This window comes from Triticum urartu, chromosome 2, assembly GCF_003073215.2.
Source record: "Triticum urartu cultivar G1812 chromosome 2, Tu2.1, whole genome shotgun sequence".
NCBI lineage: Eukaryota > Viridiplantae > Streptophyta > Magnoliopsida > Poales > Poaceae > Triticum > Triticum urartu.
The window spans coordinates 13504705-13576793 of record NC_053023.1 but is presented as its reverse complement, the minus strand read 5'-3'; the positions used below and the strand labels follow the sequence as shown (position 1 = coordinate 13576793).

The 72089-nt window shown below is 45.9% G+C and overlaps 1 protein-coding gene and 1 long non-coding RNA gene across 5 annotated transcripts; one reads left to right on the top strand and one right to left on the bottom strand.

Moving 5' to 3' along the window:
* Positions 1-33347: 33347 nt before the first annotated feature.
* On the bottom strand, positions 33348-40130 carry LOC125535139. 2 transcript variants are annotated; one of them, XM_048698189.1, is made up of 3 exons: positions 39924-40130; positions 39058-39734; positions 33348-34741 (listed from the first exon to the last, which is right to left on the bottom strand). In XM_048698189.1, the coding sequence occupies exons 2-3, from the start codon at positions 39456-39458 to the stop codon at positions 33634-33636; spliced, it is 1509 nt and encodes a 502-aa protein (XP_048554146.1). In that variant the 5' UTR covers positions 39459-39734; positions 39924-40130; the 3' UTR covers positions 33348-33633. The 2 variants fall into 2 exon arrangements, with proteins under 2 accessions (XP_048554146.1, XP_048554147.1); XM_048698190.1 differs by having other exon boundaries at positions 39058-39729.
* A 197-nt stretch (positions 40131-40327) lies between these two features.
* On the top strand, positions 40328-53155 carry LOC125535138. 3 transcript variants are annotated; one of them, XR_007294585.1, is made up of 4 exons: positions 40333-41174; positions 41642-41737; positions 51089-52736; positions 53066-53155. It is a non-coding gene; the product is annotated as an uncharacterized LOC125535138 (long non-coding RNA). The 3 variants fall into 3 exon arrangements; XR_007294584.1 differs by lacking the exon at positions 53066-53155 and having other exon boundaries at positions 40328-41495; positions 51089-53037; XR_007294583.1 differs by lacking the exon at positions 53066-53155 and having other exon boundaries at positions 40331-41174; positions 51089-53037.
* The last annotated feature ends 18934 nt before the right edge of the window (positions 53156-72089 follow it).

Below are 72089 nucleotides of genomic sequence, written 5' to 3'. Positions count from 1 at the left end.
ATGTACAGATTGTTCTTCGGATCACGAATAAAGTGTTTGGACACCACCGAGGATGCAGGTCTAAACTGCAATCGTCCAGACACCCAAGTAAGTAGTTCTTCGGCCGAACATGTTGTCTCTTTATTTATCACAACATCATTCTGAAAAGTCGCTCTTTGACCAGGACTGGGTAAAAAAGGCGAAGATGATCAGGTGTTCGGGCCCCCTCCTCGAAGGCTCAACAGATCCAGTACTGGCCAGAATGCTTGAGCTCGCGCCTTATCAAGCGCCATTAGGGGAAGATAAAGGGAGGAACAAAGAAGCCGAAAGCGGGCCTCACTCATTATTCATCCAGACCGGGGGAATTAGTGCCTCCGCGAAGGAAGATAATCGGGAAGAAGAATCTAAAATCCCCTCTCCCCAAGGAAGGAAGAGGACTGCCTCTGAAGACTTGGAAACAATGGTTTCCAAACGAGGGAAGAAATCTTCGTCAGGGGTCCTACCCCGGAGGGTATCCTTACCGTACAGTACCCACAAGGGGATCAGCCCTCCACCGAGCTGTAAGTAAACAAAAGTACTCTATAGTAAATATATCCTGCTTTATTTCCAAGGACAAAAACCGAGATGTATGTCTTGTAATTTGGATCGTAGCCCTTCTCAACAGAGTTCATCTTCGGGGGATCTTCTTCCGGAGATGATGGAGAGCGAAACACCTCCCCATGCCTCCCCGCCTCATGAGGCGGACGACCCTGAGGTGTCGTCACGAAGGATTTCTCCTGATCCGCCAAGGCCGGAAGGCAACCTGCTACCTCTTGAGCACTGCATTGGATTTCCCCGAAGAGGAGAGGATGATGCAGCAAAGTAGCGTAAGTATTTCCCTCAGTTTTTGAGAACCATGGTATCAATCCAGTAGGAGGCTACACGCAAGTCCCTCATACCTACACAAAAACAATAGCTCCTCGCAACCAACGCGATTAGGGGTTTTCAATCCCTTCATGGTCACTTACGAGAGTGAGATCTGATAGAGATGATAGATAATATTTTTGGTATTTTTGGTATAGAGATGCAAAGCAAAAATTAAAAGGCAAAGTAAAAAAGCAAAGCAATAATAAAGTGATGGAGATTGATATGATGAGAATAGACCCGGGGGCCATAGGTTTCACTAGTGGCTTCTCTCAAGAGCATAAGTATTCTACGGTGGGTGAACAAATTACTGTTGAGCAATTGACAGGATTGAGCATAGTTATGAGAATATCTAGGTATGATCATGTATATAGGCATCACGTCCGAGACAAGTAAACCGACTCCCGCCTGCATCTACTACTATTACTCCACTCATCGACCGCTATCCAGCATGCATCTAGAGTATTAAGTTAAAAACAGAGTAATGCCTTAAGCAAGATGACATGATGTAGAGGGATAGTTTCATGCAATATGATAAAAAACATCTTGTTATCCTCGATGGCAACAATACAATACGTGCCTTGCTGCCCCTTCTGTCACTGGGAAAGGACACCGCAAGATTGAACCAAAAGCTAAACACTTCTCCCATGGCAAGAAAAACCAATCTAGTAGGCCAAACCAAACTGATAATTCGAAGAGACTTGCAAAGATAACCAATCATACATAAAAGAATTCATAGAAGATTCAAATATTATTCATAAATAGACTTGATCATAAACCCACAATTCATCGGTCTCAATAAACACACCGCAAAAAGAAGATTACATCGAATAGATCTCCACGAGAGAGGGGGAGAACATTGTATTGAGAACCAAAAAGGGAGAAGAAGCCATCTAGCTAATAACTATGGACCCGAAGGTCTGAGGTAAACTACTCACACATCATCGGAGAGGCTATGATGATGTAGAAGCCTTCCGTGATGACGGCCCTCTTCGACGGAGCTCCGAAACAGGCCCCAAGATGGGATCTTGTGGATACAGAAAGTTGCGGCGGTGGAATTAGGTTTTTGGCTCCGTATCTGATCGTTTGGGGGTACGTAGGTATATATAGGAGGAAGGAGTACATCGGTGGAGCAACAGGGGGACCCACGAGGCAGGGGGCGCGCCCTAGGGGGGCGCCCCCACCCTCGTGACCGCCTCTTTTGTTCCTTGGAGTAGGGTCCAAGTCTCTTGGATCACGTTCGGTGAGAAAATCATGTTCCCAAAGGTTTCATTCCGTTTGGACTCCGTTTGATATTCTGTTTCTCTGAAATACTGAAATAGGCAAAAAACAGCAATTCTGGGCTGGGCCTCCGGTTAATAGGTTAGTCCCAAAAATAATATAAAAGTGGAAAATAAAGCCCAATATAGTCGAAAACAGTAGATAATATAGCATGGAGCAATAAAAAATTATAGATATGTTGGAGACGTATCACAACCCTTCGGCCACCCAGAGTCTGGAGTATTTGGCTCCTAAGGGGAGCAACAGAAAGAGTCCGGAACTGTCCGGTGCGCGACCAGACTCACTGAGGAATCTTCTCGATCAAGCGACTATCTCAGAAGCACATCGTACGTTAATGGGTACGGTAGTTGAGAAGATTTCATCCGCCGGAAGTGGGTTGCATGAAGCTTTTATGAGCCTGCTGGGAGGCTTTGAGGTACGCAAAGTAATATGTATATTTTTGACGGTACCGCACACGCCAGGTGTGCCCTATGCAGATAGTAGCCCGTGAGACTCTGGTTGCTGTCGAAAAAGGCGGCAAACAGAGGATCATAGTCCCAGGTAATAATCATGCCGCCTTCATGTGCAAGTGGCTGAGGGTCTGGTGGCTAGCCGGATTGGTGAGTTTGCCGAACTGAAGCGGCAACTTGATGCGGCAGATGCCGACATCATGCTTGTAAACAAGCGGCTTGATGAGGCACAGGGTACGTATTCTCCGATGGTAAACATATAGTAAGAGGGGCATGAAGCTAGTATCTATAATATGTTGTGACTGCAGATGGAACTGCCACCGTGGAGACCCTTCGGGCGGAACTTGCCCTAGCCAAGGAACAAGCCAGGAGGAGTGATGCGGCCGCCCTAAAGGCGGTCGAAGAATTAAGGCCGAACAGGCTACGCATTGCCAGAGCAAAGAGAAAATAGCCAAGATGGCTGTTGAGTTAAAGGGTGCCGCCGACCGTTATGAGCTTCTTGAAAGGGAAAATCAAACGAAGATGGCGGACCTGGAGAAAGCCATGGTAGCAGTCAAGGACACCCGCTCTAAAATCAGAGCGGCGAAGGAGGAGCTACGTCAAGCCGGAGATATCACGGCTGCGAAGCCCTTTTTGTTGCGGATGAAATTCGGAGATCCTAAGTATGCCCTTCTGGATCAATTATGGAGTTCTGCAGACGCGTACTTGGATCTGGCAGCGAGTGCCGCTGATGCGACCAAGTTCTTCGAAGATCAAAAAGATCACGAAGTGGAGAAGTTGTTTTGGTCGCAATTCCATGCTCCAACGCGTCCGTTGCTATTAAATGAGCAAATGGCCGAGTGGTCCGAGCTCCATAGGTTGTCCGGAATTGCCATGAGGACTGTCGTGGATCATCTCTGGCCGGAAGGACCAAGGCCGAATAGTTTTTTTGGTCTTGTGCAACGATTCCTTAGTGTTGTGCCGCATATCGACGTTGTAAAGAGGTCGGCGTGCATAGAGGGTGCGCGGATGGCTCTTGCCCGTGTCAAGACATGCTGGGCAGAGATGGAGGCCACCGCTATTGCAACCCATAATCCGGTCGTAGGCCAGGTTTCATCCGAGCACTATTTTGAAGAAGTCCTGGAAGGTGCTCGTTTAATAGAGACTCAGTGCTCGAAGAGTGTCATGTTCGAGTGACATGTATCCCGATTGTAAAAAATGTTATTTAAATTATAAAGGTTGTATTTATACTTTTGCCTGAAAGTATTGTGATGCCTCTTGTGCGGCCGTTTATGTATATATCTATATAACCTGAAAGTTTGCAATCGTCGGCTTCAGCCCCCACGCATATAATGCGGGGGTGTTCACAAAAGCGCGTGTTCACACTTGATCCAACGTCTTGGTCCATTAAGGAGGTGGTAGCTCGACGAACGAGGCAATCGAACTATATTGCTTTAACACTTTCACTTAACCATAGGAGTTTGACAGTGGGGCTACTATATAGCCCCTGGTACTTCCGCGGTCATCCGAGTCCGGGGCGCGTACGCACATGACCGGGAAGACCGGCCCATCGTTATTGCGGAGGAATCCCGAAGATTCCGCTAAGTCATCGAGTGGTTGACCAATCTCGCGCTTTATCATGACAGTCAGTTTTCGGCTTTCTCTACTGAGGTGCTCATCCGGATGAGCCAGGGCACAATCGCAGTAGTTCTCCCGGTTCCACCTTAGCCAATAGAGTGGAACGTAAGGTAGCAAAACGCGGGAGCCGGGCAAACCGAACATTTGACCAAAGACATTATTCAGAGCTGATGCATATAAGGCCAAACTCGCGACGCCGAAAACTCCCTAAGGTATTCGGTCTTTACAACATATACCGGGCTGAGTAACGCCCTTGATAATAAACCCTGAGTGTCCAGGTAGGTGCATCATTCTGATGTGGTGAAATGCCAATAACGTCAGCATCCCTCTCGGTTATGCTGAGTATCCGGAGGATGTGAAGCAACAAGAGACAGTAAAAAAGGTTTACACAGGGACTTAATCTAAAAAGAAACCTTTGAGCGGGGCCCTGCTGCACGTATATGCCTGTGTCTCTGTTGTGCCATATCCTAGAAGAGAGGAACTTAGGTGAAAGTTGTCGTGCGAAGAATTGGTTATTCTCAATAAACCATTAAAATTCAAGATAAGTGAGGTCGAGCCGAACAGTAGTCCTTTTTACATGCGGGAAGCCCCTGGTACCGCCTATGGGGGTATATCCATCAAACCAATCTCAGGTTTATCTAAGCTGTTACAGCTAGTGGTGCGCCGGACTCGTCTAGCCGTGTCCGCGGTCTTGATGACCGATCATTTATTCTGGTTGGAGAGGCCGTTTAGTGTTCGGCTGCTAAAGCCGCCACACATTCTTCCGCGCGTAAGGAACGCTCAGTATTTCCGCTAACTGTGATGATGCCACGTGGACCGGGCATCTTAAGTTTAAGAGAAGTGTAATGCGGTACTGCATTAAAACGAGCGAAGGATGTTCTTCCGAGTAGTGCTTGATAGCCGCTTCGGAATGGAGCGATGTCGAAGGTTAACTTTTCACTTCGGAAGTTGTCGGGAGAACCGAATACAACCTCTACTACTAGAGAGCCCGTACAGCGGGCCTCTGGGCCTGGTATTATCCCTTTAAAGGTAGTATTGCTTTGGCTGATTCTTGTTGGGTCTATCCCCATTCTGTGGACTGTGTCATGATATATCAGATTAAGACTACTGCCGCTGTCCATAAGGACTTGGGTAAGATGGTATCCGTCGATTATTGGGTCTAGAACCAAGGCAGCCAATCCTCCATGCCGGATACTAGTCGGGTAATCCCTGCGATCAAAAGTGATCGGGCAGTCCGACCAAGGGTTGAACTTAGGGGTGACGGGCTCTACGGCGCATATGTCCCGAAGTGTATGTTTGCTCCTCCTTTTTGTTACGTGAATCATGTTCACTGTTTTGAACTCTGGTGGGAATTTTTTCTGTCCCCCAGTGTTTTGCTGGCGAGGCTCATCCTCGTCTTCATTTGGTGTCTCCCTCCCCTTCTGTTCGGCGTTTAGCTTGCCGGCCTGCTTGAAGACCCAGCATTCTCTGTGGGTGTGATTTGCAGGTTTATCGGAGGTGCCGTGAATCTGACATAATTTGTCTAGAATCTTGTTTAGGCTGGACGGTCCATCTCTGTTGCTTTTGAAAGGCTTTTTCCGCTGACCGGGTCAAGAGCCCCTAAATCCGGCGTTTACCGCCGTGTTGTCTGGGCTGTCTTCGTTACTTCGACGCTTGCTTTTACTGTGTCGTGGCTTTCCATTGCCATCCCTGGCTTCAGATGTGCCTGGGTCGCTGGTGCTACTACGGGCTAGCCAGCTATCTTCGCCTGCGCAAAAGCGGGTCATGAGGCTTGTTAGGGCTACCATTGTCCTAGGTTTTTCTTGGCTGAGGTGTCTGGCGAGCCATTCGTCTCGGACGCTGTGTTTGAAAGCTGCTAAGGCTTCAGCGTCCGGGCAGTCGACGATTTGATTCTTCTTAGTAAGAAATCTGCTCCAAAGCTTTCTGGCTGACTCTCCGGGCTGTTGAATTATATGACTTAAATCGTCTGCGTCCGGAGGTCGGACATAGGTCCCTTGAAAGTTAGCCCTAAAAGCATCCTCGAGCTCCTCCCAACTTCCAATTGAATTTTTGGGGAGGCTCTTCAGCCAGTGCCGAGCTGATCCTTTCAACTTGAGGGGCAGGTATTTGATGGCGTGGGAATCGTCTCCGCGAGCCATATGGATATGGAGGATGAAGTCCTATATCTAGACCCCAGGGTCTGTCGTTCCGTCGTACGCCTCTATGTTCACGGGTTTGAATCCCTCTGGAAATTCATGATCCAGTACCTCATCGGTGAAGCATAGGGGGTGTGCGGCACCCCTATATTTGGATGTATCGTGGCGTTCTGACAGTTGTAGTGTTTGGTTTGATTCTGTGCCAGGGCACGCTTCCTAGATCCATAGATGGACCTGGTTATACCTGCTTTTTCGAGCAAGTCTTCACGTGAGTCGTGTGCTGGCTTATATCCGACATCGTTAGCCGCCCTATCGCGGCCACGGGATGGTCGATCCGGCTGATTCGCTGTTTTATTTTTCGGCTGCATAGGCTCTAAAGCCTCGTCATCGAATTTAGGCAGCAGCTTGCGCTTTGGGTAACTCTTTGTGTGGCGACTTCCACCGTACTTTTCAGCAGTGTCCAGCACTTTGTTCCATCTACTGATGAGTGTATTTTGCGCGGCCTTAAGCCTTTGTTTCTGCTTCTTAAGACTCCTCACGGTGGCAATAAGCCTTCTGTGGAGGTTCTCTTGTTCCAAGTTCCTTTCCGGGATGATGTGTACATCGTCATCCGGACTATTTTCCTCTCCGGAGACATGCTGATGATTTCTACCCTCGGCGTCGCCGTGATCGGACAGTGGCTCCGTACTATGTTCGTCGTCCGCTGGCTCGTCCTGCTCTATTTCTTTGGAGTCGACCAGGGTCTCATTCTTTCTTGCACTGTTATCGTTGTTTTAGCTGAGGCAGGATTTGGAGCAGCGTCTGCATCGTCGCTTTGGTTGCTTCTCGAGGAGGTTATCCTTTGCTGCATCCTCCCGTTCCTCATCATTGTCTTCTTTGGGTGTATCCACCATGTATATATCATGTGATGAAGTGGCTGTCCAGCGCCCTGTGGGCGATGGCTCCTGTTCGTCTCCTGCATCGCCGTCTATACTGTCGATTTATTCGGAGCCGGAATCGAGCATGTCGGTTAAATTGTCGACAGTGGCTACTAAGTGGGTGGTGGGTGGGGAGCGAATTTCTTCGTCGTCCGCATCCCATTCTAGCCGGACATAGTTAGGCCAAGGGTCTCCTGACAGGGAGAGAGTCCTCAACGAGTTTAGCACGTCGCCAAAGGGCGAGTGTTGAAAGATATCCGCAGAGGTAAACTCAATGATCGGTGCCCAATCGAATTCGATAGGCACGGACGCAGGCGGCTCGGAGTCCGTGGACGGGGACGAATCCAAGTGTCCGTCAACACGGGTCTCATAGGAAGTGATGTCAGCATTCGGCTCTATCGGTGCTGAGTGTGCGGCCTCCGAGGCGGGGTCCATCCACCCGTCCTCGGATGACGCAATCTGCTTCGGTTTGAGGGCCGGAGTAGTCACAGGTGTGATCTCCCGAGCACTATCCGACGGCAGGGTTAAATCATGCTCGTCGTTACTGTGCGGCGCACCTGACATGGGCTCGAATCCGTCGAAGATCAAGTTTCCGCGGATGTCGGCAGTATAGTTCAAGTTTCCAAACCTGATCTAATGGCCAGGGGCGTAGCTCTCGATCTGCTCTAGATGGCCAAGCGAGTTGGCCCGCAGTACGAAGCCGCCGAATACGAAGATCTGTCCGGGGAGGAAAACCTCACCCTGGATCGCATCGTTACCGATGATCGAAGGAGCCATCAAGACTTATGGTGACGGCACAGTGGAACTCTCAATGAAAGCACCAATGTCGGTGTCAAAACCGGCGGATCTCGGGTAGGGGGTCCCGAACTGTGCGTCTAAGGCGGATGGTAACAAGAGGCGGGGGACACGATGTTTACCCAGGTTCGGGCCCTCAGTAGTACCGTGCGCTCCACACGCGGTAGTACCGTGGCAGGCCGCGGTAGTACCGTGAGCTCAAGAAGATGCACGTTTCAAACACAAGAGAAAAAGAAAGGTCTTCGCACAGAATTGTCAAGCAAACGAGACACCACAAGAACACACTCAACACGAAGAGGGAAAGGCAAAAGACACCAAGAATCAACCTCGAGACATAACCTCTCCAAAGAGAGGGCGGTGGCCGGAGCCACCTATGTTTGAGTCAATTGGTATGGCACCGCGAAGAATTATCCTTGGGCCCATGACCAAAATTCGTCTTTGAAGCACAAGTACCATAAAAATGGCTAATGTGAAAGAGTTGATCAATTTATGCATAATGGGGGAGCGAGAATTCATTGAGAGAACAACACTCCCCCTATGTCCATGCCTACATCTAAACAAGACAACAAGTTGAGTATGGTGGGGTGTGCAAGGGTTCAAGAGTGTTGAAGTGATACCTTAACTCGCGAAATCTTGCTTCATCCAATGGCTTCGTGAAAATATCCGCAAGATTATCAAGAGTGTTGACATAGTTGAGCTCGATCTCTCCTCGCCTAATGTGATCCCGGATGAAGTGATACCGAATCTCAATATGCTTCGTCTTGAAGTGTTGCACCGGGTTGAGAGAAATCTTGATGGCACTTTCATTGTCACACCAAAGAGGCACTTTGTCACAAATGACACCATAATCCTTTAAAGTTTGCCTCATCCATAGGAGTTGTGCAGAACAACTACCGTCCGCTACATACTCCGCTTCGGTGGACGAGAGAGACATACAACTTTGCTTCTTGGAAGACCAACTCACCAAAGAGCAACCAAGGAATTGTCACACTCTGGAAGTGTACTTCCTATCCACTTTGTCTCCCGCCCAATCGGAGTCTGAATACCCTACAAGCTTGAAGTTTGCTCCTCTTGGGTACCATAAGCCAAAGTTTGGGGTATGGGCCAAATATCGAAAGATTCGCTTGACCGCCACAAAGTGGCTTTCCTTATGTGCGGCTTGAAACCGTGCACAAATTCCCACACTCAACATGATATCCGGTCTAGATGCACGAAGGTAAAGCAAGGATCCAATCATGGAGCGATATACCTTTTGATCCACCGCTTTACCATTAGGATCGATGTCAAATTGGCACTTGGTGAGCATTGGAGTGGAAGCCGGCTTGACATCACTTAGCATGAATCTCTTGAGCATGTCTTGAGTGTATTTGGCTTGGTTGATGAAGGTTCCTTCTCTTCTTTGCTTCACTTTGAACCCGAGAAAGAACTTCAACTCTCCCATGGAAGACATCTTGAACTTTGAGGTCATGAGAGCGGAAAATTCCTCATTGAAAGCTTTGTTAGGGGAACCAAAGATAATATCATCAACATATAGTTGGCACACAAACAACTCCCCTTTGACCTTCTTAGTAAAAAGAGTGGGGTCAACTAGCCCAACTTCAAATCCACGGCCTTGTAACAACTCGGTAAGGTGGTCATACCATGCACGTGGGGCTTGTTTAAGGCCATAGAGTGCCTTATCGAGTTGATACACATGATCGGGAAAGTAGGGATCCTCGAACCCGGGGGGTTGCTTGACATATACCAACTCATTAATAGGACCATTAAGAAAAGCACTCTTCACATCCATTTGTTGCAACTTAAAGTTGTGATGAGAAGCATAAGCAATCAACAAACGAATGGAATCAAGGCGAGCAACGGGAGCAAAGGTTTCACCGTAGTCGATACCCTCGACTTGGGAGTAGCCTTGTGCCACCAATCTTGCCTTGTTGCGAATGATGGTCCCATGAGCATATTGCTTGTTCTTGAATATCCACTTGGTTCCAATGACATTGTGGTTCCCCGTTGGCCTTGGCACCAATCTCCACACCTTGTTGTACTCGAAGTTGTTGAGTTCTTCGTGCATGGCATTAAGCCAATCCTGATCTTCGAGTGCTTCATATACCTTTTGGGGTTCAACACAAGAGACAAACGCGTGATGTTCACAATAGTTTGCCAATTGTCTATGAGTGCTTACCCTCTTTTGAATGCTTCCAAGCACATTTTTCATGAGATGACCCTTGGTGGAGAGCTTGGATGCAATCTTGGCGGCCCGACGCTCCAATTCCTCCTCGGTGGTGAGTTGAGGAGCGGTCACTTGATCATCTTGAGCACCGTCTTGAGATTGTTCTTGATCTTGAACTTGCTCGGAGGAGAGAACTTGACCTTGGGCATCACTTGGTGTGTCAACACCGTCTTGAGTATGATCTTGCCCTTGGTCTTGTTCATGAGGTTGAGGGCCTTCACTTTGTTCTTCAGAAGCGTGTGGGCCTTGGGTTGGTGATGGCTCCACCTGAGTAGAGCATTGTCCTTATCCTTCGGCCACAAGGAGTTCCTCAATGGGTAGGATAAAACCAACACCCATTCTTCTTATGGCTTGAGGAGGAATTTCATCACCTACATCACAAGTGCCACTTTGCTCCACTTGGGAGCCGTTATTCTCATCAAACTCCACGTTACACGTCTCCTCAATAAGTCCAGTGGATTTATTGAGGACACGGTAAGCATGAGAGTTTGTAGCATAACCAACAAATATGCCCTCATAAGCTCTAGCCTCAAATTTAGACAAACAAACACCTTTCTTGAGAATGAAACACTTACACCCGAACACCCGAAAGTACTTGAGGTTGGGCTTGTTACCGATGAGTATCTCATATGGAGTCTTGTTCAAGCCCTTGCAGAGGTAGAGCCGATTGGATGCATGACACGCGCTGTTGATGGCTTCGGCCCAAAAGTTGTATGGAGACTTGAACTCCGCCATCATGGTCCTTGCCGCATCCATCAACGTCCGGTTCTTCCTCTCCGCTACACCATTTTGTTGAGGGGTGTATGGTGCGGAATATTGATGCTTGATCCCCTCATCACTAAGGAACTCATCCAAGGTGTAGTTCTTGAACTCGGTGCCGTTGTCGCTTCTTATAGTCAAGATCTTTGCATTGTGTTGACGTTGGGCTTCATTTGCAAAGTCAATGACGGTTTGTTGGGTCTCGCTCTTCCTCTTGAAGAAATATACCCATGTGTATCTTGAGTAGTCATACATAATCACCAAGAAATACTTTCTACCCCCAAGACTATCAAAGGATGGAGGCCCAAAGAGATCCAAATGAAGGAGCTCCAAAGGCCTCTTCGAGTAAATGATAGTCGTGGGAGGGTGAGCCTTCTCATGTAGCTTTCCTTCAATACAAGCACTGCAAGCACGATCTTTGGCAAAACTAACATTTGTTAGTCCACGAACATGGTCCCCCTTGAGAAGACTTTGCAAAGATCTCATATTGACATGGGCTAAACGGCGATGCCAAAGCCATCCCACGTCAACTTTAGCCATTAGGCACGTCGCGGTCTTAGTGGGTCACTCCGAAAAGTTAATCACATATAGACCGTTCTCGACATGCCCAACAAAGGATACTTTAAGAGTCTTGATCCACAAGAGGGCCACGGTACCAATATCAAAGAAAGTGGCAAAGCCCATGATTGCAAGTTGACGAACAGAAAGTAAATTGTATGCAAGGGACTCAACAAGCATGACCTTCTCGATCGTGAGATCATGAGAAATGACGACCTTGCCAAGTCCCAATACCTTAGAAGATGAGGCATCACCCCACTCGACATTGGTGGGCATAGATGGAATCTTGTGCACGTCCACCACCAAGTCCTTGCTTCCGGTCATATGATTTGTAGCTCCACTGTCGAGCAACCATGATCCCCCACCGGAAGCAAACACCTACAAGAGATCAATGCTTGGTTTTAGGTACCCATTTTGTAATGGGTCCTTTGATGTTAGTGACAAGGGTCTTAGGGACCCAAATAGACCATTCAATATACTCATAAGGAGAACCAACAAATTTGGCATAAACATGTCCATCACTAGCACGGCACAACACATAAGAAGGGTTAAAGTCGCCGGCTTTGTTGAGAAGGGATGTGTTGCCCATCTTGGCATCACCACCCTTCACGGTGTTCTTCTTCTTCTCCTTGGTAGCACCTTGTCCCTCCTTCACGAAGGTTTGCTTGAGAGGGGGAGGTCGTTTGGTCTTGTCATTTTTCTTCTTAATCTTTGACTTGGGTGCGTACCCAATCCCTTCCTTGACCACAACTTCCTTTTGATTGCTCAATAGGTCGTTGAGGTTCTTCGCGCCTTGTATGCAAGACACAAGACCCTTCTCAAGTTGCTCCTTTAACTTAGCATTCTCCTCAACAAGATGCACATGCTCACAACATGGGTTAGTAGCATTTGCATTATCAATTAACACCATATGAGAAAATGTGGCTTTCTCCTTGGTTAGCTTTACTTGAAGTTGATCATGAGACTCCTTGAGGCTAGCATGAGCACCCTTCAAGACTTTGTGAGCCTTGTCGAGAATGTCAAACTCCTCTTTGAGTCTAGCAAGATCAACCCCAAGCTTGGCCTTCTCGGAGTTTAGCACACGAGAAACAACAAGAGCATGATCAAGATCTTTCTTTAACTTAGCATGATCATTGTTGTGTGACTCCTCAAGAGCCAAACGAAGACCACGCTCTTCCTCAAGAGCATTGGAAATATCCGAAATCTCATCGGCATAGTCACGACTATGCCCCTCCATCTTAGAGATGGTATCTTCGTGAGCCTCAATCATGTCATTGGCTTCACCAAGTTGCTCCAAGAGAGCAACGAAGTGCTTCTTGGATTTACCCTTGAGTTTACCCATAAAGGTCTCAAACTCATTTCCCTCAACATTTGTTCCCTCATGTTCATCAATGCCATCCGTCAAAGAAGGATGATTAATGATGGTAGTTTTGATGTTGGGGGTTACCTTGTTGGTGGCTTTAGACATGAGGCACTTGGCGGTGATGCTTTCATTGGGTGAATCGAAGAGAGACACCCGTGGAGTCGTTGCAATGGCAACGGAGGCCATGGCAACCGACTCACCATCTTCATCATCGTCGTCATCCTCATTGTACTCTTCTTGTACCACCAATGCCTTGGGAGGAGTCTTCTTGGTGAAGTTGCTCTTGTTGGGGAACGACTTGGCCTTGTCTTTTCGGATGAGCTTGCCACCATTGTCTTCCCTCTTCTCATAAGGGCACTCCGCAACAAAGTGGCTCACATTGCCACAACTAAAGCAAGTCCTCACTCGTTGTTTGCCCTTTGTGCCACTTGAATTGTTCTTGTTGAAGTTGAGCCTTGAGTTCTTCTTTCTCCAAAATTGCCTTGAAGCAAGAGCCATGTGTTCATGATAGGCGTACTTCGTATCTTCGAGGTTGCTCTCCTCTTATTCCTCTTCATCCTCTTCCTCCATACTAACCTTGGCCTTTAGAGCAAGGTTGGGCTTCTTTACTCTTTGAGAGCGTAGTACCGCATTGTCGGCGGTCTTGTCCAATATGCTCATAGCAACGAACTCATCCAACACTTCACTTGAGGACAAGGTGTGGAAGTCCGGCCTTTGACGAATGACAGAGGACATGGCTTTGTGGTAGGGCATCATTGCCTTGAGTACTTTGCGCTTGATCCAATTGGCATCCATGTCCTTACTTCCATGATCTCGGAGAGAGACCGCGAGTTTGGTTACCCTCCGATAAAGCTCACGAGGTTCTTCATCTTCTTTCATTGCAAACTCATCAGCTTCATCTTGCACCACTTCATAGTTGGAGCATTGAATGCTTGCGCTTCCCCGATAGAGGGAAACCACTTGGTGCCAAGCATCTTTGGCCATGGAGTAAGGCCGAAGATGAGGAAGATCTTAGGGTGGTGTTCTGGATATTACTACTGGGCGTAAACCGGCCAGGACAGGCCGGGTTAACTTCATCAGTAGTTGAGCATGTTGAAGCCCATGAAGGAAGAACAGGGCTTAAGGCCCACAGTCGGTTTAAAGCCTGTAGCCGTAAACCGGCGTTGGTATATAAACTTGTATTGTAAGTTAGGAGTTAGGAATAAGTAGAGACCAAACCGGATACGTCCATGAGCCGGTTCTGGGACTCTGTAAACCGACGGGCGTCACCCATGTATATAAGGGGGCGACCCGGCGGCGGTTCAAGGACAACAGACAACAACTCGAGACTTAGGCGAAGCTTGTTCGCTCCCTAGTCATCGAAACCTCATCAATTCCATCACAACTAGACGTAGGCTTTTACCTTCATTGAAGGGGCCGAGCTAGTATAAACTCTCTTGCGTCCCTGTGTCCGCTTTAACCCCTTCAAGCTAACCCGTCGCGATGGCTCCACGACTAAGTCCTTTCATGAGGACATCTTCCATGACAAAGCCACGACAGTTGGCGCCCACCGTGGGGCTATCGCACGATGGTTTCAAGTTCTTGGAGGGACGCTTTGAAGGGCTCAAGGGCTACGCTGTGGGCCGGATGACTAAAAGTCGTCGCGGCAAGCTCTACATCGACGATGCAGGCTGGGGCCCCGACGCCGGCTCGATTGAGTACGGGTACCAGGTCCCCTTTGGTGGCATACACGTCTTCATTGGCAAGATCGGTGAACCGGGCCCTGAGCCGGACATCTGCACCGACCTCGTCGAAACGGCTCAGCGTGCGCAATCTGCCCAGGTTAAACCGGCCATGAAGCGTGCCTTCGTGGGAGTCATCCATGGAGGAAGATATGAGGATGGATCGGAATCTAGTGGCGAGACCGTCGTTTACTCCGGTGACGAGTCATCAATCGGAGAAACCGAATCTTTGTATCAGCTACAAGATGGCCGGATTGGGGGCTGTTCCGATGGCAACAGTATTCCGGACCCCTCCGATCTACCCAATCGGGTTGGAATATTCATGGCCGGTACACAAGCGGTGCTTCATTCTTCGACCGCAGCAGAAATGGTCTTCGGATCAGTAGTGGCGACGGCTGCCGGGGCAGGAGGCTCTGTGCACCCGCCGGCTCAGGTTTTGTCAGATCTGTTTGACGCGTTGGCTACACTTATGGCGGAGGCTAACCCGGCGGATCAGGATGCCCACAATGCGGAAATTGCAAAGGTGAGGGGGAACAGATCACTCAGGCCAAGGGTGATCTGGCAGCTGAAGATGCCAGGATGACCGCAGAGCGGGCCGCTTTGGATGCGCAAGCCTATAGGCTTATGTTGGATCAGAACGCGTCGCATGAAGTCATGAAGAGGAAGTACCAATCTCGTTTACCTCCGGTCTTCGAGGCCAGGGACCTCTTTAATACCCCAGGAGCGGGAACTAGTAATCCGCCGGTGGTAAACCGGGCGGAAGCACCTGGGACGGGTGCACCGGTTCAGCCTCGCTTGACGGCTCTGCCTCGTCAGAATATTATTGTACCTCAGGCTGTCCCGACACCTCCGGGTCACTACTCCAACCCGATGGACAACCTTGTCGCAGCGTCTGCACAGTTGGAGGCCATCCCAATTGAAGGTGACTCACCGCAGGCGGTGGAAACGCGTCGGGTTAAGGAGCTTCTTCGAACAGCATTGATCCAACAGGAAGCATACTCGTACAGCCGTGATCGAATTCACTCCACCCCTCGTCCAAGCCGGAGCTATAGCAGGCGCATGGATGAACCGGCTGTATCAAGTAATGCACAGAACCGAGCGGCACCTCGTGGTAACAACCAGGCGGGTGGTGTTGATGACGCCCAGGAAGTGGTGGACCGGGCCCGAGCGCGCAGGGAAGCAGAGTTAGCAGCACAGTATCAGGCTCGTCAGCTTACGCCGGTTCGTCCAACGACCTCGGTCGAGCCTGGCGTTTCTTCTAGCTCTTTGGGGGTGCCTTGTCCTGTCCCCGCTTTACGCAATGTGCGCCTGCCCAAAGATTTCAAGGGCCCGCGCAAGGTACCAAACTACACTGCTGATCAACCTCCAGAGACATGGGTGGAGAGCTACGAGATGGCCATGGAGATGCTTGATGTAGATGATGCGGCGTGTGCGAAGTACTTCACCATGATGCTTGAAGGGACAGCCCCTACTTGGCTAAAAAGCCTACCAGCCAACTCTATCAGTTCATGGGCCCAATTGCGAGCCCGGTTTATCAGTAATTTCAAAGACACATGCAAGCAGCCTATGTCGATAGTGGATTTAGCAGCCTGCGTCCAGGAGGAAGGAGAATCGACTACCCGTTGGGTGCACCGGGTCTCGCAGATTCTGCATTCATCAGACTGCATCAACGCTGACACCGCAGTTATAACCCTGGAAGGCAACTGCCGGTTTGGGCCCCTGAAATTGAAATTAGGATGGATGAAGCGCCATTGCACTGATATGGGGACCCTCATGGCTGCATTAGTGAAGTATGCTGATTCTGATAGTACCAAGGATCCCGAGTCTGATGATGACAAGACAGGGAAGGGAAAGAAGAGCAACAACTCCAAGGGACAGCAGCATAACCCGGCAGGTAATGGTAGCGGAGGCAAGCGTAAAGCGGATGGCAATATGGACTTCGTGGCTAATACCAACGCGCAGGACAAGGACCAGCGACGCAAGGGTAAACCGCCGAATCGCGGTGGAGCGCCTAACCCTAACCTGGACCGCCTAAATTATCTATTGAACCAGCCCTGTCCAAAGCATGGGACGAAGGAGGTGCCAGCCAACCACCTTTGGAAGGATTGCTACATTATGCAGGAGTTCAAGAATTCTAATGCTTTCCGGTATGATCACGGCTTCGGTGGTGGCTCAGGATCCGGGCCGGGTTACGGTGGAGGAAATTCCGGTTCAGGATTTAATGGTAATCCGGGCGGACATAACAGTCAAAATAATAACCAGGGTGGTTACAACCAGCAGCAGCAGCAGTCGGGCTACCAGAGCAACCCAAAGCAGTTGAATAGTGGGAAGTACCATGTCTTCACCACTAGCTTGGACAAGCGAGATCGGAAGGTTCATAAACGGGCAGTCAACTCTGTTGAACCGGCCATGCCCCGTTATCTGCGCTGGTCTGAACAGCCAATCGTATGGAGCAGAGAGGATCACCCTCCCCGGGTTGATAACCCGGGTCAGCTAGCGTTGGTGGTGGCACCTCAGGTGGGGGTTATAAGTTCACCAAAGTGCTCATGGATGGAGGGAGCAGCATTAATATCTTATACTATCAGACCTTCTGTCGTATGGGGCTAACAGATAAAAATCTCAAACCGTCCAATATAGTGTTCCATGGTGTGGTACCTGGTAAGTCAGCATATCCTGTTGGCAAGATCGCTCTGGAAGTAGCCTTTGGAGATGATCATGATTCCAGGTCGGAGACATTGACTTTTGAGGTGGTAAAAATCCAGAGTCCATATCACGCCTTGTTTGGGCGGCCGGCTTACGCCAAGTTTATGGTCTGGCCCTGTTATGTGTATCTACAGCTCAAGATGCCGGGTCACAAGGGGACAATAACGGTTCACGGAAGCTGTAAGGTCGCTTTGGAGTGCGAGGAAGGAGATGCGGCCTACGCAGAGTCGGTTTGTGCCACAGAGGAGCTGGAATATTATAAGGACAATGTTGATCCGGCGGACATGACTCCATTGAATAAGCTAACTACGGAGCATGATCCGGCCCTGAAGTTCAAATCGGCAGCTGAGACTAAGCTTGTTGACTTCGTGCCTGGCGATTTGTCCAAGCAGTTCAGCATCAGTGCCAATTTAGATCTGAAATAGGAAAGCACGCTCATCGAGTTCATCCGTGAGAATCGGGACATTTTTGCATGGAAGCCTTCCGACATGCCAGGTGTACCGAGGCAACTCGCTGAGCACACTCTTAATGTGGATCCTAAGTACAAACCGGTGAAATAGTTCCTCCGCCGGTTTAACGAAGAAAGACGCAAAGCTATTGGAGAAGAGGTAGCCACGCTCTTGGCAGCCGGCTTTATTGTTGAAGTTTTCCACCCTGAGTGGTTGGCTAATCCGGTGCTGGTCCTTAAGAAAAATGGCATCTGGCGCATGTGTGTGGATTACACAGATCTTAATAAAGCCTGTCCAGCAGATCCTTTTGCCCTCCCCCATATTGATCAAATTATTGATGCTACGACGGGTTGTGAGCGTTTGAGTTTTTTGGATGCATATTCTGGTTATCATCAGATCAAAATGGCAGTTAAGGACCAGGAGAAGACAGCGTTCATAACTCCTTTTGGAGCCTTCTGCTATGTATCTATGCCCTTTGGGCTCAAGAGTACCCAGGCAACTTATCAACGGTGTGTACAGAATTGCCTTCATAAACAGATTGGCCGTAATGTACATGCTTATGTGGATGATATCATGGTTAAGTCAAGAGAGAAGGAGACTCTGGTTGACGATTTGAAGGAAACCTTTGATAACCTGAGAACGTACAAGATGATGCTCAATCCGGCCAAGTGTGTCTGGTGTACCGGCGGGCAAGTTATTGCGTTTTCTGGTGTCCAATAGGGGAATTGAGGCTAATCCGGAGAAGATCACAGCAATCACCTCCCTGGCTAAACCGAAGTGTATCAATGATGTTCAACGCTTGGCAGGCTGGATTGCCGCTTGAGCCGGTTTATCAGTCGCCTTGGTGAGAAGGCAATCCCTTTATATCAGATGTTGAAGAAGACAGATCAATTCGTCTGGAGTTCTGCGGTTGATAAAGCGTTTGAGGACTTAAAGCAGCAGTTGGCCAATCCGCCTGTGCTTGCCGCTCCAATTGATAAGGAGCCATTGCTGTTATATGTTGCTGCTAATGCTCGTGCAGTCAGTGTGGCTATTGTAGTGGAGCGCAAGGAGGCAGGCAAGGAGCTTCCAGTTCAGCGTCCGGTTTACTATATCAGCGAGGTACTTATTGAGTCCAAGCAAAGGTATCCGCATTGGCAGAAGCTGGTATATGGAGTTTTCATGGCGAGCCGGAAGCTTAAGCAGTACTTCCAAGGGCACCCCATCACAGTGGTCAGTTCTGCTCCCTTGGGAGATATCATCCAGAACCGGGAAGCGACTGGCCGAATTGCCAAGTGGGCTATAGAGCTTGGGCCGCACAGATTGAAATACGTGCCGCGGACGGCGGTCAAGTCTCAAGCACTTGTCGATTTCGTCAATGATTGGACAGAACTGCAAGCTCCTGAAGAGAAGCCGGATCACACATATTGGACTATCCATTTTGACGGGTCCAGACAATTGGAGGGCTCGGGGGCTGGAGTCGTATTAACTTCCCCACGAGGTGATAAGTTTTGTTACGTTCTCCGCTTAATGTTCCCTTGTACTAACAATGCAGCTGAGTATGAAGCCTTACTCCATGGTCTCCGGATGGCTAAGGAAATGAATCTAAGCCGAGTTAAGTGCTTCGGTGACTCGGACCTGGTGGCTCAACAGGTGTCTGGCACTTGGGATTCCAAGGACCCACTCATGGCTGCATATCATCGTGAGGTGGATATTGTTGCAGGTCACTTCAAGGGCTATTAGGTGGACCACGTGGACCGCCGAAAGAATGAAGCGGCGGACGCTTTAAGCCGGCTGGGGTCTCAACGTAAACCGGTCCCGCCCAATGTTTTTGTTGATGTGCTGCACAACCCGTCGTTCAAGCTCCCTGGTGAAGAGGATTTGGCTATTCCTGATCCGGAGGCTCAATTGGTGGCAGCTCTTCATGTCATTCCGGATTGGACGCTTCCTTACCTTGCATACATGAACCGGGGCGAGTTACCAGAGGATGAGACTCTGGCCCGGCAGATAATCCGGCGATCCAAGTCCATGACTATTGTCAATGGCGAGTTGCATCATTGCAGTGTGTCAGGGGCGTTTCAATGTTGTGTGTCTCCTGAGGAAGGCTATGAAATTTTGCGTGAGATCCATGAAGGAGACTGTGGTCATCATGCCGGTTCAAAATCTTTGGTAGCTAAAGCGTTCCGCCATGGCTTTTATTGGTTGACTGCTCATGTTGATGCGGAAGATCTGGTCAGACGATGTGACGGTTGCTAGAAGTTCTCAAGACGTGCTCATGTGCCGGCTCATGAGTTGAGAATGATTCCAATTACTTGGCCGTTTGCGACTTGGGGGCTGGATATGGTTGGGCCTTTCAAGAGGTCCAAGGATAAGAAGACCAACCTTTTGGTGGCGGTTGACAAATTTACAAAGTGGGTGGAAGCAGAACCCGTTAGCAAGTGTGATGCGGCCACGGCGGTTCAGTTCATTAAAAAAGTGATTTTCCGGTTTGGCTTTCCACACAGCATCATCACAAATAATGGTACCAATTTGTCCAAGGGTGCCATGAAGGAGTTCTGCGAACATGAGCACATCCGGCTTGACGTTTCATCAGTAGCCCACCCACAGTCCAATGGTCAGGCAGAGAGGGCTAATCAAGAGATCTTGAGAGGCATCAAACCCCGGCTTATGGTTCCTTTGCAGAGAACACCGGGTTGTTGGGTAGAAGAGTTACCATCTGTATTATGGAGCATCAATACTACACCCAACAAATCAACAGGATACACACCGTTCTTCATGGTCTACGGAGCGGAGGCGGTTCTCCCCAGTGATATCCGTCATGATTCACCTCGTGTGGCGGCTTATGTTGAAGCGGACAACGAGGCAGCACGGCAAGATGCTTTGGACCTGTTGGATGAAGAGCGTGACATAGCAGCTGCCCTCGGCGATTTACCAACAGGATCTTCGTCGTTATCACAGTCGCCGAGTCAGAACCAGAACCTTTCAAGAAGGCGATTTGGTGCTTCGGCTCATCCAAGACCAGACTGATATGCATAAGTTGTCCCCACCTTGGGAGGGACCTTTCGTGGTCAGCAAGAATCTGCACAACGGGTCATACTATCTGATCGATATTCGAGAGCATAAAGACTCACGCACATCAGAGGAGGAGACCAAGAGGCCGTGGAACATAGCTCATCTTCGGCCTTATTATACCTGAGCCATCGGCTCTACTTATGTACATATTATGACACTGTATATATTATGATTAATACAATAAACCGGATCCTCAGCTAAAGTGGGGTCTCTATTCTTTTTACATCATGTGTGGTTACACGGAGTTGTTCTGTCTTAAAGCGGCCTCCGGTTTACCCCTTGAATTTGCTTTTCAAAAGCTTTATTACATCACTTGGGGGCTTGGTCGTATCCGAACCAATGCAACACCTTTTGATAGGCGAAAGCCACCAGATCACTTGGGGACATGGTCAAGTCTGAACCAGTCACGCCTCTTTATCGGCCTAAGGCCACAGAATCACTTGGGGGCTTGGTCGAACCCGAACCATTGCCACGCCTCTTGATCGGCATAATGCCACTGTTTCATTTGGGGACCTGGCTGACTTGAACCATAGCTACGCCTATCGGGGGCTTGGTCGTGTCTGACCATGGTAACGCCATCTGATCGGCTCAATAAGCCTCTTTTTGCAAACGGTTTTATCATTACTTTTGCTTGAAAATTTTCTTTGATAGATATTTCTGTTGCGTTTTTAAACGACAAAATTTTAAACCGGTTCAAACTGTCAATTGACGGAACACGGTCCATTTTTAATCCGGAGACTATTTGCCCGGTTTGATTTTTTCTTAACATCCAATTATGGAGTAACAAGGTATTTATCCTAACCCGACACGGTTTATATGATAAACTGACATTATATGTACATGAGCTATTTGCTCCTTTGACGGTATGAGTTTATAAACCTCCGTTTCAAGATTGGCCACAGCCAACTTCACGCCCAACGATGGCAGGTATTTTGTATCACAAAGTTTGATCATATACTTACAATCTTTTCATACAGTGATCATAATCCGCCTGGCGGTACAACCGCGGTGGCGCTTTAAGATTTTTTGATTGCAGAATAAATAGCTTGGACATTTAAATCATCCAGAGGAAGCACAGGTTGCAGTACTTATGCACGAAGGCATATCAAAATCAAGAGTATTGGCTAGCCTATTACAAGGCAACATGGGGCCCAAATAAATTCATTGTTTTTCTGTCAAACATAAGAGAGCAGCAATTTAAACCGGCCTCCGGTTCAAGATTGGTCACCAGCCTAGCCTGATGGTTGCGGGTCGTATTGTGCCGCTTCAGCTTCTGCTTCCCTACCCAGTGGCTGGAAATCAACAGTTGTCCAGTCGATTCCCATTAATGCTTGAAAGACAGCTTCATCATTGATTAGCAACGACGGTTCAATATCAGGAGCGTAAGTATGCTTACGGATTGGAGGGATAAGATTCTCCACTTCAGGAATTGGTGCGGCCACTCGTTTGTTTTGATTATCATACTGAGCTTGATAGTGAGACAAATCTGCCTCTTCAACCAGTTGACAGGCCAGAGGGCGCACCTCCCGGTTTATCGCCCTCAGATCCTCCTCACTGAACTCTGAGCCATCTTCTTTTAAGTGGGGATAACCTTGAGCCGCTTCAACAGGATCAAAATCTGGCACCCACGCTTTTGCCCGGATTAAAGCATTGATGGCGCCGGTTCGAGCAGCAGATTTCTTCAGCTCTTCAACCCGGGCAGGAAGCATAGACAGTCTCTTAAGAGTGTCCTGGATCAAGGTGGGTGCCGGGTTGTTATGGGACGCAGTTGAGATGATCCGCTGCGCGCCAGTATACAATTGCTCTATCAATGTATAGGCGGCTTTCAATTTCTTCCGCACATCTGACCCCAAGTGACCAATGCGTGTCCCTGTCACATTACAAAAGATTCACAAATCGGAAAATCCATAAGAAGGCAGAGTTACTACAGAAATCAAGAAAGCTTATCGAAAATGGCAGCAGTCATGGCATGCACTTGCCGCTTTACGCTGGTCAGTTCATCCACTACCGGTTTCAGTGCAGCCTCGGCATCTTCTGCTCGCTTGGTTAAAGCGGATTTTTCAGTAGCCCAATCCGCCCAATCCTTCTTGAAGCTTTCCTTGAGCTGTTCCATGGCGCTTAAAGCGCTGGTTAATTCATCTTTAGCTCTGGAGGTTTCAGCTTGTTGGGATTTCAGGTTTTCTTGCAGATCGGAGATTTGACTTTCTCTTTTGTTCAGATCAGCCTGCATACAGACAGTCATATGATTCAGATAACGGTACAAGAATTGAAGTACCAACCACATAACAAGTTATGCCCTTGGCACTTGGGGGCTAATGCATATTTGCTCCTCATCTTACTATTGTTCATAAAAGTCCCAAGCTCAATACAAGTATTCAACTTGGCACTTGGGGGCTAATGGCTATTAGCTCAATTAGTACAGATGCTACAATCTTTATTACCTAAAGTCCCGGTTTAACTACACTAAGTTGAACCGGCCCTTGGGGGCTACATCAGCAAATTTAGAAGCATTGAGATATACATTGACAAGTCCCGATTTGAATTAAAATCCTAAATCGGCCCTTGGGGGCTAGGGGAGTTGACGGATTCAAGTACATACGCAGATAAGTATATGGAAGTTACCTCATATTTCTCTTTCATCATATTAACCAGACCGGCTTCATAGTCACGGTTGGTGTACAGCCGGTTCAGATAGCCGGAATGAAGATCTTGGGCGTTCAGAGCGGCATAAGTTGTCAGATCGGCATTCCATTTCTGTTTGCCAATGGCAGCAAATTCTTCCTTGGTAGTGTGTCTGGATAAAGCAACGGGATTGCTTGGTTCGGTGCAACCAATGCCAGTAATAATAACCTCATCATCCTTGGCATCGCCGGAGTGCATTGGGGTCGTGGGATTATCAGTAGGCTTGGATGGACTGGTGGATTTCTCAATCCGGATGGGGCTTCTGGGCTGATCAACAGGACCAGAGGTGTCAACATGTCTCTCTTCAGCAATAAAGTCATCATCTTGCGGTGGTGGGTCGTTTGGCACATCCTCACGGATCGCCGCTTCAGGACCGGGTATTCTGTCCGGTTCAAGAATAGCATCTTCTTCAGCCGCTTTGTCCAGATGGGCTTTCTTGCTTGGCCTAGGCTTGGCCCTGAAAGGAATAAAAAGGGTCAATACAGTATATGTTACAAAGTAAGGCATCAGAAACATTATGATGAATATAGCTTACCCAAGCACCGTTTTGAGCGGTGGCAGCTGGGTAGCTGATGACTCGCCCGATGATGAATGGGAAGTGACCTGATAATCGGAGTCAGACGGATTAAGAGGTTGACGAAAACAGCCCGCTTTAGGACAAGCACTGACGAGAGAATTAGAGACCTCTAAACGGCGTTTCCGAACCGGACTGTTCGGTAAACCGGCGGAGGTAACTACCTGGCCGCTGTGCTGGGTCGTGCGGCGAGTTTCGTGTTGTTGGGTCTTCATAAGAAAGTTTGGATCCAAATAAGCAAGAGGATGAGAAAATTTAACTTTCCGGTTTGCCCGACGGATTTTTAGCGAAGGCAAAGGGTTTGAATCGGAGGAGAGAGCAGTTACCTCTGCGGCATCAGCATGACTGGCTTCGGCGTCATCCTGACAACAGTCATTATCAATAAGGCGTGTGAAAAATAAGCCAAGTGAATCAAGTTCTACCTCAAGTTCTGGATTACCCACATCATCATCAGCTGCCGGATCAGAAGATGCAGTGGTTTTCTTCTTATGAGCAGGCCTTTTCACGACCTTAGTTTTTGGCCGGGTGGGTCTTTCCGGTTTCTCTGGTTTCTCCTGGGGAAGTTTCTTGCTCCAGAACGGATCATCACCCTGTTTGAAAGATGGTGATATCAACAATGAGTAAATTGAGCAAGGACATATTCAATAAAAAGGTAAAGTATAAATCTTACAGCTGGCGGTTTGTTGGTGGCACAGAAGGGAAGCAAGCCGGTTCGAGCACATACGGCTTCCGGTTCGTTTAACATTTTCTTCATAGCTTCTGTGACTTCATCGTCTGTGAGTTGGATGTTAACATGTCGCAGTGGGTCATCGACACTGCTAGTATACTCGCACATCAAACTGGAGCGCTGACTGAGGGGCAGTATGCTCCACGATATCCAACAGCGAGCAAGATCAACTCCTGTTAAACCGTTAGCCATGAAGGCCCTGAGCTTGGATAGTTGAGGAGCGTATTTACTCCTCTCCTTGGCAGTCAACCTTTGTGGAAAGGGATGCGTGTTGCTTAGTCGCTCCAGACGATAACCAGGCAACGGATTTTCTTCAGAAGGAGAGGTGTCTTTACAATAAAACCAGGTTTGATTCCATTCTTGGGGTGGTTGTGCAGTTTGGCATGAGGATAAATGACCTCCTTCCTCTTTTGAATCGCCACACCGCCTAATTCTGTATTGGAACCATCAGTAAATTATGTGTAGCGGTTTAGATGGAAGCAGTCTCTGAACAATTCAACTGTGGGTTCTTCTTGAAAGAATACCTCACAGAGCACTTGGAAGTGACATATGTTAGTGACAGAGTTGGGGCCGGTGTCTTGCGGACGGAGTTGAAAATTGGCTAAGACATCCCGGTAGAATTTTGAACTGGGGGGATTAAAGCCCCGGGCTAAGTGATCCGCGAAAACAACGACCTCTCCCTCTTGAGGTGTGGGAGGACATTCTGTGCCGGGGACCCTCCAATGGATAGTTTATTTGCTACTCAAAGCGCCCGTTAAGACTAAATTGTTCAGCTGAGTCTTTGTCACGCGAGAAGGAACCCAGTTGCACTCGTACACTTGTTTGGCCATGGTACAATCTACAAAGCAGTAATTCCGGTTCAAGAATATGTTGAACAAATATATACTGGTGCATGCATTGTTAACTCGGAGACAGTTATTTCTAAACCGGAATTTTATGAAGCGGTAGTGCCTGGCTAAGGAATTCTGGCGGTTCAACAAGGGGCCTAATGGTGCATACCGGTTTGGTAATTTTTTCTACACAGGGTTAAACCGCCTGATCTAAACATTGAAACAGTTGAGATTGTGGATGCAGAAACAGATTTCACAAAAAACTTCTACAGCATTGGATCTGAAGCATGTTCAGAAAAGAAGATAAATGTTCAGAGATTCAAAACAAAACAGTGCTAAATCAATGAGCAAAGATATGTATGGATCTATGACTTTGAGATATGAAAAACTAAAGGCAGATGTTAAAAGCTACCGCTACGCAAAAGCAAAGATTCACAGGTGCATCTAGGAGCTGTCAGATGAACACGAAGCCGGTGATGAATACTAGAAGAACAGGAAACCCTAGAGCAGATCAGTGTTGAAAAGAACAGAAGATTTACCGGAGTTGAGGGAGACGCGGAAGGTCGCCGCAGTGCTCTGGTATGCTTAGGTTGATGGAGCGGCCAAAGTTGGTGCAGAGATCGACGGTGGCGGCGGAGCTCTGAAGCTAGACGGCTCGAGGAAGACGAAGCAGAAGGGCACGAAGGGGAAAAAGGAAATGACCCTTCGGTCCTATTTATGAGGAAAGGGATATGTGTCAGGCGCGAGAATCAAGGGGCCATGAAACGGAGCTGTCGCCTCGATTATCGCAGATCCATTAAACAAGGAAGTATAATGGATAGCTTCGTTATGACAGATGACGTCACTCCGGTTTACAACAATCAAAGAAGATGACATCATGGCAGTTTACCAATTTATGAGAAGATGTTGAAGATGAAGTTTTTGCTAAGGATTGACATGAACCCGTTCAAATCAATCTGGGGCCTAATGTTGGGGATATTACTACTGGGCGTAAACCGGCCAGGACAGGCCGGGTTAACTTCATCAGTAGTTGAGCATGTTGAAGCCCATGAAGGAAGAACAGGGCTTAAGGCCCACAGTCGGTTTAAAGCCTGTAGCCGTAAACCGGTGTTGGTATATAAAATTGTATTGTAAGTTAGGAATAAGTAGATACCAAACCGGATACGTCTATGAGCCGGTTCTGGGACTCTGTAAACCGACGGGCATCACCCATGTATATAAGGGGGCGACCCGGCGGCAGTTCAAGGACAACAGACAACAACTCGAGACTTAGGCGAAGCTTGTTCGCTCCCTAGTCATCGAAACCTCATCAATTCCATCACAACTAGATGTAGGCTTTTACCTTCATTGAAGGGGCTGAACTAGTATAAACTCTCTCGCGTCCCTGTGTCCGCTTTAACCCCTTCAAGCTAACCCGTCACGATGGCTCCACGACTAAGTCCTTTCATGAGGACATCTGCCGTGACAAAGCCACGACAAGTGGGATTGCTTCTTGGATGATGAAGAGAGCATTTTCATTGAATTGATTATCCACGGCTTCTCTAGGAGTGAAGTTGCTTCGGTCATGCGGATAGACACCTTCTTCAATGATTCTCCAAAGTTTAGTGTTCACATGATTTAAATGACGCTTAAAGCAATAGACCCAAGAATCAAAATCTACATTCTTCTCAATCTTAGGGGCCGGGCCGACATGATTCAAATGAGTGGAAGGAAGCGGTCCACCATAGACCGGTGGAGGTTCCACATGGGCAAAGATGCTGGTGCCATTTTTACCACTAGAAGAAGGAGCTTTCTTGCTAGGAGCTTCCCCCTTGTCGGAGGTAGCATCCGTCACCTTGTTAGCGGGATCACCCACTTTCAATGGTGCGGTGGAAAGTTTAAGCCCTTCTAAGAATTTATTAAGCATGCTTTCGACCTTGGTCGTCATGGAGGTTTTCAATGTGTCCAACGCCACATTGAATTCCTCACGAGAGATCGCGGTTTCCCCCTCTCCCATAGACGAGACCGGATTCGCACCGGAGTGCTCCTCCTCACCGTCTATGACGTCAACCATACTCTTCGGACGGTAAAGTCCTTAATAAAGAGAAGAGGCTCTGATACCAATTGAAAGGATCGATATAGTTGACTAGAGGGGGGTGAATAGGCAACTAACAATTTTAGCTTTTCTTTACCAATTTAAACTTTGCATCAAAGTAGGTTGTCTAGATATGCAACTAAGTGGGCAACCTATATGATGCAACAACAACAAGCACACAAGCAAGCAAGAGATATATCACGAATAAGCTTGCACAAGTAAAGACATTAGATAACCAAGAGTGGAGCCGGTGAAGACGAGGATGTGTTACCGAAGTTCCTTCCCTTTGAGGGGAAGTACGTCTCCGTTGGAGCGGTGTGGAGGCACAATGCTCCCCAAGAAGCCATTAGGGCCACCGTACTCTCCTCGCGCCCTCACACAATGCGAGATGCCGTGATTCCACTATTGGTGCCCTTGGAGGCGGCGACCGAATTTTTACAAACAAGGTTGGGGCAATCTCCACAACTTAATTGGAGGCTCCCAACGACACCACGAAGCTTCACCACAATGGACTATGGCTCCGCGGTGACCTCAACCATCTAGGGTGCTCAAACACCCAAGAGTAATGTGTCTGTGCCTCAGAGTGCTCTCGACAGGTAGGATTTTCCGTATCACTCGCCACCAAAACACACGAACTTTTGGCACAACCTTGAGCTTCCAGAGTCTAGACCAACACTGTTTCTGATTCTCTGAAGATTCTGTAACCGTCCCTTCCCCTAGAGCTGAATGCTCGTTATGGGTCACCAGAGCGCGGTACACGGATTTTACAGTGTAGTTCCTGGACTTTTCAGCATCCCATGCCCATGAATCAGCCCCTCCTCCAACGCCCAAAGGGATATTAAGAATAGCGTAAGCTTCTGGGGCTGTAAAGTTTTGTCTTACCAATTCAATCTTCCATGAACCCGTCTCAGCATCAATCAGGTCTGCCACATAAGGAATATCAGCGTTACCGATTTGAGCTGACGGACGAAGCGAGAGGAGACCTGAGATCCAGCTATCATGCCAAGTGGACACGGACGAGCCATCTCCGATTCTTTTTACCAAGCCGGTTTTCAGGGCCTGCCTCCCTGCAACTATTGCCCTCCAGGTGGCTGACGCATGTTTAGGAATTGTGGCATCCACAAACTCACTTGTGGAAAAGTATTTTCCTTTCAAAACTCGCGCGCAAAGAGACTCTGGGTTCGTTATAAGCATCCATCCCTGCATTCCAAGGAGAGCTCGGTTGAACAAATCCAACTTCCTGAATCCCATCCCGCCCGCAGTCTTTGGCCTGGTCAGAGAGTCCCAATCGATCCAGTGTAAGGACCTGCGGTCCACTGAGCTGCTCCACCAATATCGAGCCATGTTTGAAGAGAAACTTTTGCAGATCTTCTTCGTCAACTTAAAACAACTCATCGATAAGGACGGGATTGCCTGAGCAATAGCTTTGAGGCGAACTTCCCTCCCTACACATGAGATAAGCCTTTCAGTACCTCCTTGAAGCTTGCATCTGATACGTTCACAGAGGTATTCAAAAGTTCCGCTAGTGATCCGTCCGGTAGCCGTTGGGAGTCCCAAATAACGTTCATTAAAGGCCTCCACTGAAATACCCAATACTTCTTTTAGCTCCTGCCGAGTGGTATCAGGTGTGTTCGGACTAAAGTAAACGGAGCTTTTGTCACGGTTAACACACTGTCCCGAGAAGTCGCCATAGATCCTCAACACCTCATTCAGCCTGAGGGCACTTGTCACATCTGCTTTCAAAAAGATCAGTCTGTCATTGGCAAATAACAGATGATTGACCCAAGGAGAAAGAGGGCTAACACGTATTCCTCTGTCCACATTCACTCCCCCAAAGAAATTGAGGAGTGATGTAAAACCCTCTGCACAGAGGAGAAAAAGAAACGGGGAACTGGGATCTCCCTGTCGGAGTCCTCTTGATGGAGTGAAAAACAGTAGGAGTTGCCCATTCACCCAAATTGTGAATCTCACTGAAGTTACACACTGCATGGTCAGTCTGACGAAATTGGAGCTGAACCCCAATCGTAACATGATAGCTTCCAAAAAATGCCACTCGACCCGGTCGTACGCCTTCATCATATCCAACTTAACTGCACATACACATTTTTTACCTTTCTTGCGTCGTCTCATTGCATGAACACTTTCATAAGCAATTAAAACATTATCGGTGATGAGACGTCTGGGCACGAATGCACTTTGTTCTTCACTTATAATCTCCCCCATAAAACATCTCAACCTATTGGTGATGCATTTAGAAGCAATCTTGTACAGTACATAACATAATGATATGGGTCGATACTGAGCAATGCGCTGGGGATGTCTCACCTTTGGAATCAACGTTATTGAAGTGTCATTCAGCCCCTCAGGTAGTGCACCCCCATTCAAAAAGCCTAGGGCAGCTGGGATTATGTCATCTTTTAGTAATGACCAGTGACGTCGAAAAAATCCCGCGTAAAGCCGTCCACTCCCGGTGCCTTGGACGGTGCCATCTGGAATAGCGCAGTCCTTACCTCCTCAGCTGTGAACGGTTTGTCAAGTTCCACGCTCATTTGATCAGTCACCTTGGGAGGGACAAAAGCTAGTAGCTCGTCCATTGGCTTAAACCCCTGACTTGTGTATAGTGCTTGGTAAAAACCTTGGACTTCAGTATAGTTCTCCTCCAGCGTTTGGCATATGGAGCCATCCACCCTTTCCAATCTTTCAATCTTATTCATCCGCTTTCGCTGTGCTGCTTGGGCATGAAAATAACCCGTGTTTCGATCTCCCTCTCGCAGCCAAGGAACTCTGGGTCTCTGGCGCATCCAGATCTCTTCTTGCCGGAGTGCCTCCCGGAGTTGCTTGGCGACAGGATGCTCTTCCTCATTTGGGCCACGCCTGGCTGGCCGGTGACGAAGTCGATCAAGCTTGTCCGAAGCTTCCGAACTCTCCGTGTAAGACACCCGAACTCTTTCGCTCCCCATGTAGCTAGCGATGACTGCATGCTGTTCAGGGCATTCATAATACCTTGTAATTCGTTCAGGCCAGCTCCTTTATGTCACTCTCTAAGTACAAGGGAATCGTACTCCGAATGGGTTTGCCATACGTCCTCATATCTGAACTGCCTCGTCCTTCCTTCTCACGGCTCCGCCACACTTTCTCGCAAGTCGACCAAGATGAAACAATGATCAGACTTCGTTGTACTGATGTGGCGAACCAAAGTATGCGGGAATAGCTGGGTAAGTTGGAGGTTTGCAACCCCCCTATCGAGTCTAGCTTTGACATTTAACTCGCCACTCTGCCCATTATCCCATGTGTGTTCCACTCCCGACCAGCCAAGATCAAGGAGTGAGCAATCATCCAGTGCCTCTCTGAACGCTCTCATCTGCCACTCCGGACGTGCAGCTCGAGAGAAGTGCTCAGATGCAAACATTGTTTCGTTAAAATCCCCAACACATAGCCACGCTTCGTGACGAATCTCGAAGAGTGTACGCAGGAACCTCCAACTTTGGCGTCTATCTTCCGCCCTTGGAGCTCCATAAAAACCAGTCACTCTCCACTCTAAAGAGCTTCGAGCTTTATACCTCACCATCACATCGATATGTGCCGAGCTATAGTTTTTCGGTTCCACCTCAACCTCAGCCGACCAAAACATACCGATCCCACCACTCAACCCATTGTTGTTCACTGCAAAACAGCCCGCGAAACCCAACTGATTTTGCAGACTCTCCACTCGCTTTGCTATAATCTTCGTCTCCATCAGGAATAGGAGACCGGGCACTTCTTGCTTCACTATATTGCGAAACTCGCGAACTGCCTCCGGGTTCCCAAGCCCGCGGCATTTCCAGCTTAGACACCTCATTGGCTCTGGCAGGGCTGCAACGCAGCCTCTGCCTATGTTTCTGAATTATTGGGTGTCGGTTTCTTCTTCTTTGGCTCTCACACAAGATCTTCCTCCAACTCCCCCCTCACCTCCTGCACCCCACCTGGAACAAGCATACTATTTGTATCACCACCTTCAGTGTGCGGGCTGTTAGCGAGAAGAGGTAGTTCAACCCTCCTGTACACTTGTTTCTGCACCTGGGGTCCCCCCTTGCGCTTATTCTAATTGCCATTGCTCTTCATGGGGGACATGACTTCAGTTGCATCCTTTGCTTCAGTAGTTGATTGTCTGGTTGCTATTTTCCTATTCTGTGCTAAAGGTTGCTCCCTGTTCGAACCATCTCCTGAAGCATTTTTCCTCCTTTCGTCTGGAGCTCTCAAACCTTTCCCAAAGGGTAGATCACCATTAGCGTCTCGTGCACCAGGCGTCAGGCAGTACAAATCCGAGTGGCCTAACCGGCCGCAGGAAAAGCAGAAGTGAGGAACATTTTCATACAAGATGTCATATGGATCCATGCACTTCCTCCTTCTAGACTCAATCAAAATCCACCTCCTTAGGGGTTTGTCCACATCCACAGTGACCCTAGCCCTAAGGTACCCTGCGGTATGATCAAACTTGATATCCGTGGCCTTTTTATCTATTTGACTTGCAATCGCAACACTCCACTTTTCATCACGAAGATTAAAGGGTAAGTTCATGACTCTAGCCCAAAGTTGCAGCTTGTCAAATTTCAACTCCGAGGGTCGCATGCACTCATCAAACTTTGAAAGTATCACAACATGTTTGCTGACATGCCACGGCGAGCCCTCCCAAACACGATCCCTGTCCTTCTTCGTGGCAAAATCTGCCACAAAGGTGTTGTCTCCCACATATCTGATTCCCAAACCTTTTGGATTGCCCCAGGCTGGACGGAGAGCATTGGTGATCGTTTGGATGTGAAGAATGTTCCGATGAAGGACCTTACCCGCCAGCATCCACTTCTCCTGCTCCCCTTCCTCTAGATCATCCACGACCAGCGGGGTCGCTTCCTCCTCGGTGATCTCCAACTTCCCCATTGCCTCAGCCAGTTTCGCCCTAGCCGCCCTAGGGGACAGGGGCTCCTCCTTGCCTGCGCCAGAAGTCGGTGCCATCTTCTGCCCGGCCGATTACGCGCCCCGCCGGTAGATCCGCCGTGCGCCGCCGCAGGTCCACCCTAAAACCCTAATCGCCTTTCACAAGGCTCTGGGTTTTTTGGGGGAAAAAACCTCCTCCCTGTACGATCAGGGATCGGGAGAGCTTGGGGGGTGCGCGCTATGTCGCTAGTGCGCGACCCGTGCGCCAAATAGGAGCTGCCCAGTTGAAAGGGTGACCCTTTCTATTTTCTTAAAAAGTTCACGCACTTCAAGAAAGTTCATGGATTGTTCTAAAAGAGGTTTGCGGGCTTAAAAAAGCTTCACGAAGTTGAAATAGTTTGTGGATTCGAAAAAATTTCTTGGGTTCGAGAAAAGTTCACAAATTTGAAAAAAGTTCGTAGATCTTGTAAAAAAATATACATCATGTACAAGAGGAGGATTTGAAAGTAGTTTCCCAGCTACCTTCAACTGTATGGATGGATGTTTCTCCAAAAAAGGAACTGCATGGATGGATTGCTACCTGGTAATGACAGTGTTCTACAAAAAAACCCAGTACCCATTCTCTAGAGAAAAAAATGCCAGTACTAATAGGGCAGCAAACAGAATATGTGTAGGAAGGAGTACATCATACACTACTCGTCAAATAGTCAAGATACATGCGCTGTATCTTAATGAAAACTACCTTCAACTCCATGTCAAGTTTCTTCCTCAATCGCAGGTACAAGTACAGAGGAGGAGCCCTATTCCTGATATATATGTATTGTTCTTCTAGTATTCTAAGCTATATAATTACAATTATTCACAGTTGTGCTAGAACAACAGTGAGAAATGGAGCTCCATCTAAGAGAGAGAGAGAGCTAGGATGTGCAGTTTATCCTTCAAAGAAGCCCTGCACCGTCGTTTCTAAAGTCTCTGTGGTATATATGTCTCCTGAAGCTATCTGCAGACATGAACAAAATAGTCCTGAACTTGAACAGTTCTCAAGGCACCTTGTGTAGTCTGGCAGAATGCAATCCTGTATACGATCTTTTAGTACCTGCCGTAGCACGACATCGGGAACCTTCCAAGTTTTCTGACGATCAAACGTCTTGTTGAATTTTGAAGTAAATGCAACCAGGGACCGGCGCTGACTGCCCCACCAACAGTTGGGGTTCAAACAAGACTTGGCTGGAGTGCAAGCCTCTTCTGTGCAACTCTCAGTCCACTTCTTGAAGAGTAGCTTGAACTCGTCATCATGCTGCTTAATAATCTGCCTATCAGATAGCAGCTCATCCAACAGACCGTCTGTCTTTGTATTGAAATGATATGCATTGTTCAATAAGAAAATGTATTGCCGCTGCAGATCCGCACGGTATATGTTTGAATGTTCAGTGAGCACAGACTTCCAGCAAGTAATCACGTCATACAGAAGATGGCCAAATGAGCTGGAGTTGTCACCAGGGGCTAGAGTGGATTGCACTAAATTTCTGTGACTCCCGAAGGATTTTATTGAGCATATGAGGAAACATGTCATTGGATGAATGGCAACGTCATCCAGATGCTTTTCCATATTGGACTGTATGAAGTGCTTGATATGGCCAATTAACTTCCTGAAAGCTTCCCTCATGTTGCGTAAAATATTGGAAAAGAAATCATCAGATTCACTGGAAGCAAACTTTTGAATAAGAGGAAGGACATCCATAAGTGCCTCATAGGCAAGCAGCATGGGACAAATATGAGTGGCAGACCACACTGTCTCACTAAGACAAACTGCAATGTCCAAGAGCTTCTTGATATGACACTTTGCAAACTGGTTGAAGTAGCCTATTTTTAACTCCTCAAATGGTCGACTCTGCTCACATAGCTGATGTTGCATCAGACAGAGGACTTGGGTATTGACTTTCAACATGGTGATCAATTCTTCTGTACACTCAGAAGGATCCTTGAAGGTCCTTGTGCTTCTACGAAGAATCCATGGGACATCCGCTTCATAGAAAAAACTGTTACATAAGAAAGAGTGAGCTTAGAACTGTGAGTGAAATATTTTACCAATTTATGGAACATTTGAGGAACCAGTATTCTTGGCCAGTGTAGTCATCTTTTTGTGTCATCGTAAACATTACATGTAAATTAAAAATTTCAATAAAAAGAAAAAGTCTGCAGTCATAGATCAATTTTCAACATAAGTTACATTAACCCGAATGCACAACAATATTTCAAAACATTTTAAACAATAAGAGCAGGTTAATACAGTAGTATGTAAACGACAATATTATCAACACTCAACAGTCATGAACATTGAGGTTAGGTCAAAGAATAGATTATTTTAGGATTCAAAAGCACGTAGAGCTGCAAGCCCATTTAAAAATGACAAACAAGGTTAGCAAATGCAGCAAAACAAAGCACATTTTATGTCTCATGAAACATATCCATACATGCATCTCTTAAACTTCAATTTGCCGGCCATATAATGCAAAAAAAAAAAGAATATTCGCCATCAGTATTTCCCCTCTGCTACACTGATGATAGCAATTTAATGTTGTCTGGCCTTAAATTTCTGCTTTACTGCTCCGAAAATATCTTAATATCTTTACTACTACCTCTGTTTCAGTTTATAAGTCCTGGGCGTATACCTAGGTTGCCAATTTTATCACCCTAGTATAAACTATATAACACAAAAATTATACCTTTTGAAAGTAGAAACTCCGAAGTTTATGTTGGTATATTTTTTGAACAGTGTCTCTTTGTCCTCTGTTCCTACCCACCTACCCCTTCTTTCTCTGCTCTCTGCTCTCTACTGCACCAGATCTGTCTTCTTCTTCTCGAGTAACTAGACGACTTCATGGCCAAGATCACATCCTCCTACAGAAGAGTTCCTCGCTTCAAAATATCCACCCTTTCCATGTTCTCCCCGTAGCCAGGCCCCAGCGACTGGTCGCTGGCGGTGTTGGGGCTTCCCCTGTACGGCCAATCTGGTCTCTCTGCAACGTCCACCGAGCTCCTCACTGCCATGATCGACAAGGAGACATCCAGGGCCCATTTTCGTGCAGATCTAGGTATACACCCTCTATCCAACTAAAGTTTTTTTATTTTGAATGGCAAAATAAACTGGCTCTATTAATTAACAGGCGAACACTGTTTGCGAACCAGCATCTCATCTCTTAGTTTTTCACCAATCCGACTGCTACTGTGTACTTCCTCCGTTCCTAAATATAAGTCTTTGTAGAGATTCCACTAGAAACCACATACGGATGTATATAGATACATTTTAAGTATAGATTCATTCATTTTGCTCCGTATGTAGTCCATCTAGTGGAATCTCTACAAAGACTTATATTTAGGAACGGAGGGAGTAGTTTGGTATGTTTACATGACAAAGAAACTGAGGGTCTTAAAAAATAATAATCTGAATGCTACTCTGTGCAATTCGCTATAATTAGAGGGCGATGATAAAATGCTTTATCAGTCCCACTACTACTCTATGCAATTAGTTATGCTTAGATACTAATGTAATATAAGTTGACACATTTCAAGGATGCGAAGACAATGACCATGCTCTCCTTTGCTTCAGAAAACATTGTTTAAAAAATGAGCATGCTCTCCTTGCCTTCACTCTTTGTTTCTGAAAGCTCCCAGACTGAGGAGAAGGGGTCACATGCAAATGGTCATGCGCACACACCACACAGGTTATGGATTCAAGGTCTATGATGAAGAGTATTTTAGGAAAAGTTTCATGGTGCAGAAGGTGTGCTAGAGCTTAGATGCGGAGAGGTCTGCCACTCTGCATCCACCAGCATCCATACATCAGGATGGAGTTGAGGAAAAGGATCATTTACCAGGGATGGGATGGTAGCAGCATCTGCAGATAAAACAATCAATGGCTGCTTTGATGTGTAAGGAGCACACATGGCAGAACATGCAATGTGGTTTAGAAAGAAAAAGACGCTTCTTTGGGGATAATATCCAGGAGAAAACGCAAGTGGTTTAAGTAACAAAAGTATCAGCATTATGGCTTTAGTTGCCAAATTGAGAGTCCAGAACAAACAAAAGAAAATTATGAATTCCATCTTATTGCTGGTACTTTCTTAAAGTGAGAACATAAATGAAATGGGTTTATGTGATGCAGCATACAGTCAGAAGGTGATGTCTCAATATGTCACATTGAAACAAGGTAAGAGCCCATAAATGATTGTATGTATCTGCTTTATAAAACTTGCCAAACTGATCCAATGAGTCCTGTTAGTGTATGGCGCAATTTCGCTTCTAGATAAATATGTCCATTTTTCACTATTATTCCACAATCTCTGTTATGTACAATGGGCAACATTGAGCTTTCCTTTACCTTTTACTAGTTCAACATACTGCAGGGAGCACAATATAACACTACACTGGATGGAGCTATTAAATAGCTCGATGCCATGCAACAGTGCATGGCAAAACAACTATCTAAGGTATGCTTTGTGCTCATGCTCTGAGTTTGAGATTCCTATGTAGTTTTCATTAAGAACTCTTCTACCATGATATTCAGTTAAAGTGCATTTTGATTTGGTCAAGTGAATTTAAGAGTTGAATTAGCTACTTCACCTTCGATTCTTTTGTGGTTTAGTTGTAAATTTGTATTTAATGGAATCCTCAATGAAGCATTTCTTATGTTGGAGCAGGTTATTATTTTTTATCATAACACGTAATGCTATATAGTATTTACTAATATGAGGTTTCGAGCCTCCACATTTATCCTAAGAGGGCAAAGCTAGGCTGAAATTTTGATTGTCATATATAACCATGATGAATCTTCAGGCAGGCCCCACCTCTGATTGATTACGGCGGAGGAAGGTTGACAAGCCATCACTGGCTCCCCTCATTTCTCCCTATTGTGCAGGTCATGCACTTCTGTAGCAGCAACAGCCGACGTCAAGTTTGTAGCTTTATGCAGCCACCCACATAGCTTTTGTGGAGCACACTCTATCGAGATCCAATACCAGTCTCTCCAGCGTCAGGTCTAGAAGTATTTTGTGCAGCGCACTCTAAGCGCTCACCTGTTCCTGTCAGATCTAGAAGTATTTTGTATAGCACCCCGTGTGTTACTTTGATCTGATAAGGTCGAGACAATATGAAGCTCATGGCGACCAAGTATTGTTTTGGGACAGAACGGTTTCAGAGTAACCACAGTGACAGTATGAAATATTGCTATATAAACAAATTTTAATGTACACTATTCCATATGTCTGATATGACTGGGTAGAGAGACCATTTGTTATGCTATCATACTTGCAAACATTCAAGTGGTACTGGGCCTTTCCATTTCAAATAAAATCGATGTGTATGTTGCCCTGATTTTTATGTATAGGTCTGGCATGCAAGAGGATGAATCCGATAATCAATTAAGAACTGATGGTATCATACGCCGTGTACTATCTTTCTTCAATTCCATTCCACTAGGATAACATAGAATGAATATGTATCAAGAAACCATGTATTAGTCAACATACAAACATGGAGGTAACTCATTACCCATGTTTGTTGAGTTGTTTGTTAGTACGTATAATATGGTTCATATAGATGTTGGCTATTGCTACTCTGTCATGACATCTGAATAATGCTATATTTAAGAAAACAACCGCATTATTTGTTTAACTGTCATGACATCCAAGTCTCTATATTCATCATTCGTGGAAATTGTCACAAACATATTTTTTCCAGAGGGGTTTAGATAATGCATTGTTTAATAGAACTAGCCTGTGAGTTCACGTGATATACATGGGAGTTTCAAAGTAGGAGAAGACATACACGCTCACTAAAAGGACACTGACGTGTGGCCATAACGAGAATGGAGGACCTGGTGTTTCTAATTTTGGGACAAAAACGCAAGCACTCAACTGGGATATTTGATCTGTTAGGCCCCAGAGAAGCACAGCTGTTAAAATACTAAATCGACATAACATATTATGCATTGGGGAAATGCACAAAAAAGTGAATATATTCCTGCAGGAAACAGTGCATAGCAAGATTCAAAACAGGGAACAATTTTGCAAAAACAAATGGCCTTACTGAAGGAACAGGGGAAAGCGCATCTTGGGAATCTAGTCTATGCCAGGCTGTTACTCTTTGCTTCTAAGTTGTGTTGTACAATGGCGGTCCCAGTCTATTATATCCATGTACCCAATCTTGAAATTTTTACTAGCTGTCATTCCCAAACAAATGCAGTTCAAGAAACGCTACTCATGTCTGAATCATGACAAACGCCATGTTATTCCATCCCGATGTCATAACAGTGAGAAGAAGAAAAATGAATAAAAAAACAAAGGTGTGAATTTACCTGCACAATTTGTCTGAGTTGGCCGAGAAGGCTTGGAGTAGAATTTCCTTGTAGCCAGGCCCGAATGTCACTTCATAATTGTGGAAAATATCCTCTAGCAGGGTCATAGAGCCCGGTAAGATAAGCTGGACATGCCCAGGGTCCATGTGGGCATGTGATGGGTAATGAAGCTGTTGCGCACTGCTGCTTGCTGGATTGTCGCCACCGTCACTGGATGCATAACCGGCATAGCTGCTGCTTTCAGACTGGCACCTGCTGAGGGAGAAACAGCAGACGATGGTGTCTGCCTGGATCGAGTAGGGGGTCTGCTCAATGGACCTTTGGAGGTTCTCGGTAGCAGCGAACACCTGACCCTTGTCCCATAAGTTGAGTCTGCAAATTTCCTCTCCAGGACGTTGCATTGCAACAGCTAGCCTGGTTCACTGAGCTTTCGGATAACCAAGTAGAGCAAGAGAAAGAAGCGGCGGCGACGGTGGCGGCGGCGCAAGCAGCAGCAGCAGCAGAATGTAATCAGCACCAAGAAGGGCCATACAAAGGCTAGTGGGCACCAAGCAGCAGCAGGGGCAATCGATGCGCGGGCATCAGGATGCTGCTCCGTCGTCGCCCACGGGCAGCCCGCTGCGGCGCTGCCCGTACATGCGCCCCAGCGATCGATCCTCGCCGCAACCGAGCCTGCACTGAGACAAGAAAATTCGGAGAAAATCTTAATAAGATGGATCGACTGACGCGACTAGCTCCGGAATGGCAGATCCGACCGATCCTGCTCATAAGCGGGCACCCAAAGCCCAAAACCGAAAAAATCCCCCCAAAATAAAAAAAATGGTACCGACGAACGGGGGGAGCGGGGAGTGGGGCGGAATCGGTACCTCCAAATCGGTGCTCCCGGCCGCGTATCAGCCGCGCCGCGTCTCCGCGCCGGAATCGCTCGCGACGGCGCTCCGAGACAGAGAGAGAGGGTTTGAGCACCCACGGCGAGGCGATGGAATACTTTTCTATTTTTGAGCCTGGGCCATGGCTCGAGACGAGAGTGGCGCCTTTTGAGCGATGCACACGCCCTCCTTTTCTCGAGAAAAAGGATCGAGCCGTGCGGGCACCTTGGCCGTGGCGCTCATCTACTACCACTATAAAAAAGAAAAGAGAGGCAGATCCAAATAATTTTATCTGTCCATCTACAATATCGAATGATCCATAATCCTTCTGTGTTTAACACACCAAGCCACGCATTAAGCCACTAATCCATCCATCCTCGCTAACCTGCACCGCCGTTAAAAAGATACACTCCCAACGACGCACGCCCACACGACCTCTCCCCTCTCCTCCTCCTCCTCTCAACGCCCGCACGACCTCCCCCACCCCCTTCCCCCTCCCAACGGACGCCACACCACGGGCGAGCCTCCGCACGCACATCCTCCCCGCGCCGTTCGCCGCCCCGCCGTCGCCGTTGGAGCCGCCAGCCGCAACGCCGCGGGAGACGCCCGTTGCTACCTTCGCCGTGGGCCGTCGCGGGAGTGGCCGCGGGAGCCGCCGCGCGCGATCCAGCAACTCGGTGGCGGCCTCATCCCCGCCACTCCGGTCGCAGGTCTCCTCCCTAACCATGAAGTGGGTGCACGGGGGGTGAGCTCCGGCGAACGCGGCCGCGCTCCAGCCCGCGGCGCGGCGGCGCCCGCTCCCCCTCTCCTCTCCGGACGCACCGGTCTCCTCCCTAACCAGGAAGTGGGTGCACCCGGGGCGGGTTCCGGTAAACGCGGCCGTGCGCGCGTGAGCTCCGACGAACGCGGCGGCGCCCGCATCCTTCGCCTCTCCGGTCGCACATCTCCTCCCTTGCTACGAAGTGGGCGCACGCGGGGTGGGCTCTCTGCCAACCGCGCCAGGAGCTCTGCTTCCGCAATGGCGGAACGAAATTCTTAACTCTATGTGGATACGCCTGAATTCGCTTTGGATTCATGTGTTGTAAGATTGCATAATTTTATGGCTAAGGAACAACTGCTTGTTTGCTTGTACTACCACAGGTGTATGTGCAGACAATGAGGGCGTCGATGCTCAAGAGGTGCCCAGTTTCCTCATACAAGGACGTCTGTGGAGTCTTCAAGAAAGAGATTGGAGAATTGCCACAAACTGTTAGTTCTTTCATTGCATTACAGCATTGTCCTACACCCTGCTGAAGTAACTTGGTTACTATATTGATTAGCAAAACCACACAATCAGACTGAGCGTGCTTAGTTCAGTTGTTGGCCAATGGAGTATTCACCTCAAAACAGAACCTGGATTTATGCTCAGCTTGTTTTTAGTTTAGAAGAAACTCTGACACGAAATTTGGCTTTCCCCTATTCCCGGTGGTGTAGTTTTTTGCACAATTCGACCTTGTCCCGCTTGCAAGTGCTTCTCTTGTGCAAGTCCATGCCGCCAAAGCACATGATGGGAAAAAAGTCGCTGTCAAGGTTGTTGTTATCATATAAGAAAAGACTGTAGTTCGTTTCGAGTTCACTTATGTAAAGTTTGAACTCTTAAATTATGACAGCAGAGTTCAAATTTAACCAGCTTGCTGTCTGTCTCTCACTTTTCTGACCCATGTTTTGGCTTACAGGTTCAACACGACCACTTGGTGGATACTTCTGTAATTGATATCGCCACCGTGGATTTAGTAGTGCTCTTCATTATATTTCCCTGCATTTGACTACAGGTAAAACCAATCAATGGGAGCAACTGTTCTTTGTTTATTACCTTGTTCTCTCTCTCTTTTTTTTGCGAAACAAGAGCTATCATTAAACAGTAGCATTACAATCATTCTGCAGGCATTCAACTAGAAACCTAGGAACAAAGTTGATCCATAAACATCTCCTTCTAATCGAAGAAGCCTGCTTAGCACAAAGATGTGCCCCTTCATTAGCTCCACGCCCAATGAAGTTCAGTTGGAAAAATTCCAAGTTGCTACTGAGCTCTTCAATCTCTTGGAGAATCGGTGCAATTTCTGATCTTCCCTGCTCTCGACTCCTCCAGAGGTTGACTACCTCTCTCGCATCAGTTTCTATTGTGATGTTGCCGAGGCCTAGATCGCAAGCCAGTTTAGTTCCATCCCTAACAGCAAAAGCTTCCATAATCAAAGCATTTTCAGCTTGCCCATACCATAAAGCTTGGCCTCTGATCAAGGATCCAGAATGGTCACGTAGGACTAGACCCGTAGCTCCCTCATTCGAGTTCACCTGGAAGCTAACATCCACATTCATCTTCAGACTTCCTTCTTGCGGCAGCTGCCACTTGACTTGCACCTTTGGGCCACACACTTTATTCTTGTCAGCATCAACACAGAGATCCATAGCAATATCTGTTGTCCACTTAACAGATTGAGGCACCATTCTAACTTGCTCCTCATGGTGCCTAGCATTCCTCTCCGCCCACACAGCCCATCCTCCACAAAAAACAACAGCTGCATCATCTAAAGAAATCATCTCACTGTCAATAAGGTCTATGGCCCAAGTACCCGGATGAAGGTCAGGTAGCTTGAATGAAGTAACAGCCTTCAGCTGTTGCCAGAAAAGTTTTGCCCATGTACACTCAAACAGTGCGTGCCTAATAGTCTCATCTCGCCCACATGATTGGCAAAACGAAATTTTCTCAATATGTCTATCCTTCAGAACCTGACGGCAAGGAATAAACTTCTTGATGATTCGCCACCAAAAATTACGAACCTTAGGAGGCACTCTCATCTTCCATAGCTTCTTCCAGAAAACTTGTTCAGATCCTCTTGAGCCCATCACTGGATTGATAGTAGTATTTGCTACAAGAAGCGCCCTATAAGCAGAGCGGACTGAAAAATTACCGTTCCTTTCCAAATGCCATCCCCACAAGTCTCCATCAAGGCGACCAGTTGGAATTCTCATAATAGCCTGGGCATCGACCGGAACAAAATTTGTTTCCAATACTTGTTCATCCCATTCTCCCGTAACCGGGTTCATCAATTCCTCCACAAGGTTAACATCCGATGAAGGAAGCCTTACAATTGGTTTTAAAGTTGAGTTTGAAGGTATCCAAGGATCATCCCAAATTCTCGTGCTTGCACCATCACCAATGCGTTTAATTAGGCCCAACTTTAGAGCTTCACGGCCATACAAAATCGCTCTCCAAGTATGAGAAGCATTCCTCTTATTTCCGGCTGTCAATAGATTACCTTCATGATAATATTTACCTCTCAAGACCCGAGTACACAACGAGTTGGGATTACAAATCAATCGCCACCCTTGCTTCGCTAACATAGCTTTATTGAAGAGTATGAGATCTTTGAACCCCATACCACCACAAACCTTTGGTATAGAGAGATCCTTCTATTTAACCCAATGCATTTTCCTTTTTTTTTTCATCTCCTCCCCACCAGAACCGAGCCATTACTGCAGTGATCTTTTTACATAACTTCTTGGAAAGTTTGAAACAGCTCATCGAGTAAGTTGGAATAGCTTGGCATATAGACTTAATAAGCACCTCACGTCCAGCACTACTAAGAAGTTTAGGTGCCCATCCCGCCACAAGTCTCTTAATAGTAGCCAAAATATGTTGAAAATTCTCATCAGTGAACCTTCGCAGAGCTGTAGGGAGACCCAAATATTTCTCAACTAGTGCCTCAACTGTAATCTCCGTGCCTTGATGGATAGCCGCCTTCATATTGTCATAAGAATTCCCGCTAAAAAATATAGCTGACTTCTGTTTGTTAACCATTTGGCCCGATCCAATGCGGTATCTTTCCAGAACTTCTTGTAATCTATTAGCACCTTCAGCTGTCGCCTGAGTGAATACCATACAGTCATCTGCAAAAAGAAGGTGAGAAATCCATGGACAGTGAATACCAACTCTCACTCCACGAGATAAATGTCCAGCTCCATACTTCTTCAACATACAAGAAAAGCCTTCTGCACATAGGAGAAAAAGGTACGGAGAAATTGGATCACCTTGCCTAATACCCTTCGAAGGTTTGAATATTTGAGAGTAATTGCCATTAACCCTAACTGAAAAAGAAACTGTTTCCACACAGGACATAACTCTATTAATCCATGCATCTGCAAAGCCAAGTTTGCTCATGATAGCTCTCAAGTATGACCATTCTACACGATCATAAGCTTTTGCCATATCAAGCTTCACCGCACAAGCCCCGGATTTTCCTTTCTTCCTCTTCAAAAAATGGATACACTCATATGCCAAGAGTACGTTGTCCGTAATCAGTCGGCCCGGAACGAAAGCGCTCTGCTCTTCAGAGATTAATCCTTGCAGTAACGGTCTCAATCTCAAGGCTAACACCTTCGAAGCTAATTTGTAAAGCACGTTACATAAAGAAATAGGCCAATATTGACTGAGATGTTGCGGGTTTTTAACCTTCGGAATGAGAACCAACACCGTGGAATTAACCATCTCAGGCATTTGACCACCTTCCAGGAAATCCCTCACTGCCTCACATACCGTGTCTTTTAAAATGTTCCAATGACGGATGTAGAAGCCAGCGGTAAATCCATCAGGGCCTGGTGATCTATCAGGATGCATCATAAAAAGAGCTTGCTCTATTTCATCGTTCGTAACCGGTGCACAAAGTCTACTGTTCATTGCATCATCCACCTTCCGATCAACTCAAGAAGTCACCAGATCTGGGTCGGTTCCATCTTGAGCAGTAAACAGTCCCTGATAATAATTGAGAACCTCTGCTTCTAGCTCAGGTTGAGAATTAGCAACTGATCCATCTTCCCTCTTCAGCGACTTAATTTTGTTAATACGTGCACGTTCCTTAGCCTTGGCCTGAAAAAAAGACGTATTACGATCTCCAGCAGCTAGCCAAAGGGCTCTTGAACGCTGTTTCTCCAAAGCTTCCTCCCTAGATAGCAACTCTAAAATTCTAGCTATGAGTTCCATCTCCTCTCTGCACGATCCGGATAAAAGCGAATTTTGTCGAACATACCCCAGCCGAGCCCGAAGGGATTTCAACTGTCTTTTCACCGATCCAAACTCAGATTTACTCCAATTCTGTAGTCTCTGCCGCACCCCACTCAAAGCTGCACTTATCCCTTGCAGATTACTAGTATTAACGTGCCATGAATCCTCTACTACTTGTGTATACCGATCGTGTCGAGTCCAAGCATTCTCGAATCGAAAAGGTCTACCTTCCCTTCCTTCCTCCATCCATTCAGACTTCCTGACAGAGATGAGGAGAGCACAGTGGTCAGATTCGGCACACTGGACATGGTTAACCACTGTATTATCAAAACACTCCGCAAATCTATCATCCCCCAAAGCTCGGTCAAGCCGGACCTTGATGTTGCTATCCCCTTGTTGTCTATTGTCCCAAGTGTAAGGTAGGCCAAAGTAGCCCAAGTCCTCAAAACGGCAATATTCAATGGTATCCCTAAAAACCTCCATCTTCCACTCCTGCCTCTCATTACCACCTAGTTGCTCGGAGGCATGCAAAACTTCATTAAAGTCGCCCGCACAGACCCACGGGTTATTATATTCCCTTCTCATGAATTTCAGTAGGTCCCAACATCTTTTCCTCTTTGTTCTCTTCGGATCACCATAGAATCCGGTGAATCGCCACTCCATATCTCCAACACTATCATCCTAAACCATGACATCAATGTGTGACCCGCTAAAAGATTTCAAAGTCACAATTGAGTTGTTATTCCAGTATAGGCAAAGTCCTCCACTTAATCCCACACAGTTAACTCCAAAAGCATTTGTGAACCCAAATCTCCATTTTAGCCCTTGTGCTCTCTTGGCAGACATCTTGGTCTCCGAGAGAAAGACCAGACCAGGGCGTTGCAACCTAATTAGGTTACTAATCTCACGAACTGTCTCGGGCCGCCCACAACCCCGACAATTCAAGCACATGATATTCATTGTTCCCGGCGGTCATCCTCGAGGGATGCTGCCGATTCATCCAGTATATGACCTAAAACAGAGCTATCCAGTGCCTCACCATCTGCCCTTATGGTTTTCTTCTTGTTCGTATTTTCCTGGTATGGCACAGCTGGACTAGAACCCTTGCTTCCATCAGACAAGTCAACGATGTAAACTGCTGTACCGACAGGCAAAAATAGATGCTTCTTTATACCAGTGTAGCATGCGTACTGAAGAAATGACATGTTTCTTGGATCAGTAGAACCAGCTTCTTCCTTCAGGTGTACTGAATGATTTCCCAGTACCCAACTACCCCCTGGATCTGGATCCTCCTCCACTGAGACTCCATAATCAAAGCGAACAGTACATATCTCCTTATTCGTGAACTTCGCTGCATAGTTCCGTTTCAGTTCAGTTGGCTTCTCAAAAGGATTGAAATTAAGACGGACATGATCAGAACAAGATTGCTCTTTTATTAGATGAATACCAAGACCGACACACATATGAATGGGTCCCTGAACGTGTGCACACACACTAGCAACCTCGTCATTCTCTCCCAAATTCACTTCCAGTACATCTCTTACGGAATTAGACTGAGCTTCGATTCGAAAACTCCTCCCAAAATCATCATCCATAGGAACAGGTAGGTTATCCCCATCCAGCAAGAGTGTCATCACATCCGCCTCCACCGGGCCATCAATAACCCAGTTCTTCCTGGTCTGAGCACCTTCAGTACTGGCTGCTGCGAGATCTCCCGAAAAGGCGAGGACTGACCCTTGGAAAATGATGCAAGGCCTTTCCTTCACCTCACAATTCTGCTCCCCTTTCATAGATATAAAATCCTGCGTCCGCTCCTCACCTTGATAGGGCAAAATCCCCACCTTATCTGTCATCAATACGATTTTATTCACTATAGAAACCTTTTGCAGCCGTCCAAAATCATGCCCAAGGAATTCCCTAGCCCTTTCTCTCATCCGACCCAAACATCTCAGGGGATCTTTGGACCTCTTGAGCAACTCTGACCCATGCTTTCTGAAGGAGGTCCAGTCAACTAGTTCAACCGCATCGTATCCGATCCCCATCCCTCGAGGAGCCGTACAGCCTTCAATTTCCGGCGCCGCCGCCATCGCCCCTGACTCCGGCACAAACCCAGAACGCTAGGCAAAGAAATCAGCTATCTGGGATAAAAGGAAGAGAAAAAATAGGAATTTGGGACTGTAAAAGAAATGGCTAGCAGATAGGAACAGGAGAAAAATGACTTGAGAAAGGACGGGAGAGGATATAAAGGGATCATAGAGGAAGAAGGAAACTAGAAACTGAGATTAGGGGAGGATAAGAAATCCAAAAGGAAGAAGAAAGAAACAAGAAGAAGAAACGGCAAGAAGCCAGTCGCCGGCAAATCGCCCAAGTCGCCAGTCAGTTACTGTAGCAGGGGAAAGTGGTTTCGTGCGAGCCTCACTTTGTTCGCCGCGGTCACCGCCCGAAGAGCGGTGCTGGCTGCTGCTCCACCTTGTTCTCTCTCTCTCTTTTTAGCATATATACTACCTCGAAAGCTTTTAGACTTATGCTAATTTTTAGGATTAGTTATGATAGAGAGAAGGACTCCGATGTGCATGGTTTGAAAATACTAATGAAATTAGGGTTTGCTTCCTGAAACATCTGTTAGTATTCAATGATTCCAAACAGGTCAAGGACTTTCCACGCTCTCAGACAACGGCATTCTTTATCCAACGGTGATGTGATTTTATCCATCTGAAGATTGTGTTATCATTTGTTTAAATTCGAGTCAGGTATATTTTACCATAGTTACTTATGGAAAATTCTTAGAGGTTATACATGGGACAGCAGACAGCATGGCAGATACGTCGCAGCTGGGCACCATGATCATTGCCCCCGTATCTCCTTTTTATGTTATAAGGATATACATGTACACTAGTAGAAAAAGGGTCAAACGTGAAGCACATTAGTGCCGGTTTGTAAAAAAACCGGCACTAATGTGATCAATAGTGCCAGTTCGAATGGCTATGCATTAGTGCCGGTTCGTAATGAACCTTTAGTACCGGTTCGTGCCACGAACCGGTACTAAAAGGGTGGTGGCAGGCTGGCGTCAGGCCAGGGCCCCACGAGCCCCTTTAGTGATGGTTTGTGACACAAACCGGTACTAAAGGTCTAACCTATAGTACCGGTTTGCGTCACCAACCGGCACTACAGAGTCTTAACCTATAGTCCCGGTTGAAGACATAAACCGGCACTATAGAGCAATTTTCAAACTCTACCCCCCCCCCCCCCCGCCCCCCCCGTGTATCGCCATTTCAGTTTTGAAAAAATCAAAAGAAAATGATAAAAACTTCAGAAAATAAAATCCTTCGAGAGGTAGTTATATTACTACATCTACTAGTTAGGAAAATTTGAAAACTTAAATTTGGACATGTTTTGCAAAAAGTGTAGGGAAAATGTAAAACGGCTATAACTTTTGCATACGATGTCGGAAAAAAAACGTATAATATATCAAAAAATTCAGCACGAAAATCCGCATCCGATGGAGACCGCCTACGGCCTGTTTGGAATTTTTTAGAATCCTCAAATTCCAAAAGAAAAAAAAAGATATGGTCAAATTTCAGTTTTTTTAAAAAAAATTGGTTAAATCCGGTCAAACTACTTATTCAAGAAGTATTAATGTTACTACATAATTATTCAAGAATATTAGTGTTACTAAATAATTATTTCAATTTTTTGAATTTTGGTCAAATATGGTCAAACTATGGTCGAATTGTGGTCAAACTATGGTCAAACTTATTCAAGAAATATTAGCGTTACTAAATAATTACTATTTTTTTTAGAATAATAGTTTCAAACTCAAATGGTGAAATGTGTGACTTCATGCTCAAGCTAAACTCCTGAGGGTTAATAGGATTAACATCTTACTATTGTCAGGAAAACAACAAGTGCAGACTTGGAAACGAAGGAGAATAGAACCCGAAAGTTAAGCGTGCTCGGGCTGGAGTAGTGAGAGGGATGGGTGACCGGTCGGAAGTTAGATGATTTGGAATGAGTGATCCACACTTGAGCAGTTAAGAAAGGTGATTAGAGACTAAATCATCAAATAATCCAGAAAAATTAAAAATCGAAAAAAAATCAAAATTTTTTTCCAAAATTTTCAAAAAAAAAAATTCAAAAAAAAAACCTTTAGTACCGGTTGGTAACACCAACCGGTACTAAAGGTCCCCCATACCAGGGCGTGAGCTCACGCCACATGGTGGCACTTTAGCGCCGGTTCGTGCCGAACCGGTACTAAAGGGGGGGGGGCTTTAGTGCCCACACTTTAGTGCCGGTTCCATAACCGGCACTAAAGGTCCTTACAAACCGGTTTTAAAGCTCCGTTTTCTACTAGTGGTAGATTTCCTTTTTGGTAATTTTTGGAAATCATAAATGATATTAATATTATGGTTGTACTGCAATTTGCAAGGTTTATGATGTCTATGTGTACAAGGTTTCTGGTCATGCTATTTTGAAAATACCTTTTAGTCATGCTTGCGTTTCTACTGTTTGTTCAAAATTCATTTTTACTATTGGAATATGATGATAAATCTGATTCAAACTGGAATTCAGTTTTCTTGTACAGAAAATAGAAGGATCAGGCTGTACGTGATAAAATATATGCCTAGAAAATGAAAAGGACAATAGATTTCTAAGTACTAGAACTATCATACCATTCCAGGAAGTTACTTCTTGATGTCATTCTAAAAAATAGAAGGATCAACAGAATGTTCTCCATGATCATTTTAGGTGGCCTTTTAGGCAGCAACACCAAGTAGCGGGGCTTCATCTTAGAACTGATCAATAGGACCATGTTCCAACTACTGCATGGGTAAATCATTTATTCAAGACTTCTCTAATGCTCCCAGTGAATCTGGTCCAAACTCTACACCGCTGTCACAGAATAAAGTTGGAGGCACAACTGAAAGAGACCAAGCAGATTCTTCTTCCGGGTATTAAAAAGAGAACCTGGCTAGAGATATCATGGCATGTCATTCCTTTTATCTTTGCTTGTGTGCTTATCATATCTGATGACATGATTGTCATTTATTTCATAATTAGCATATACTTCAGCACATTATATGTTTTGCTTTATTTATGGACACCAAAGATACGTTTACTTATTGTGATCATATAAGTGAATAAACATATCCAATGGTTAAAGTTTATATCTACTATGTATGTTTATTTTTCATTCACACATGTCTCATTGCCTTTTTAGCACTTAGAGAGCAGAAATGGAGATTGCTCTCATTAAATGAGAACAAAATTGATGTTTTTTTGCAAAATAGTAAATAATGAGTGCTCTTGAATGTTTTTTGCTTTTTTGACTTGTTTTTTTCTCTAACTGGGCCCTCCACAACCTCCTAATCTCAGTAATCCTGCCTCCGCCAATGTGCAGGCATGCCGACCTTTTGTTAATCTCTATACTTTTGAGGACGCATCACTAAAAAGACTACAAAATGTACCACAAGTCTATAAAACCCTTTGCGCATTTTTGCGTACGTACAACAATAAAAAATAAAATAAAATTTAACTGTATACTTTGAAAGTTGTAGTGGTTTTGCATGTCTAATAAAATTTGTTTGTTATGATAATATTTTGTTGCTTGTATTTAATCCTTGGGGATTAGGATCTTTCCCATTCTGAGGAGTCCAATTGATACTTTCCATTATTTTTTAGAAATCTATCACATTATTTTCTCTGGCTACGCTGCACCTACCACATTTCAAGTAATATTATGTCTTAACATCTGAGGAGAGAAGGAATGAACCAGGGTATTCATGTCTTAACATGGATGGGACTGAAACTTGCTATTATGCACTCGGATTATGTTTCTTTTGTTTTTATTTTGCTAGCTCGTAACATATATCATTTAATTTTCGGCTCTACCACATGATTTCATACTAATATCTGGTTGTAAGGATCTTTTAATTAAAAAACGTGTTTTTGGGTCTCCTTTGATATTGATATAAGATTTATTGTCATCAGTTTACTTGGCACAGACAAAATAGTTCTCAATTTTTTGCACAGTAGTATACAATCATGTGGCACTCAACAAAACGAGGCGTATCAATTTTTTAAATTATATATAGAACTGAATCACATTTAAATCGTGTAATGGCAGTGTGTTCGTAACCCAAGTTCTCCAGGGACGACGACGAATTCATTAGTGCACCGCGACAGCCGCCGTATCCATCGACTGCTGTTCGTGCTCAATCAGGGCGGGGCCAATTGCCTAGATTTCGCTCCCCATGGTGCTCCCAAGCTGCAGCGACAACGAACGCTTTTTGTCCATCCACGCCTTTCTTTCCCCCACGTCCTACAAGGCTACAACGCATCCCTAGACTGTATTCATGTGGTAGTGACTCAAGCTTACGTTATGTGTGAGCGTTTGGTTCACTGGTTGGTTTCCAGTTATGCTTTGGGAGGCGAGATTGGGTTCAGACGAGTCCAGCTACCTGTTCTAATCGCAGAGGTTGAACTGCGAGTTTCAGAGGGCCATGTGCTAGGTAATGGTGTGATCTATCTATTTTTCTTTTCTTTTGATGATAGCAATTTTTTGTTCAGGCAAAGGCTTTTGTTGATGTCTCGATGTGAAGTTACAACGCTGGCTCATATATCTTCATATTTTATCCTGTCTACAAATCTCCCAGATTTTAGTTTCCACTTGCTTTGAATCAACGAAAAGGAGACATGCAATAATTTAGTTTCCCCTTCCCTTGTAGAGTTGATGTTTCCTCTTCCTTTAAACTTTAAAGAGTTGATGCACAAGATTCATACGGGGCCGGAGTTTGTGGAAATTTTTCCTAAAACCAGTATAAACAAGAACCTATTATGAGATTATTCACATGATTTATTATAGGGCAGGTATAGATTTGGTGCTAGGCACAAGTGAAGAAATAGAGATATTTTCCATCTCCATGCCATCTGTTTCTTTTTCCTTATAAAGAACTTGTTTGTTTTCTAGATTATGGTTGTTCGGTTCATGGTCCCTGCGCCCTGCACCCACAAAGGTCAGTGTTCAAGCAACAATCTTTAGCTAATATACCTTTTGACATTTGCAACCATACCAAGGTTAAATTATAAATGAGATGTATTTGTAGTAAATTCATGGCCCAATGTTGCAGATGCAGCTCACGAACACATTTATTATTCAAGCACAGTTAGAGAGCACCCTATTAATCGACTGCACCATTTTGAGTTGCTTTATTTATGAAGGCATTCATGCTTGATCATGTGGAAAAAAATGTTGGCATGCAGACCCACAGGAGGCTATAAGAAAATTATCTAATGACATTGCAAAATCTGATAGAGATTGGCTTGTCAGGAAGTGTTCTTGAACAAAGAGATTAGCATAAGGAATTATAACTGTGTTCTTTTTTTGCAGCAAACCATTTTGATGGTAGTTCTGGTAAGGTACGCAGTCTGTTTTAACATTGTTTTGCTCAGACTACTCTCTCATCCACACTTAAAAATACATAATCTGCTCATTCTATTCAGAACATAGTCTGTTTTAACATTGTTTTGGGAAAGAGGTATAAAGCACACCATGTAACCATTACTGTTCGTGCTAATTAGAAGAACAAGAAGAAGAGATGTCTAATATCGTATTAAAATATTGTGTGATGTTTTAGAGGATGGCTAAGGCGGTGCAGGGAGCTGACGGCCTGTCCGCGGTGAGGAGGTGATGGAGGAACAACCCCACACATGATGGGTAGGTGCAGGACGGGGAGGGCGCCGGCCAGGAAGGTGACGCTGCTGTCGGCGACAAGGTAATCAGGAAGGCGACGATGCTTCCGTGCGGGGAGGGGATCAGCCTGGGGATCTGTTCCTTCTTTTATGGGATATATGTCTCTTTTTATTTGGCTGTCTTGCATGATGCGTGATTGTAGGGGTTTTGGTGAAGTGTGTGTGGAGTTTGTATCCTCCTCTGCGGTGGAGTACGGTCAGACAATGTAAATCTGAAAGTGCACACTGGAAACATATTAGATTAACACTAGCCGTTAGATTAAACTCAGTGGGCCTAATCATGCGGCGCGTTTAGTAAAGATTATGTTTGATCTTTATAGCACATTTACATGGTAATCTTTGTTTTTTCCAGGAATATATTAGGCTCATACATGATGGTCCCTGATCCTGGAAAAATGAATAGAGAAGACGTTACTGATTTCGAATAAACTATTTTGTAACATTCAACTACTACTAAAAATATTTTAGTACTATAGAGGAACACCGCCAAATGTGCTTTGAGTAGTGGCTGCTCATATTTCAGGCATTTACAAGGCCATCAAGATGGTCAAAACAAAGATTCATGTATCCATGAACGCTTGTCAAATTTATGCAATTTTTGTACATGAATGGGTATCTTTAAGAGTGTCTTCAAAGTCTATATCTGAGATGATGGCTCTCGGCAAAAGGCAGAACTCGACAGAAGGCGAGGGTCTATCTGAAAGGATCGAGAAGAGGTGTCTAGAGGGGGGTGATTAGACACTAAGTACCAAAAGTTGCAGTTTTTTATTTTTCTAAGTTGAAGTGGAGTTTTAGCACAAGTTTAACAAACACAATACATATCAAGCAAGCATGCAAAGAGTATATGAGCAGCGGAAAGTAAAGCATGCAACTTGCAAGAATGTAAAGGAAAGGGTTTTGAGGATTCAAACGCAATAGGAGACACAGATGTTTTTGTCGTGGTTCCGATAGGTGGTGCTATCGTACATCCACATTGATGGAGACTTCAACCCACGAAGGGTAACGGCTGCGCGAGTCCACGGAGGGCTCCACCCACGAAGGGTCCACGAAGAAGCAACCTTGTCTATCCCACCATGGCCGTCGCCCACGAAGGACTTGCCTCACTAGCGGTAGATCTTCACGAAGTAGGCGATCTCCTTGCCCTTACAAACTCCTTGGTTCAACTCCACAATCTTGTCGGAGGCTCCCAAGTGACACCTAGCCAATCTAGGAGACACCACTCTTCAAGAAGTAACAAATGGTGTGTGATATGAACTCCTTGCTCTTGTGCTTCAAATGATAGTCTCCCCAACACTCAAACTCTATCTCACGGGATATGGATATTTGTGGAAAGAAGATTTGAGTGGAAAGCAACTTGGGGAAGGCTAGAGATCAAGATTCATAATGGTAGGAATGGAATATCTTGGCCTCAACACAAGTGTAGGTGGTTCATTCTCTGAAAGGTAAGTTGGAAGTGTAGGTTCGTTCTGATGGCTCTCTCCCTAGAATGAAGAGGAAGTGGAGGGGTATATATAGCCTCCACACAAAATCTAACTATTACACACAACTTGCCAATCTCGGTGGGACCGAATTGATAAACTCGGTCAGACCGATTCAGCAAATCTAGTGACCGTTAGGATTTTCGGTGGGACCGAGTTGGATCAACTCGGTGGGACCGATGTGCTAGGGTTAGGGTAAATCCAAAACTCGGTTTGACCGATTACTCAAACTTGGTGGGACTGATTTGGTAATAAGCGAAACAGAGAGTTGGCCAAGCAAACTCGTGGGGCCGATTTCATATCTCGGTGGGACCGAAAATATTGCAATAGGTAACAGAGAGTTTGCAAGCCCATCTCGGCTGAAGGAAATATGCCCTAGAGGCAATAATAAAGTTATTATTTATTTCCTTATAATCATGATAAATGTTTATTATTCATGCTAGAATTGTATTAACCGGAAACATAATACATGTGTGAATACATAGACAAACAAAGTGTCACTAGTATGCCTCTACTTGACTAGCTCGTTAATCAAAGATGGTTATGTTTCCTGACCATGAACAATGAGTTGTTATTTGATTAACGAGGTCACATCATTAGTTGAATGATCTAATTGACATGACCCATTCCATTAGCTTAGCACCCGATCGTTTAGTATGTTGCTATTGCTTTCTTCATGACTTATACATGTTCCTATGACTATGAGATTATGCAACTCCCGTCTACAGGAGGAACACTTTGGGTGCTACCAAACGTCACAACGTAACTGGGTGATTATAAAGGAGCATTACAGGTGTCTCCAAAGGTAGATGTTGGGTTGGCGTATTTCGAGATTAGGATTTGTCACTTCGATTGTCGGAGAGGTATCTCTGGGCCCTCTTGGTAATGCACATCACATAAGCCTTGCAAGCATTACAACTAATGAGCTAGTTGCGAGATGATGTATTACGGAACGAGTAAAGAGACTTGCCGGTAACGAGATTGAACTAGGTATTGGATACTGACGATCGAATCTCGGGCAAGTAACATACCGATGACAAAGGGAACAACGTATGTTGTTATGCGGTCTGACCGATAAAGATCTTCGTAGAATATGTAGGAGCCAATATGGGCATCCAGGTCCCGCTATTGGTTATTGACCGGAGACGTGTCTCGGTCATGTCTACATTGTTCTCGAACCCGTAGGGTCCGCACGCTTAAGGTTACGATGACAGTTATATTATGAGTTTATGCATTTTGATGTACCGAATGTTGTTCGGAGTCCCGGATGTGATCATGGACATGACGAGGAGTCTCGAAATGGTCGAGACATAAAGATTGATATATTGGAAGCCTATGTTTGGATATCGGAAGTGTTCCGGGTGAAATCGGGATTTTACCGGAATACCGGGAGGGTTACCGGAACCCCCCGGGAGCTATATGGGCCATAGTGGGCCTTAGTGGAAAAGAGAAGGGGCTGCCCTAGATGGGCTGCGCGCCTCCCCCTTCCCCTAGTCCTATTAGGACTAGGAGAGGTGGCCGGCCCCCTCCTCCTCTTTTCCCCCTCCGCGAATCCTATTCCGACTAGGATTGGGGGGGGGGAATCCTACTCCCAGAGGGAGTAGGACTCTCCTGCGCCCTCCTCCTTGGCCGGCCAGCCTCCCCCCTCTACTCCTTTATATACGGAGGCAGGGGGCACCTCTAGACACACAAGTTGATCCACGTGATCTATTCCTTAGCCGTGTGCGGTGCCCCCTGCCATCATATACCTCGATAATACTGTAGCGGAGTTTAGGCGAAGCCCTGCTGCTGTAGTTCATCAAGATCGTCACCACGCCGTGGTGCTTACGGAACTCTTCCCCGACACTTTGCTGGATCGGAGTCCGGGGATCGTCATCGAGCTGAACGTGTGCTCGAACTCGGAGGTGCCGTAGTTTCCGTGCTTGATCGGTTGGATCGTGAAGACGTACGACTACTTCCTCTACGTCGTGTCATCGCTTCCGCAGTCGGTCTGCGTTGGGTACGTAGACAACACTCTCCCCCTCGTTGCTATGCATCACATGATCTTGCGTGTGCGTAGGAAATTTTTTGAAATTACTACGAAACCCAACAATGGTATCAGAGCCTAGGTTATTTATGTTGATGTTATATGCACGAGTAGAACACAAGTGAGTTGTGGACGATACAAGTCATACTGCCTACCAGCATGTCATACTTTGGTTCGGCGGTATTGTTGGACGAGACGACCCGGACCAACCTTACGCGTACGCTTACGCGAAACCGGTTCCCTCGACGTGCTTTGCACATAGATGGCTTGCGGGCGACTGTCTCTCCAACTTTAGTTGAACCAAGTATGGCTACGCCCGGTCCTTGCGAAGGTTAAAACGGAGTCTATTTGACAAACTATCGTTGTGGTTTTGATGCGTAGGTGAGATTGGTTCTTACTTAAGCCCGTAGCAGCCACGTAAAACATGCAACAACAAAGTAGAGGACGTCTAACTTGTTTTTGCAGGGCATGTTGTGATGTGATATGGTCAAGGCATGATGCTGAATTCTATTGTATGAGATGATCATGTTTTGTAACCGAGTTATCGGCAACTGGCAGGAGCCATATGGTTGTCGCTTTATTGTATGCAATGCAATCGCGATGTAATGCTTTACTTTATTACTAAACGGTAGTGATAGTCGTAGAAGCATAAGATTGGCGAGACGACAACGATGCTACGATGGAGATCAAGGTGTCGCGTCGGTGACGATGGTGATCATGACAGTGCTTCGGAGATGGAGATCACAGGCACAAGATGATTATGGCCATATCATATCACTTATATTGATTGCATGTGATGTTTATCTTTTTATGCATCTTATCTTGCTTTGATTGACGGTAGCATTATAAGATGATCTCTCACTAAATTATCAAGAAGTGTTCACCCTGAGTATGCACCGTTGCGAAAGTTCTTCGTGCTGAGACACCACGTGATGATCGGGTGTGATAGGCTCTACGTTCAAATACAACGGGTGCAAAACAGTTGCGCACGCGGAATACTCAGGTTATACTTGACGAGCCAAGCATATACAGATATGGCCTCGGAACACGGAGACCAAAAGGTCGAGCATGAATCATATAGTAGATATGATCAACATAGTGATGTTCACCAATGAAACTGCTCCATCTCACGTGATGATCGGACATGGTTTAGTTGATTTGGATCACGTGATCACTTAGAGGATTAGAGGGATGTCTATCTAAGTGGGAGTTCTTAAGTAATATGATTAATTGAACTTTAATTTATCATGAACTTTGTCCTGGTAGTATTAGCATATCTATGTTGTAGATCAATAGCTCGCGTTGTTGCTTTCATATGCTTATTTGGATATGTTCCTAGAGAAAATTGTGTTGAAAGATGTTAGTAGCAATGATGCGGATTGGATCCGTGATCTGAGGTTTATCCTCATTGCTGCACAGAAGAATTATGTCCTTGATGCACCGCTAGGTGACAGACCTATTGCAGGAGCAGATGCAGACGTTATGGACGTTTGGCTAGCTCAATATGATGAGTACTTGATAGTTTAAGTGCACCATGCTTAATGGCTTAGAATCGGGACTTCAAAGACGTTTTGAACGTCATGGACCATATGAGATGTTCCAGGAGTTGAAGTTAATATTTCAAGCAAATACCCGAGTTGAGAGATATGAAATCTCCAACAAGTTCTATAGCTAAAAGATGGAGGAGAATCGCTCAACTAGTGAGCATGTGCTCAGATTGTCTGGGTACTACAATCGCTTGAATCAAGTGGGAGTTAATCTTCCAGATAAGATAGTGATTGACAGAATTCTCTAGTCACCATCACCAAGTTAGTAGAACTTCGTGATGAACTATAATATGTAAGGGATAACGGAAACAACTCCCAAGCTCTTCGTGATGCTGAAATCAACGAAGGTAGAAATCAAGAAAAACATCAAGTGTTGATGGTTGACAAGATCACTAGTTTCAAGAAAAGGGCAGAGGGAAGAAGGGGAACTTCAAGAAGAACAGCAAGCAAGTTGCTGCTCAAGTGAATAAGCCCAAGTCTAGTCCTAAGCCTGAGACTAAGTGCTTCTACTGCAAAGGGACTGGTCACTGGAAGCGGATCTACCCCAAGTGATTGGCGGATAAGAGGGATGGCAAAGTGAACATAAGTATATTTGATATACATGTTATTGATGTGTACTTTACTAGTGTTTTTAGCAAACCCTCAGTATTTGATACTAGTTCAGTTGCTAAGATTAGTAACTCGAAACGGGAGTTGCAGAATGAATAGAGACTACACTACAAGAAATATGTCAACTTGTGACCACCACTATTGGTCACTGAAAGGTCACAAATTTCCATTTACGACCTTTTTGTGACCAAAAACAGAAGGTCAAAAGCTGGCGGTCGTAAACTGACTATAGCGACCTTTAACAAAAGGTCGTTGATCCTATGACCTTCTGTTTTTGTCGCTAGCTCTCTCCCCAGGCCATGTCGGATCCGACGTGGCAATCTGACGTGGCAAAATTGCGACGAATTGAAAAGGTCGTTGGTTAAAATCAGCCCGGTCCAATTGGGGGTTTTACATGGGCCGAGCCCATTAATTCAGCCCATTTTATGTTTTTTTCAGTTAATTTTCGCTAGCTACATGGGCCTAGCCCATACATCTTCATCAGATTATCTATACATAAGCAATAGCAACTAAAAGAATGCCATCTATATCAAACGACAGCGAAGCAACAAAGAAGATATACTGCCATCACAACTCCAACAGACAACTAATGTACACTACCTACGAGAAGGCCAAACAGAAAAGGAATCGCTGAAAAGATGATCACTAGCTTAGATATTCAGAGACCACTGCCATGTTGTCAATTGGATTTGGTTGCAACCCTTCCAGTTTACTAAGAGCATCTTTCCAGCAGCATATCTTCTCATAACCTAAAAAGAGAACATTAAACCAGCATAAGAATTTGAAACTTCTTGTCCTACCAAAACATTAGTACTTGTTTAAAACAAAGGATTATTAGCAAAAGTTATTTCCAGCAGCATATCTTCTCATAACCTAAAAAGAGAACATAAACCAGCATAAGAATTTGAAACTTCTTGTCCTACCAAAACATTAGTACTTGTTTAAAACAAAGGATTATTAGCAAAAGTTATTTCCAACAGCATATCTTCTCATAACCTAAAAAGAGAACATAAACCAGCATAAGAATTTGAAACTTCTTGTCCTACCAAAACATTAGTACTTGTTTAAAACAAAGTAGTAGTTTTAGCACACTAGTACATGTGACATGAAGTTTGGCTAAATTACAGAGATAAGTCCCACTATAACAGCAAGTCCTACTATAAAAGTTTCAACTAATGCTACTACTGATGCATGACAATATGTGTGTCAAATAGTTACTGCAATATTTAAATAATCTCTGGCAAGTTTCATCTAATGTTTCATTTAGATTTAGTTAATGGAAAAGACTCATCTCTGGAGTAGTTTAATTGAAAAGAATCTACAGAATACTCCAGTAATTAGAGTACACACTGAGATGCTGGAAAGAACATTGCACAGGCAGGACAAACTACTCCATCTCAGACCGATCCTTGGACTTTGCTTGAATGGAGGACTTGACACGGTTACTGTCCAGTATCCTGCCATATAATCTCTTGCGGTCCTTTATGTATCAAGTCTGAAAGATATATATTTTTTGTGAGCAATCAGCACAACAAAATCAACCAGAAACAATACAAGATGACTTTGATTTAGACATTTCAAACCATGCATGTTCAGAACATAAATTAGTACTAGTTCTCTATATATGGTGTTCATTTATTTCAGCATCATATATATGGACTTTGAATGTAAACAAGCAGCCAGATTTAATTTCATGCCAAAATTTCTAGATAAGGCACAGATTAGGTGATGGTTTAAACTGTAGCACCAAACTGTAAAAACAAGCAAAGATTAGAGGATGGTTTCAAAAACTGCATATATATTCATCTACATTACTTCTTCAGTATAGTATAGTACATAGCATGGATGGGTTTGAGTTCAAATGTTTGCTTGCACGTTTACTACCCATATACTTAGGCACATGGAAAATCAACTACAAGCGGGAACACGATGAGTCAAAACAAGCTAGTAAGACACTAGCAGTAGAGCAACCATAATGTGAAGCAAACAGAGGAATCACAAGGTAATTCTACTAATTTCATTGAAAGAATAGTGGCAATTTTAGGCAGTGTGCTAGATGAGGTACAAACTGAATACTAGTACAGATTAAAGCAGGTTGAATGTTGAGCGGCATATATAATATGATGGTAAGAAAATGATGGCATCAAAGAGATTGACAACAAGAATTTCTCAGCTTGGGCATGGAGAGCTCTGTATAATTGACAGATCCTCAAAGCAATTTTCATTACGTCAGGATTACATCAGTTACAGCTTACAGCTTACAGGTTACAGTACTAACATGTCCTGGGCGTCAACACATCCACTCTCAACACAGAGAGACACTTGAGCATTGGGATTAGTTTGTTCATGTGGGTTGCGATTGGTGCGGCAGTGCCGGTTGAACCCCCGGGTTCAGACCATTTCAGTTTGTACGACATCAAACCAAACCACCCCAGTCCAGTTCGATTTTCTGTTCAACATAGACCAATCCAGTCCGTTCCTATTAAGCACCCATTTGAACCCATACGTACCAAACTAGCCCAAAGCAACAACAGAACCAAATAAACCAAACTAACCCGCATGATTCCCATGTTGAATGGACAGCAAGCAAGCACGCACTCTATTTTGATAGTACAAAGCTGTGCAAGCAAGCACACACTATAACATGGACAACAAGTTCAGAGATTCAGTGTATAAGCGGAAACCAGGAAGCAATGATTCTCCAAGAATTCACCCACGAGGCCAGGATCGGCACTGGAAACAGGGACAACCAGTGCTGGAGGAGATGAGGGCGTCGGCTGTCACCTGTCAGGACTGGAGGCGGGAGCAGTGGCGTCCATGCTCTAATGGCAAGGGACTGGAGACGGGAGCAGCGGTGCCCTAGTCTGAGTCGGAGAAGATGATGTCGACGTCCGTGATCCAAGCCCAGTGCTCCCGGCCGCCTCCCGCAGGAGGAGGCCACCCCCCCCCCCCCCCCGGGGGGGGTGAACTCCGGCGCATGCTCCCGCCCCTCACCATAGCCGGAGACCAGGAACATGGTGAACACATATCTACAAAAGGAGCATGAGACGAGGTGAGGTGAGGAGATGCTGCACGAAGAAGGCGGGGAGGGGCTTACCGGTGCTAGATCCGGCCACCTCTGGCCTCGACTTCGTCGCATGTGGCAGATCCCGACGAAGTTAAAGTGGCGGCCGGAACCCTAGCCACGGGTGATGTTGCGGGCTTGCACTAGAGGGTGCGAGACACGGATCTGACGGGAGGGGGGAAGAGCTCCGTGAGGGGAGCCCGGGGTGTGCTGCGCGCCGGCGAGAGCCGCCTCAACTCGCCGGAATCGAGTGGAGAAGAGGAGTCGCGGGAGGGAGAGAGAGAGAGCTCGCGGGGGAGAAGGGCTCGCGGTGAGGGAAGGGGGTGGGAGATAGGAGGAGGGCATGGGGAAGGCCATGGACAGCGGGAAGCTCGGCCGGAGGGAGGTGGAGGCGGCGATCTAGAAAGGAGGAGGTGGCGGCTGCGATCTGGAAGGGAGGAGGAGTGGCGTGCGGGCGGATCTGGAAGGGGAGAGGAGGAGAAGAGAGCGAGGGAAAGAAAGGAGGCGGTGTTGGGGAACGTTGCAGAAAACAAAAAAAATTTCCTACTCGTTTCACCAAGATCATCTAGGAGTTCATCTAGCAACGAGTCATTGGATGCATCTACATACCTTTGTAGATCGCGCACGGAAGCGTTCAAAAGAACGGTGATGATGTAGTCGAACACGACGTGATCCAAATCACCGATGACCAAGCGCCGAACGGACGGCACCTCCGCGTTCAACACACGTACGGGACGGGAGACGTCTCCTCCTTCTTGATCCAGCAAGGGGGAAGGAGAGGTTGGTGAAGATCCAGCAGCACGACGGCGTGGTGGTGGATGCAGGGCGTCACAGTAGCAGGGCTTCGCCTATGCTACAAGAGGGAGAGACGTAACGGGGAGAGAGGGAGGCGCCAGGGGCTGGGGTGTCAAGTCCCTCCTCTCCCCCACTATATATAGGAGGGCCAAGGGGGGGTGGTGCGCAGCCTAGGAGATCCAATCTCCTAGGTGCGGCGGCCAGGAGGAGGTTTCCCTCCCCCCCAAGGCACCTCGGGGTGCCTTCCACTAGGTGGACTCCTCCCCCATGGAAAACCTAGGCGCATGGGCCTAGTAGGGCTGGTGCCCTTGGCCCATCTAGGCCAAGGCGTACCCCCTACAGCCCATGTGCCCCCCCGGGACAGGTGGCCCCACCCGGTGAGCCCCCGGGACCCCTCCGGTGGTCCCGGTACAATACCGATAACCCCGAAACTTGTCCCGATGGCCGAAATAGCACTTCCTATATATAATTCTTTACCTCCGGACCATTCCGGAACTCCTCGTGACGTCCGGGATCTCATCCGGGACTCCGAACAACATTCGGGTTACTGCATATACATATCTTCACAACCCTAGCGTCACCGAACCTTAAGTGTGTAGACCCTACGGGTTCGAGAGACAAGCAGACATGACCGAGACGACTCTCCGGTCAATAACCAACAGCGGGATCTGGATACCCATGTTGGCTCCCACATGCTCCATGATGATCTCATCGGATGAACCATGATGTCGAGGATTCAATCAACCCCGTATGCAATTCCCTTTGTCAATCGATATGTTACTTGCCCGAGATTCGATCGTCGGTATCCCAATACCTCGTTCAATCTCGTTACCGGCAAGTCACTTTACTCGTACCGTAACGCATGATCCCGTGACCAGACACTTGGTCACTTTGAGCTCATTATGATGATGCATTACCGAGTGGGCCCGGTGATATCTCTCCGTCATACGGAGTGACAAATCCCAGTCTTGATCCATGTCACCCAAAAGACACTTTCGGAGATACCCGTAGTCTACCTTTATAGTCACCCAGTTACGTTGTGATGTTTGGTATACCCAAAGCACTCCTACGGTATCCGGGAGTTACACGATCTCATGGTCTAAGGAAAAGATACTTGACATTGGAAAACTCTAGCAAACGAACTATACGATCTTGTGCTATGTTTAGGATTGGGTCTTGTCCATCACATCATTCTCCTAATGATGTGATCTCGTTATCAATGACATCCAATGTCCATAGTCAGGAAACCATGACTATCTGTTGATCAACGAGCTAGTCAACTAGAGGCTTACTAGGGACATGTTGGTGTCTGTTATTCACACATGTATTACGATTTCCGGATAACACAATTATAGCATGAATAAAGACAATTATCATGAATAAGGAAATATAATAATAATGCTTTTATTATTGCCTCTAGGGCATATTTCCAACAGTCTCCCACTTGCACTAGAGTCAATAATCTAGTTACATTGTGATGAATCGAACACCCATGGAATTCTGGTGTTGATCATGTTTTGCTCTAGGGAGAGGTTTAGTCAACGGATCCGCTACATTCAGGTCCGTATGTACTTTACAAATCTCTATGTCTCCATCTTGAACATTTTCACGAATGGAGTTGAAGCGACGCTTGATGTGCCTTGTCTTCTTGTGAAACCTGGGCTCCTTGGCAAGAGCAATAGCTCCAGTGTTGTCACAGAAGAGCTTGATCGGCCCCGACGCATTGGGTATGACTCCTAGGTCGGTGATGAACTCCTTCACCCATATTGCTTCATGTGCTGCCTCCGAGGCTGCCATGTACTCCGCTTCACATGTAGATCCCACCACGACGCTTTGCTTGCAACTGCACCAGCTTACTGCCCCACCATTCAAAATATACACGTATCCGGTTTGTGACTTAGAGTCATCCAGATCTGTGTCAAAGCTAGCGTCGACGTAACCCTTTACGACGAGCTCTTCGTCACCTCCATAAACGAGAAACATTTCCTTAGTCCTTTTCAGGTACTTCAGGATATTCTTGACCGCTGTCCAGTGTTCCTTGCCAGGATTACTTTGGTACCTTCCTACCAAACTTACGGCAAGGTTTACATCAGGTCTGGTACACAGCATGGCATACATAATAGAACCTATGGCTGATGCATAGGGGATGACGCTCATCTCTTCTATATCTTCTGCCGTGGTCGGACATTGAGCTAAGCTCAATTTCATACCTTGTAACACAGGCAAGAACCCCTTCTTAGATTGATCCATATTGAACTTCTTCAATATCTTATCAAGGTATGTACTTTGTGAAAGACCTATGAGGCGTCTCGATCTATCTCTATAGATTTTGATGCCTAATATATAAGCAGCTTCTCCAAGGTCCTTCATTGAAAAACTCTTATTCAAGTAGGCCTTAATGCTGTCCAAGAGTTCTATATCATTTCCCATCAAAAGTATGTCATCCACATATAATATGAGAAATGCTACAGAGCTCCCACTCACTTTCTTGTAAACGCAGGCTTCTCCATAAGTCTGTGTAAACCCAAACGCTTTGATCATCTCATCAAAGCGAATATTCCAACTCCGAGATGCTTGCACCAGCCCATAAATCGAGCGTTGGAGCTTGCACACCTTGTCAGCATTCTTAGGATCGACAAAACCTTCCGGCTGCATCATATACAATTCTTCCTTAAGGAAACCATTAAGGAATGCCGTTTTGACGTCCATTTGCCATATCTCATAATCGTAGAATGCGGCAATTGCTAACATGATTCGGACGGACTTCAGCTTCGCTACCGGTGAGAAAGTCTCATCGTAGTCAACCCCTTGAACTTGTCGATAACCCTTAGCGACAAGTCGAGCTTTATAGATGGTCACATTACCATCCGCGTCTGTCTTCTTCTTAAAGATCCATTTATTTTCTATGGCTCGCTGTTCAACGGGCAAGTCAGTCAAAGTCCATACTTCATTTTAATACATGGATCCTATCTCGGATTTCATGGCTTCTAGCCATTTGTCGGAATCCGGGCCCGCCATCGCTTCTTCATAGTTCGAAGGTTCACCGTTGTCTAACAACATGATTTCCAAGACAGGGTTGCCGTACCATTCTGGTGCGGAACGTGTCCTTGTGGACCTTCGAATTTCAGTAGGAGCTTGATCAGAAGTATCTTGATTATTATCATTAACTTCCTCTCTAGTCGGTGCAGGCACCTCAGGAACATTTTCTTGAGTTGCGCCATTATCCGGTTCAAGAGGTAATACTTCATCAAGCTCTACTTTCCACCCACTTACTTCTTTCGAGAGAAACTCTTTCTCTAGAAAGGACCCATTCTTGGCACAAAGATCTTGCCTTCGGATCTGAGGTAGAAGGTGTACCCAATAGTTTCTTTTGGGTATCCTATGAAGACGCATTTTTCCGACTTGGGTTCGAGCTTTTCAGGTTGAAGTTTCTTGACATAAGCATCGCATCCCCAAACTTTTAGAAACGACAGCTTAGGTTTCTTCCCAAACCATAATTCATATGGTGTCGTCTCAACGGATTTCGACGGAGCCCTATTTAAAGTGAATGCGGCAGTCTCTAAAGCATAGCCCCAAAAAGATAGCGGTAAATCGGTAAGAGACATCATAGATCGCACCATATCTAATAGAGTGCGATTACGACGTTCGGACACACCGTTACGCTGAGGTGTTCCAGGCGGCGTGAGTTGTGAAACTATTCCACATTTTCTTAAGTGTGTGCCAAATTCGTGACTCAAGTATTCTCCTCCACGATCTGATCGTAGAAACTTGATTTTTCTGTCACGTTGATTCTCAACCTCACTCTGAAATTCCTTAAACTTTTCAAAGGTTTTAGACTTGTGTTTCATTAAGTAGATATACCCATATCTACTCAAGTCATCAGTGAGGGTGAGAACATAACGATAGCCACCGCGAGCCTCAACACTCATTGGACCGCACACATCAGTATGTATGATTTCCAATAAGTTGGTTGCTCGCTCCATTGTTCCTGAGAACGGAGTCTTGGTCATTTTACCCATGAGGCATGGTTCGCACGTGTCAAATGATTCATAATCAAGAGACTCTAAAAGTCCATCTGTATGGAGCTTCTTCATGCGTTTGACACCTATGTGACCAAGGCGGCAGTGCCACAAGTATGTGGTACTATCATTACCAACTTTACATCTTTTGGTACTCACATTATGAACATGTGTAGCATTACGCTCGAGATTAATAAAGAATAAACCATTCACCATCGGAGCATGACCATAAAACATATCTCTCATATAAATAGAACAACCATTATTCTCAGATTTAAATGAGTAGCCATCTCGAATTAAACGAGATCCTGATACAATGTTCATGCTCAAACTTGGCACTAAATAACAATTATTGAGGTTTATAACTAATCCCGTAGGTAAATGCAGAGGTAGCGTGCCGACGGCGATCACATCGACCTTGGAACCATTCCCGACGCGCATCGTCACCTCGTCCTTCGCCAGTCTCCGTTTATTCCGCAGCTCCTGCTGTGTGTTACAAATATGAGCAACGGCACCGGTATCAAATACCCAGGAGTTACTACGAGTACTGGTAAGGTACACATCAATTACATGTATATCACATATACCTTTTGTTTTGCCGGCCTTCTTGTCTGCTAAGTATTTGGGGCAGTTCCGCTTCCAGTGACCACTTTCCTTGCAATAAAAGCACTCAGTTGGGCTTGGGTCCATTCTTTGGCTTCTTCCCGGCAGCTTGCTTGCCGGGCGCGGCAACTCCCTTGCCGTCCTTCTTGAAGCTCTTTTTACCCTTGCCTTTCTTGAACTTAGTGGTTTTATTGACCATCAACACTTGATGTTCCTTCTTGACTTCTACCTCTGCTGATTTCAGCATAGCAAATACTTCAGGAATGGTCTTCTCCATCCCCTGCATATTGAAGTTCATCACAAAGCTCTTGTAGCTTGGTGGAAGCGACTGGAGGATTCCGTCAATGACCGCATCATCCGGGAGATTAACTCCCAGCTGAGTCAAGCGGTTATGCAACCCAGACATAGTGAGTATGTGCTCACTGATAGAACTGTTTTCCTCCATCTTACAGCTGAAGAACTTGTCGGAGACTTCATATCTCTCGATCCGGGCATGAGCTTGAAAAACCATTTTCAGCTCTTCGAACATCTCATATGCTCCATGTCTCTCAAAACGTTTTTGGAGCCCCGGCTCTAAGCTGTAAAGCATGCCGCACTGAACGAGGGAGTAGTCGTCAACACGTGTCTGCCAAGCGTTCATAACGTCTTGGTTCTGTGGGACGGGAGCTTCACCTAGCGGTGCTTGTAGGACATAATCTTTCTTGGCAGCTATGAGGATGATCCTCAGGTTCCGGACCCAGTCCGTATAGTTGCTGCCATCGTCTTTCAGCTTGGTTTTCTCTAGGAACGCGTTGAAGTTGAGGACTACGTTGGCCATTTGATTTACAAGACATATTGTAAAGATTTTAGACTAAGTTCATGATAATTAAGTTCATCTAATCAAATTATGAATGAACTCCCACTTAGATTAGACATCCCTCTAATCATCTAAGTATTACATGATCCGAGTTAACTAGACCGTGTCCGATCATCACGTGAGACGGACTAGTCAACGTCGGTGAACATCTTCATGTTGATCGTATCTTCTATACGACTCATGCTCGACCTTTCGGTCTTCTGTGTTCGAAGGCCATGTTTGTACATGCTAGGCTCGTCAAGTTAACCCTAAGTGTTTTGCATGTGTTCCGAGGCCATGTCTGTACATGCTAGGCTTGTCAACACCCATTGTATGTGAACGTAAGGATCCATCACACCCGATCATCACGGCGTGCTTAGAAACGACGAACTTTAGCAACGGTGCACAGTTAGGGGAGAACACTTCTTGAAATTGTTATGAGGGATCATCTTATTTACTACCGTAGTTCTAAGTAAACAAGATGCAAAACATGATAAACATCACATGCAATCAAATAATAAACGTGACATGATATGGCCAATATCACATAGCTCCTTTGATCTCCATCTTGGGGCTCCATGATCATCTTGTCACCGGCTTGACACCATGATCTCCATCATCGTGTCTCCATGAAGTTGCTCGCCAACTATTACTTCTACTACTATGGCTAACGCGTTTAGCAATAAAGTAAAGTAATTTACATGGCGTTTCTCAATGACACGCAGGTCATATAAAAGAATAAAGACAACTCCTATGGCTCCTGCCGGTTGTCATACTCATCGACATGCAAGTCGTGAATCCTATTACAATAGCATGAACATCTCATACATCACATATAGATCATTCATCATTCATCACAACTTTGGCCATATCATATCACAAACCACTTGCTGCAAAAACAAGTTAGACGTCCTCTAATTGTTGTTGCAAGTTTTACGTGGCTGAATTAGGGTTCTAGCAAGAACGTCTTCTTACCTACGTTAAAGCCACAACGCGATTTTTCAACTTCTATTTACCCTTCATAAGGACCCTATTCATCGAATCCGCTCCAACTAAAGTGGGAGAGACAGACACCCGCCAGCCACCTTATGCAACTAGTGCATGTTAGTCGGTGGAACCGGTCTCACGTAAGCGTACGTGTAAGGTTGGTCCGGGCCGCTTCATCACACAATACCGCTGAAGCAAGATAAGACTAGTAGCGGCAAGAAAGTTGACAAATCTACGCCCACAACAAATTGTGTTCTACTCGCGCAAGAAGAACTACGCATAGACCTAGCTCATGATGCCACTGTTGGGGAACGTTGCAGAAAACAAAAAAAATTCCTACTCGTTTCACCAAGATCATCTAGGAGTTCATCTAGCAACGAGTCATTGGATGCATCTACATACCTTTGTAGATCGCGCACGGAAGCGTTCAAAAGAACGGTGATGATGTAGTCGAACACGACGTGATCCAAATCACCGATGACCAAGCGCCGAACGGACGGCACCTCCGCGTTCAACACACGTACGGGACGGGAGACGTCTCCTCCTTCTTGATCCAGCAAGGGGGAAGGCGAGGTTGGTGAAGATCCAGCAGCACGACGGCGTGGTGGTGGATGCAGGGCGTCACAGTAGCAGGGCTTCGCCTATGCTACAAGAGGGAGAGACGTAATGGGGAGAGAGGGAGGCGCCAGGGGCTGGGGTGTCAAGTCCCTCCTCTCCCCCAATATATATAGGAGGGCCAAGGGGGGGGTGGTGCGCAGCCTAGGAGATCCAATCTCCTAGGTGCGGCGGCCAGGGGGAGGTTTCCCTCCCCCCCAAGGCACCTCGGGGTGCCTTCCACTAGGTGGACTCCTCCCCCATGGAAAACCTAGGCGCATGGGCCTAGTAGGGCTGGTGCCCTTGGCCCATCTAGGCCAAGGCGTACCCCCTACAGCCCATGTGGCCCCCCGGGACAGGTGGCCCCACCCGGTGAGCCCCCGGGACCCCTCCGGTGGTCCCGGTACAATACCGATAACCCTGAAACTTGTCCCGATGGACGAAACAGTACTTCCTATATATAATTCTTTACCTCCGGACCATTACGGAACTCCTCGTGACGTCCGGGATCTCATCCGGGACTCCGAACAACATTCGGGTTACTACATATACATATCTTCACAATCCTAGCGTCACCGAACCTTAAGTGTGTAGACCCTACGGGTTCGGGAGACAAGCAGACATGACCGAGACGACTCTCCGGTCAATAACCAACAGCGGGATCTGGATACCCATGTTGGCTCCCACATGCTCCACGATGATCTCATCGGATGAACCACGATGTCGAGGATTCAATCAACCCCGTATGCAATTCCCTTTGTCAATCGATATGTTACTTGCCCGAGATTCGATCGTCGGTATCCCAATACCTCGTTCAATCTTGTTACCGGCAAGTCACTTTACTCGTACCGTAATGCATGATCCCGTGACCAGACACTTGGTCACTTTGAGCTCATTATGATGATGCATTACCGAGTGGGCCCGGTGATATCTCTCCGTCATACGGAGTGACAAATCCCAGTCTTGATCCATGTCACCCAAAAGACACTTTCGGAGATACCCGTAGTCTACCTTCATAGTCACCCAGTTATGTTGTGACGTTTGGTATACCCAAAGCACTCCTACGGTATCCGGGAGTTACACGATCTCATGGTCTAAGGAAAAGATACTTGACATTGGAAAACTCTAGCAAACGAACTATACGATCTTGTGCTATGTTTAGGATTGGGTCTTGTCCATCACATCATTCTCCTAATGATGTGATCTCGTTATCAATGACATCCAATGTCCATAGTCAGGAAACCATGACTATCTGTTGATCAACGAGCTAGTCAACTAGAGGCTTACTAGGGGACATGTTGGTGTCTGTTATTCACACATGTATTACGATTTCCGGATAACACAATTATAGCATGAATAAAGACAATTATCATGAATAAGGAAATATAATAATAATGCTTTTATTATTGCCTCTAGGGCATATTTCCAACAGGCGGGGGGGGGGGGGGGGGGGTGGATGTAAAATTACAACAGGGCAGAGGTAGGGTTTCGGGGATGGTGTGGAAGGGCTGATGACTGCCGTTGGATCCACGATCATCCGACAGTATTCGATGCATGATCCGCGTGATGTGTCCACGAACCAATCAGAATACAGTACGACGTTATGACCATCTAAATTGGTCAAAAATTCATTTTCTATTTTTCGAGTGTGTAAATTGAGTTTTTTTTAAATGACCTACCATATATTTGTTGCAAAATGGGACCAGATCATTTTTATAATATATTAGGCCATATTTAATGTTCAATTGACAAAATGATTGGTTGTCAAAAGTTTTCATTTTCTTTGGACGAAAAAACCATTTTTAATTTTCCGAGTGCCCGAAAGGAGGTTTTTTTTGTGAAGGAACTACCAAATAATTGTTGCAAAATTGGACCAAATCAATTTTCTGAAATACTAGGACATATTTAATGCACAATTGACAAAATGGTTGGGTGTAAAAAGTTTTGATCCACCTCTCGTGAAAAAGACAAATTTCCACCGATTCAGCTGGAAGCGGGTCAAATTTGAACTGCAGCTGCCTCATAGTTCGCTATTTATTTTTTACAAAAATCATTTCTAGGTACATAAGTATCTATTTAATTAGAGAAACACCAAAAATTTTCCAAGATTCAACCACTAGCTAGGAACGGTCAAGCCCGCCGTTTTGACCGCATTTTGAAACGGGCATAAAAAATTCAAAAAAAATCAAAAAATTGGGCGCATTGTGTCATTATATGTGGCAAAGTTCCCAAGAAAAATAACAAACTTGTAATACGGCAATTATTTTTAAAAAGTGTTCTCAGAAATGAGCTATCATCTCTGAAGATTCACGGCTTTCAAGCCAAATGATCAATCTTATGGCCACATTCGTGGCATAGTTTGTTCAAATGATCTCATATTGTGCACAAGGGTGCATATTGGAATGGCAAACAATGTTGCCTAAGGAAGTTTTCATTTTCTTTGGACGAAAAAACCATTTTTTATTTTCCGAGTGCCCGAAAGGAGGTTTTTTTGTGAAGGAACTACCAAATAGTTGTTGCAAAATTGGACCAAATTGATTTTCTAAAATACTAGGACATATTTAATGCACAATTGACAAAATGGTTGGGTGTATAAAGTTTTGATCCACCTCTCGTGAAAAAGAAAAATTTCCGTCGATTCAGCTAGAAGCGGGTCAAATTTGAACTGCAGCTGCCTCATAGTTCGCTATTTATTTTTTACAAAAATCATTTCTAGTTACATAAGTATCTATTTAATCAGAGAAACACCAAAAGTTTTCCAAGATTCAACCACTAGCTAGGAACGGTCAAGCCCGCCGTTTTGACCGCATTTTGAAATG

What these genes read in the sequence shown, in the direction of transcription:
- LOC125535139 (XM_048698189.1), bottom strand. Translation starts at nt 39,458, where the DNA reads ATGCAACGTCCTGGAGAGGAAATTTGCAGACTCAACTTATGGGACAAG. An exon ending in AACTCAGACAAATTGTGCAG is followed by an intron (nt 34,742 to 39,057) that starts GTAAATTCACAC and finishes CTTATGTAACAG; the next exon opens with TTTTTTCTATGAAGCGGATG.